The following is a 72,089-nucleotide window of genomic DNA, read 5'->3' as shown; positions in this document are numbered from 1 at the left end:
AAAAGCGCTAATAAAAACATGGGTTGAGCTTAGAAAAACATAGCTATTCGTAAAATAAAAGTTAATTCAACGAGGCACAAATAGAAAGTTGCATTAACACTAAATAACCTAAGCGCCATTAGTTTTTATACATTTGAGCAGGCATTATGAACACTTGCGTGGGATGAAACATAAAATAACTCGTAGATACGTGTGAAAAGAAAATTGCACCAAAAAATTAAGGACCCGCTATTTTTCCTTTACAAATAACACTTAAATAACAAATACAGTGAAACTTAATACCTTAACCTTCCCACTATTTTTGTTATTTGAGCTTTATTCATAAAGAATACACTATATAATTGAATACTTAATTAATATTTTAGACGTATAGTACGATATTTAGACTGTTCTACTTAGATTTAAATTCAAATAAAGATTTCGGACGGATATAAGGCTTGCCCCCAAATACAAAAAAAAAATCGAAAACGAATATCAAATAAATAAAAAATAATACACTTATTCATAAAACACAAGTTGATTACCTAAATGTCCCAAAAATTGTCTTTATAAACGAACTTATTCACAAAAGCGGGCGAAAAGGTACCCATGACGAGGGTTAACACAATGACGACTACAGATAAAGGACGTAAGTAAATAAACTATTCACCGACGTTGCAAGGGTTAATTACGCTGAGCGGGCCAGTAGACAGGGTTGTAAAGTTTATTATAGTAACACAGTGGTACATTTTATCCCGTTTTATACTGGCGAAACAGGTCGTAATGAAATGAAGTTTCTATTGCAAATATTTTTAATACTAAAGTTAGAAATAGAACTATGTAAGTCAGCCGGCATCCATCGTAACGCAGAACTGCTTCATGTTAGAAATAGATCCTGGTACATTCCTGGACAGAGCATACTGACTCTCATACTTTTCATGACTTAAATATTTTATGTTATAAATGTTTTGTAAAACAATCAAATAGAATTAGACTTACCTGCATCGCCCATGAAGTATAATACTTAGTAGTAAAAATTTAAGCGCGTCGCTTAAACCCGCATTACCGCACTTCAAACAAACGCAGCTATGCTTTACACGACATAAGTAACAAATAAGTTGTACCCCTTTAAAGTCACATTTTTTATTAAATTATTTACTCATCTTTCGTATAAAATATAAGAAAGTATTTCAAATCTCCCATTAAACTCACAAACGGGTAAAAAGGTGTTCGTATTTAAAAGCTTTACACAAAGGTGACTACAAATAGAAGGTTTGTACACAAATTAACTATTCAGCGGCGTTGCACGGGTTAATTAAAAGTGGTCCGGGTGAATAAAGGGTTCGCTATATTATTTAGTGGTTACAATATCCGGGTTTTCCTTCCATTTATTCGTTCGTTCATTATTAATCATATGTTTAAAATGTTTACCTACAAAAGGTGATTTTATCGCTAGTCTAGCTTCGTTCACTAATTTAGGAAGGCAAAAGATGTCAGATTTCGAACATTAGTAGACAAAAATTGATTAAGATTGAATATTACTAACTAGAGTATGACACATCAGCCCTTTACGTCAAGCGTGATGTCATAACTTACTCATAAGACCTTTCTTCCGAAAAATAAAATTAGTTTTAGGAGAATTATTTTAACTCTTGTATCTTACATCGAATGTGAATAACCGGCCATATATCGGTCGTATACGTATATGTAGTCGTAGTAAGTAAATCCTTTTATAACAGGATTATCTTATATATATTATCCTTTTATGACATGATTACCCTGTTATAACAAAACGAACATTATACTTTGTAAATATTTTAAAAATAACTTGACAGCCCTGAGTATTATGGGGTCACTTTTGTTAATAGTTGAAAGCTAGTCAGTACAAACAAGTTATAAAACTTTCACAAATTGTTAAGCTCTGAAACATGATAACTAGATAAAAGTCAGTGTACTTGCTAAGCTAAAATATTTTTTGAAAATATTTCTATAATTTTACCTTCACAGTATCTAGTAATCGTGGAATACATTTTGCACAAATGCGACTATAGTTAACGTTTGAATTTGTATCATGAAATAGGTAATTTTACTGCACTGCAAACCCATTTGAGCCTTGTTACGTGGTAAGCTTTGTAAACTACGACTGCATACAAATAGATCATTATTAAATAATCTTGAATTATTGCAGCAGTTAACATATTTTCCATAACCGAATAAAAGCCATTAATTAATAAACTTTATTATACCTTAGGCAAAAGAAGAACACAACCGGAGTCTTGCCGCCGGCAACCCCGGAAGCTCCCTTTTAGTCGGGGATACCATAGCCCTATTCTAGTCCCGGAACTACAGGGACATTAGGGGGGACCTATGTCCAGAAGTGGGCTCAAAAGGCTGATGGATGGACGGATGATTATACCTTAAGCAACACTTGTATAAAAGCAGGAATTAATGCTAGAAGCATTCTCTACCCGTTAGACAGTGCCAGTGTATTAATTGTCATCAATAATAAAAACATTATTACCAGTGCATTTTAATGTTATATTTTTATGAATATTACGAATTTGCCAATTCTTGACTATATATATATATTTTAGTAATAATACGTATTATAAAATATTTTACAAAACCAAATAAATCATTTGTATTATTTTTCGATTATTTATTAATCCAAATAAGTGCAATCTCGCGGGAAGATATCTAAGAGGAGATCCGTAACACAATGGATTGACAACGAATATGATGGCGCCATCTACTGCTTAATACAAAGTACTCTATTATTAAATACTACGAAATAAAGCATTGCACTAAAAAAAGCAACACGTAAGTCAGTAATTGTATAGTCCGTGTCAAACTTCTAGTCCGCTCTGAAGTTGTTACGAGCAGGTGTAGTCATACAATTTGCTATGGCGACGCGATTCAATTCTATATTCAGAGCAAACTAGCTGTTTTACGTGACTATACTAAGGTACTTTATTAACAATCCATTACTGGGCTATGTGAACTTGGCACCCGACTTTGGAAAATTGAACTTTTTTTTTATGATTCTTATAGACTATGGTAAGTAGTTGTTTGTAGTAAAAAATATTTCGTTTGTAGTTGCCCCAAAAAAAAATTGGTGACCTTGAAAAAAATCTCAGCACCCGACTTTGAAAAATCGAACTATTTTTTTATGATTCCTATAGACTATGGTAAGTAGTTGTTTGTAGTAAAAATAATTTCGTTTGTAGTTGGCCCAAAAAAAATTGGTGACCTTGAAAAAAATTCGAACCCGACATTGAAAAATCGAACGTTTTTTTTATGATTCCTATAGACTATAGTGGGTAGTTCTTTAAAGTAACATTCTTTTGATAAAACTAACTCAGAAACACAACTAAAAGACTTTGAAAAGTAACCCATGACCCCTAGATTCGATCAAGATTCCAATAAAAGTATTACAACTACAAACAAAATAATCGCCAATATTAAAAAAAAAACAAGTACTACAAACTAAAATAAAATACTGCAAACAAAATAGAGTTACTACAAACGGAATTATCGCTACTACAAACGAAATAGGGGAACTACAAACAAAAATATCGCTACTATAAACGAAATAGAGCTACTACAAACTAGTTATTGCCAATACGAACAGAATAGAGTTACTACAAACAGAATTATCGCTACTACAAACGAAAAAGATCAACTACAAACGAAAATATCGCTACTACAAACGAAATAGAGCTACTACAAACGAGTTATCGCCAATATGAAAAGAATAGATTTACTACAAACAAAATTATCGCTACTACAAACGAAATAGGGGAACTACAAACGAAAATATCGCTACTACAAACGAAATAGAAATACTACAAACGAGTTATCGCCAATATGAACAGAATAGATTTACTACAAACAAAATTATCGCTACTACAAACGAAATAGGGGAACTACAAACGAAAATATCGCTACTACAAACGAAATAGAACTACTACAAACGAGTTATCGCCAATATGAACAGAATAGAGTTACTACAAACAGAATTATCGCTACTACAAACGAAATAGGAGAACTACAAACGAAAATATCACTACTACAAACGAAATAGAATTACTACAAACGAGTTGTCGCCAATATGAACAGAATAGAGTTACTACAAACAGAATTATCGCTACTACAAACGAAATGGATCAACTACAAACGAAAATATCGCTACTACAAACGAAATAGAGCTACTACAAACGAGTTATCGCCAATATGAACTGAATAGATTTACTACAAACAAAATTATCGCTACTACAAACGAAATAGGGGAACTAGAAACGAAAATATCGCTACCACAAACGAAATAGAACTACTACAAACGAGTTATCGCCAATATGAACAGAATAGAGTTACTACAAACAGAATTATCGCTACTACAAACGAAAAAGATCAACTACAAACGAAAATATCGCTACTACAAACGAAATAGAGCTACTACAAACGAGTTATCGCCAATATGAACTGAATAGATTTACTACAAACAAATTTATCGCTACTACAAACGAAATAGGGGAACTAGAAACGAAAATATCGCTACCACAAACGAAATAGAACTACTACAAACGAGTTATCGCCAATATGAACAGAATAGAGTTACTACAAAAAGAATTATCGCTACTACAAACGAAATAGGAGAACTACAAACGAAAATATCACTACTACAAACGAAATAGAACTACTAGAAAGGAGTTATCGCCAATATGAACAGAATAGAGTTACTACAAACAGAATTATCGCTACTACAAACGAAATAGGAGAACTACAAACGAAAATATCACTACTACAAATGAAATACAACTACTACAAACGAGTTATCGCCAATATGAACAGAATAGAGTTACTACAAACAGAATTATCGCTACTACAAACGAAATGGATCAACTACAAACGAAAATATCGCTACTACAAACGAAAAAGATCAACTACAAACGAAAATATCGCTACTACAAACGAAATAGAGCTACTACAAACGAGTTATAGCCAATATGAACAGAATAGATTTACTACAAACAAAATTATTGCTACTACAAACGAAATAGGGGAACTACAAACGAAAATATCGCTACTACAAACGAAAAAGATCAACTACAAACGAAAATATCGCTACTACAAACGAAATAGAGCTACTACAAACGAGTTATAGCCAATATGAACAGAATAGATTTACTACAAACAAAATTATTGCTACTACAAACGAAATAGGGGAACTACAAACGAAAATATCGCTACTACAAACGAAATAGTAACTCTATTCTGTTCATATTGGCGATAACTCGTTTGTAGTAGCGATATTTTCGTTTGTAGTTGATCTTTTTCGTTTGTAGTAGTGATATTTTCGTTTGTAGTTCTCCTATTTCGTTTGTAGTAGCGATAATTCTGTTTGTAGTAACTCTATTTTGTTCATATTGGCGATAACTCGTTTGTAGTAGTTCTATTTCGTTTGTAGTAGTGATATTTTCGTTTGTAGTTCTCCTATTTCGTTTGTAGTAGCGATAATTCTGTTTGTAGTAACTCTATTCTGTTCATATTGGCGATAACTCGTTTGTAGTAGCTCTATTTCGTTTGTAGTAGCGATATTTTTGTTTGTAGTTGATCTTTTTCGTTTGTAGTAGCGATAATTCTGTTTGTAGTAACTCTATTCTGTTCATATTGGCGATAACTCGTTTGTAGTAGCTCTATTTCGTTTGTAGTAGCGATATTTTTGTTTGTAGTTGATCTTTTTCGTTTGTAGTAGCGATAATTCTGTTTGTAGTAACTCTATTCTGTTCATATTGGCGATAACTCGTTTGTAGTAGTTCTATTTCGTTTGTAGTAGTGATAGTTTCGTTTGTAGTTCTCCTATTTCGTTTGTAGTAGCGATAATTCTGTTTGTAGTAACTCTATTCTGTTCATATTGGCGATAACTCGTTTGTAGTAGTTCTATTTCGTTTGTAGTAGTGATATTTTCGTTTGTAGTTCTCCTATTTCGTTTGTAGTAGCGATAATTCTGTTTGTAGTAACTCTATTCTGTTCATATTGGCGATAAGTCGTTTGTAGTAGTTCTATTTCGTTTGTAGTAGTGATAGTTTCGTTTGTAGTTCTCCTATTTCGTTTGTAGTAGCGATAATTCTGTTTGTAGTAACTCTATTCTGTTCATATTGGCGATAACTCGTTTGTAGTAGTTCTATTTCGTTTGTAGTAGTGATATTTTCGTTTGTAGTTCTCCTATTTCGTTTGTAGTAGCGATAATTCTGTTTGTAGTAACTCTATTCTGTTCATATTGGCGTTAACTCGTTTGTAGTAGTTCTATTTCGTTTGTAGTAGTGATATTTTCGTTTGTAGTTCTCCTATTTCGTTTGTAGTAGCGATAATTCTGTTTGTAGTAACTCTATTCTGTTCATATTGGCGATAACTCGTTTGTAGTAGCTCTATTTCGTTTGTAGTAGCGATATTTTTGTTTGTAGTTCTCCTATTTCGTTTGTAGTAGCGATAATTCTGTTTGTAGTAACTCTATTCTGTTCATATTGGCGATAACTCGTTTGTAGTAGCTCTATTTCGTTTGTAGTAGCGATATTTTTGTTTGTAGTTGATCTTTTTCGTTTGTAGTAGCGATAATTCTCTTTGTAGTAACTCTATTCTGTTCATATTGGCGATAACTCGTTTGTAGTAGCTCTATTTCGTTTGTAGTAGCGATATTTTTGTTTGTAGTTCCCCTATTTCGTTTGTAGTAGCGATAATTCCGTTTGTAGTAACTCTATTTTGTTTGCAGTATATTAGTTTAGTTTGTAGTACTTGTTTTTTGTTAATATTGGCGATAATTTTGTTTGTATTTGTAATAATTTTATTGGAATCTTGATCGAATCTAGGGGTCATGGGTTACTTTTCAAAGTCTTTTAGTTGTGTTTCTGAGTTAGTTTTATCAAAAGAATGTTACTTTAAAGAACTACCCACTACAGTATATAGGAATCATAAAAAAACGTTCGATTTTTCAATGTCAGGTTCAAATTTTTTTTAAGGTCACCAATTTTTTTTGGGCCAACTACAAACGAAATTATTTTTACTACAAACAACTACTTACCATAGTCTATAGGAATCATAAAAAAAAAGTTCGATTTTTCAAAGTCGGGTGCTGAGATTTTTTTCAAGGTCACCAATTTCTTTTTGGGGCAACTACAAACGAAATTTTTTTACTACAAACAACTACTTACCATAGTCTATAAGAATCATAAAAAAAAAGTTCAATTTTCCAAAGTCGGGTGCCAAGTTCACATAGCCTCCATTACTGTTACACCACATTGCGTGTAGTTCTCTTCTCAGTTTGAGAAGGGTTACAAACAAAGTCCATCACGCAACAATGGTTTGCATGACTTTACTGTTTGAACTTCTGTATGAGTACCCTTAGTATGAGTTTTTACGTTTTTACAAAAATGACTGTTTTTTTATTTATTTACGTATTTCCCATACATTTCCAATCAGTTCTGATACCGTCCGCTAGGGCAAATACGTAAACAAATACAAAATCAGTAATTTTTGTAAAAACGTAAAAACTCATAGTAAGTATACTGTACTTCATTCACTATATTCTTCTGAATTATAAGGACCAACAATTAATGCGTCAACATAATATTGTACCCTGCTGAGCACGGATCTCCTCTCAGAGAGAAAGGGATTTAGGTCATAGTCCACCGCACTAGCGAGGTGCAAATTAATGGATTTTAGACACCTTTGAAATTGTTATCACGATATTTTCCTTCATGTTTATAGCAAGTGATAATTAATAATATTATAATGGGTATAGAATTTTGAGGTGACATTAGATGTGTGCCTGGGATTTAAATCTCGGACCTCCCAACTGAGAAACCTAATCCCAACGAATTTATATCTGCTATACATAAAAGCAAAAATGCAACACATTAAATCAAATCCTAATAACTGCGCAATTTTGCATTTATACATTTATTCTTGTCATTAGGGATGTATAATTAAATAACTAATAGGTTTATCTATTAAGCCTTTTAGCAGCTGCAATTCCAAATCATTGAAATAACGAGCCCAACTCCACCGGACCTCCCAAGAGCGCAACTATTCCACTTACCGTCAGTTAAATGTTAATTTACGGAAATTATGAATACGAAATATCGCCCATTGGGAACCTAAACAGTGCAGTTATAAAGTTGAAATAAATAAATTGGAGTGCCTCAGTTTCCCTTTGTACTCGTTCCATTGTTTTAAACTAAAATGGGAGGTGCATTGTGTATTTCTTTCGAAAAACTCATTGTTAAGACGGTCGGTTAGAATTTTAAACGATGTATGAGTTTGAATGCTCTATGCACCATTTCAGGTAGGTTTCTTTAGAAATGGCTTCATTCTTTGTTCTTTAAAAAATCTATGCAAAAATATTTCTTTTTTTCATGTTTCTAATCAGTGATATGAGCATCTTAGACAAGATTTATAATAACTGTAGAGGTAAATACCGTAAATAAACACAATAAAACGCCATATTCATGGCAGTTTCCATTCATTCATGAGCCTGAAATATACTGCTGGATATCCGAATCGCCAAAAGACTCCAATCAGATCAGTCCTGTGCAATCTATATCCAGCGCTTGCTTACTATCTTTATGTTATCTGACCACCTAATCCGGCCTTCAATATTAAGTGCTGCATTAATTGTTCTACTGTATGTTGCTATGGACCTGATGATTGATTCATCTTAAGATTTTTTAAAGATAACAAACGAGCATGCAGTCCATCTAAAAAGTGGCTACTGCCGCCCATGGACAATTGTAATCAATCCGAGATAGGATTAGACATTCTTACCAGTATGAGTAGATTTATCATGATTCTGTAGAAGTGCTACGTCGTCTGCTACGGTCGTAGCCACGTAGCGCTCAGCTTTCAGACTAAAATTATTCTAAGTTAGAAAGTTTGAAAAAGTTTTAAAGGATAAAACTTTATACTTATCTTGAGTGCCATTTTGAATATTCTTTTTTTGTTTGCGTAAATCTAAAAATATCTTAGAAAATGGTAATGAAATGAATAGTAATCAAAAAGTCATAGTACTTATCTAATTCAATTTCATTTTTATGGTATATGCATTACGCATATATCAGCATATGTGATAGCATAAAAGTAGCAAATAAGCATGCAGTCCAAATGATGGTAAATGGCGACGGCCCACTGACATCTATAATCAACCTCAAGTAAGATTGGAAATCTTTTTTAAGTGTAGAAGTCGTTGCAAATGTGTTACTACCCCTGAAGAGTAAGTTATCTGAGAGAAAAAAGTATGTTTTATAGTAATACTAGTAATATTTGAATAGATATGTTTTTTTAACGTCATAACACATTGCAATCGAATAATTAATTTGGAAACAAACAGAAAAAAAACGAACGACAAACAGGTAAACAAACTACTCACACAACCATTGTTGTATGAACAATAAAACTTCACAACTTGCTTTGGAAAACAGCGGAATTTAAAATGAATAAAATTTAAACGGTAAAAAACGGAGTACAAATTCAGCGAAATTCATATCTTCGCCGCAGGAAAAAGTCAAACTATAAATGAAAAATTTTGCAGACCTGTCTGCCAATAATTTCTCTGTACGTATTAATAATTTTACTGTATGATTTAAAAGTTTCATTAAGATTGTGAATAATTGTTAGGTAGGTTAACCCACGGATTTTTTGGTTAATTAGTTCGATAACTAATTCGAATTGATATAACGATAAAAGATAGCAGTAATAGCCTAGTGGTTAAGAAACTCAGCCTCTGGATAGAAGGGTCCGAGATTCAAATCCCGGGCACCTTTTTTTCAAAGTTATGTGTGAATTAAAATTATTTATCACTTGCTTAAACGGCGAAAGAAACCATCGTGAGGAAAACTACATGCCCGAGCGTCCTTTAAAATAAAAATAAAAGACAAATATCTCTAAACATCAAACAATACAATCTATATAAACATCAAACAATACAATCTATCAATATCAAACATATCGAAACAATTTTGTTTCGATGAAGGAATTGTGGATCCCAGATGACTAACATATCAAATGACCATCTTAGTCGTCAAGGGTAGATTCGTGTCTGTGCTAAACTTCAGGTACAACTCCAATGATAAATGGAGTCAGATATAGATGTCCAAGTGCAGAAATGTCCACTTATCATTAGGTAGGCTGTTTGTTACTATCTAATTGTCTAATTGAATTAAATAATATAAATAAATAAAAATAAACGCCTTTTCATTAGTAACAAAAAAAATAAATAAAAATGAAACTTCTTTATATCACAAAACCTTTTTAGAAAAAGACATCAGTTACTTACACGTCAATTTGTCTAACATTGACATGCGTAAGTGTGTAGATTTTTTCTATTTTCATATTATCAACAATGCGTTTTTCAATTACAAAAGCATCTTACTTTATTTAAGTCAATTAGTTAATCATGTTGCGGACTTTTGTATTAAGATGTGAAAACACCACGTTTAGAGTAGTATGGCGGTCATTTTCCGAAAAAACTGATAAGGACAAAGAGAAACCGAAGCCACCACCTGCCCCGAAGAAGCAGGTTGACCCAAGGAGAGTCTTCAAGGTGTATCGTTTCGGGGGTATTCATACAAACGAGAAGCCTAAACTACAGAGCTACGATCTCGATGTCAGCACTTGCGGTAAGATGGTACTTGACGCTCTCATAAAGATAAAAGACATGGACCCGTCTTTGTCCTTTCGAAGGTCGTGCAGAGAGGGAATCTGTGGGTCATGCGCCGTCAACTTGCAAGGGACGAATTGCTTAGCTTGTATCACGGAAATACCGCCAGCTAAAACAATAACGATCTATCCCTTGCCCCACATGTACGTAATTCGAGATTTGGTTGTTGACATGACCCATTTCTTCAACGGCTACAACAGCATACGGCCGTATCTGAATAGGAAGAACGCTGGTCCAATCGGTAGATTCCAGTTCGCGCAAAGCGTGGAAGACAACTTAAAAATGGTGGGTTTGTACGAGTGTGTTTTGTGTTCTTGTTGTGCGACGGCGTGTCCGAGCTACTGGTGGAACGGGAGACGGTTCCTCGGCCCGGCGACACTTTTACACGCCTATAGGTGGATAATCGATAGTCGTGATGAGGACCACGAGGAAAGACTTCACGATTTACGAGACGACTTCAAAGCCTTTCGGTGCCACACGATCATGAACTGTACACTAGCTTGCCCTAAGGGCTTGCATCCAGCATTCGCCATTGCTAAGCTGAAACGACTGATATCAGGTGTATCTAAGAAGCCAAGGCCGGAAATCGATCCTATGAAGTTCGCCGTATCAAGTGACTGGATGAAGCGTTAATGTTGAGTTTTAAATATATTTTTATGAATTTATCGTGGGTTTCAATTCTCTATTTAAATGTTGAAAGTAGTAAATGTAAGCTAAAATAAATCGAAAGTTAGGCTAATGTTAATTACTTTTATATTAGATTACTTATAGTCCATCCAAACCCAGAGTAGGTCAGCCATGATATCTAAACTATCTAAAGTAAAATATCTAAAGTCGAAACGCTTCGAATAGTAGGAACATACCTTATCATAGTTTAAAACTATGCTACTGTCACGCTTACTTAAGTTGCTTAAACTTACAAAATCACATTATCTTATATATAAAATTCTCGTGTCACAATGTTAGTTACCGTACTCCTCCGAAACGGCTTTACCGATTTTCACCAAATTTTATATGCACATTCAGTAGGTCTGAAAATCGGCTATTATCTATTTTTCATACCCCTAAGTGATAAGTTCAACCTTAACATTTTTTTATTTATATGGCAACACAACGTTTGCCGGTTCAGCTAGTACAACATAAATTATGATATGTTCAAGGAACTTGTGAGACTACACGTTTCCAAAAACAATATATTACAGTCGTCAAAACATTAGTTCCACCTCGTTTGTCTAACTATTCCAACATGTTCAAACTAAACGGAAATAGTCTTAACTACATTATTCTCGTCGACTTACCTCCTTATAGTTTCAGTCAAAATGCGATTTCATGCTCCGTGACTTTGGGCCACACTTAAACATATTAACATAAACTTACCTCACTTAGCTTACTGTTACTGACTTGTCTACAGAACGAGAACGAAACAGACGTTTTGAAATAATTTGCAAATAATTTTAAAATCGAGTCACAAATAATTTAAAGTTTATAGATGTATATGATTTGAAGGTGTTATAACCCCTCGTGGCTTGATCCCCGACACATCACTGAAATATTTTGTTTTGCCTAATAGCCACAGTGTTTAGAGCTGCTGTGTTTCGGTGTGAAAGGCGTGGTAAGGGAAACATACTTATACGAATCGTTTCAAGTTATTTCTCAGAGGTAGAAACACATCTGTGGTCAACCTCAGGTAGAAATCAAATCTTATCTGAATTTGATTAGATATCGACAGGCAGCAGTAGCCACAGCGGACTACATCCGCCTGATGATAAGTGGCTACTGCTGCTCGTCGAAAAAACAATAACAAAATACCGTATCTAAGATTATGAAACAATTACCTACATATTACGAACTACAGTAACTTCAATTCTATTCTAAGAACTAAAAACAAAACTTGCTTATAAAAACTAACGTATACAGCACTCTAAACTTATCATACTCTACGACATTATGTACCATACAACCATAATGCATCCCCACCTGCCCTGAATGTAAATTGGAAGTTTTTAGAGCAGGGGCAATGACCGCATACAGTCGGTCGTATGTGCACCGTGAAAAACAAACCTAATTTATTTTTCAATCTAGAAGTTTATTCGGATTTGAATTTCAAAAGGCTCTCAAAATAAATTGCCTGGAATGGCCTGATGGAAATCATTATTGAGTGCGTTAAATATTCAATTGCAGGTTAAAAGCATTGCGAAATAAACAAGATTTTGTGAAAGTTGCAAACCAGTATGCAGTCCACTTGATAATAAGGCGTCAGTACCACGGAAATGTATCAAACTGAAATAAAATTAAAGCCATACCAAATATCAGAGATCGGCCGAATGGTTCTGTAGTTCCTGGACAAGAATAGGGCTACGGTATCCCCTGCCTGTCGTAAGAGGCGACTAAAAGGGGGCATCTGGGGTCGTGGGTGGGTGGGTGGATAAAATATAAAAAACCGAGTTTAAAAATGCGTGTCACGCGCCCAATCGAAATAAGATTAACTCGGGTACGAATACGAAACGAAAACGTGAACTCGATGCTGCAGAGTAAACACATTGACTTAATTACACATCCGCCATTGAAATGGCAACGAATAAAATAAAATCTGGCGATAAACAACATTGCATTGCATTTTTAAAGGTGGTAGAACCCTTTGTGCGACTCCGGCGGCACCACCGCCGCACCTATTTTCGCCTACTAACAACAGTGTTAAGCGCTGCCGTGTTCTGTGTTGAAGGGTGTGTAGTAAGAGAGACGTTGCTGTATTTACCTATGAAATCAATACAATTTTGCATTGACATAAAATATTGTCGTGAACGTATAAAACTAAAATACAGCAACTATTTACAAATAACACACAAGCATTTCAATACAATTTTAAATTAATGGAGTTCTGAATAAAACTGCATCACATTCAATTCAATTATATCGGTCCACGATTATCCGATTAAAAAGCTGAACGGGATCGAGCTTAAAGCGAGACTGGTGGAATGGCTGCAAAAAGCTTTGAGTGAAGCGGATGCGGATTTCCGTATCTCGGCGGATCTCGCGAATAACCAGAAAACACCATTTGTAATAGTGACGTGCGCGTTGTTTTGGTACGAGGAGGATCCTAAAAGCTTTATAATCGGATAAACAAAGGTTGGTGGAATAGTTACACATAATGAAGGAATAATAACGTGCATAAAACAAGTGAATATAGATGTTTCATAGATATAAAAGTAGCATATGCATGCATGTATTTGATGATATGGCCACTGCAACCCATGAACAATGGATATCTCTTATCAACCCAGATAAATTCACACGTCTTAATTGAAGTCGAGAGGTCGAGAGTTTACTGAGGTCTGGAGGCAGCACTACCACATATTTTTTTACGCAATAACAGTAGTTCTGTGTTCCGGTTTGAAGGGTGCTATAAAAGAGATACTCGTACTTATCCCAGAAGTCCCAATTTAATCTTCAGAGGCAGTAACGCATCTATGGTTAAATCTTACTTTGGGATTTTCACGGAATTATCCATTTTTTTTATATAATATAGGAGTAGCAGACGAGCATGCAGTCCACCTAATGGTAAGTGGCTACTGCCGCCCATGGACATCTGTAATCAACTCCAGATAGGATTAGATATTCCTACCTGAGGTCGGCCACAGATACGCCGCTACCCTTCTGGACTAAGCTGGAATGCCTCGGAAAAGTATGTCTCCCTTACCACACCCTTCAAACCCGAACACAGCAGCGCCTTAAACTGCTGTTATTAGGCAGAAATAGGTGTGGCGGTGGTGCCACCGAAATCGAACCACAAAGAGTTCTATCACCTTCAACTTTGGAATTTTCACGGAATTGTCCATTTACCACCAAGGCTAATGAATCCTTGCCAGCTAATTAAATAAAAATCATACGAAATCATAATGTCCTTCATTTGGTATATATTAAAATACGTAATCATATAATGTGTTCTACATCATAACCACGTGTTCGCTACAATCAATCTTGATATTGATGAATTGATTCGACGTGATGTTCCAAACTTTGCTATGTCATAATATTTTCGGAACTCCATTTAAATTCCAACTTCAGTGTCCCAACAGAAGGTTCAATATCATCCACGGAACCGAGAGACAATTTTCCTTGGGACATGTGAGAGACGCAAGGGGTATTAAGTTTAGACATATGTATTAGAAAGTATCTCCCTCTGGGAGTATTGTTGTTTTAAACTACCTACTTTGTTCCCAAAGCTTTATTGATATCGTTTTTGATAGATTTTTCTAATTCAGAACTTTTCTAGTTTAGTACTTACAAACTTGTTTGACTTATCTTTTAAATTTCTAGTTTTGTAGTATAGAAAATAATGAATCAATTTCGATTGTGATCCAAAAATAGCATACTTATTTTAAAACTCTTAAAGTAATTTACAAAAAGTTTGTTTCAATTACATAAAAGTATGTGTAATGGACTTGTTCAAATCCTCTATTTCTCATTGATCATGAACATTTTCCAAAATTATTATTAAGCAATCAAAATATAACCCACATGAGGTAGGATTCTAATTCTATTTGAAGTCCAGTATGTGGATGTCAGTAACAATTTAGCATACCTTCGAATACATCCTTTCATTCGTTCAATTTAGCAAACTAACATTTTCATTAACCAGAAGTTCAATATCCGGAACAATAGAAATTCAATAAGTATAAAAATTGTTTTCAAATATATCCAGCAGTAAAAGTCGAATAGTATATAAAAGCCCCAGTTCCAATTCCACAACTAACAGTTAAGCCGGCGAGGCGGCGCAGCGCAAATATTGTTACAGCCACCATTTCCAGAACCTCTTAGTTTACTTTTTGCATCTACAGCTCAAAATATAGTATTCTACTATAATACCGGGTGTGCGAATGACAACTTGCAATCAATTTACAACTTTAATACGAATGAACTTTCTCTTGAAGTATTCCCGGAGCGCTATGATATGGGCGATGCATTGGTGAGATGGTATAGCGCGTAGAAGAGAAAAGCAAGGTAAGGCGTGCCTGGTTGGTACGTCCATAGGCGATGATGACATCTTTCCATCAGGGACGGCCACACAGACGGGTTACCGTCTGCCTTATCGTTAGATTTATCTATAAAAAAATAATCAATGTCGATGTCATGTCTTGTATTTATAACGCAGCGAAAAATTCCAACGTTTCTTTGCTTCAGAGACTACGTTAAAATATACCAATCATTTATTAATGATTAAATTAGAAGAATAGTTTTACCTTATTAGAGTTTTTAAGGTTCTACAGCTTATTTCTACAAGATAAATTAAAAATAAACTAAAATAAATAAATATTAAAATGTCACTCTAAGTGCCCTCTAACTTCAGAAATAATCTTAATCTGGAAACTCACGACCTACATGGGAAACATACGGGTTGAGATTACATACATTTCTTAACTTACCACCCAACCCCATAATTATTTTAATTTACTCTTAAACAAGTTGTTCTCCCACAAGACATGTTAATTAAAATATTTCCTGTGTAACCCTTGAGCAGAATAAATTGCAATTAGCCGTAGAAAGCGAAGCGAGGCGTTATTTTAATTTCGTAATGGCTCATTAATAACAATTTGTAAGAAAACCTTTCCTTGTAACAAGGTAAGAATATGTCAAGTAAGTTTGGGGTCGTTTTATATAAAGTAAGATATAAGTACTTTTTATAAGTAACAAATGCTACTCACGTAAGTAAATAACCCCAGATAAAATTCGTATTCAATCTGATGTCAATGCATTTATATGCATTATACCCTCATGTACCCATGAGAACTAAATTAGTGTCTCTCCCTTATCAGAACATAGTAATTAGCAATAATTAGCATTAAATAGGTCTTAGGCAAGAATAGGTCTTAATAATTATCATACCACTAACACAAAACGTCGAAATAGCCACTTTTCAATACAATTGAAAAGTGGCTATTTCGACGTTTTTGGAATGCTTCATATGCCAATTTTGGAATGCTTCATATTACGCTTATAGCTCGAAATACATGTTTTTCTTCTTTCTTTACATAATAATACAAAAACACAACCGCTATGCTATTATATTCTAGACTCTGGCTTTTAGTACCGTAAAATACTTGAGTGGAAACTTTACAACACATAAAACGCGAACATTTCGTACCTCGTACGTTAAACACAAAGGGCAGCTAATGGTCGATTCTATCGTAGATGTCTTGTAAAGAATAGGTTAGAAAAGGGTGCCTTTAGTTTACATTTGATAAGGGTTCTAGTTTTATGGAACGATTCTCTGATCCGGATTTATTGATAGTCCCATGTCAAGATGGATAAGGCAGCTCCAAATGTTACCGACTTGTTCTACCGTAAAAGATAAATTATAGTAAACTTAAAATTAATTATTGCTATTATATGATGGATTCTTACACTATAAAATTTATCACCAATTAAATTACACGATACACTTTCGGAAATATAATATGGGAATTGGCCGTTTCTTCGCCGTAGCAAAACTCCTTCTGAAGCTGAGATTAATTTTATTGACGTTTAAAAAGTTTTTTACGAATAACTTTTCGATAAATGACATTTGAATTGAATTGAATAACAAAAACATAATAGTTGATATAATGCAATGACTTAACACAATACAATATTATTTTAAGAGCTAAATTAGAACTTAGAACTAAATTGGAATGCCTATTTGTGTTCCTTGCAAATTTTCCCTTCTCTTTTACCGCACTAAAACCCCCCCGGTGGCCGTCCTCGGCGCTGCGTAGAGGGCTCCGGGATCTCCAAAGGAACGCGACCGGAGTCCTCTCAGCGCACTGCCCCGTCAGGCTCCGCCCAGGTGACTTTGTGTCACCACACCGTCTGGTGTATACGACGGAATGCGACCACACATACCGTCGTCCTTCCCGGGGTCGCTAGCCGAGCGGTTCGAGCTCCCACTCTTGCCGCCCGTAACCCCGAAAGCCCCTTTTAGTCGCCTCTTACGACAGGCAGGGGATACCGTAGCCCTATTCTGGTCCCGGAACTACAGGGACAAAAACGAAAATATCTCGTGGATTTCTACTTATTTCCCAACCGTGCCCTGGTGGGATTCGAACCCACAGTCTCCGGCACCAACAACCGGGCCTTTCCTATTAGGCCACAGTGACACTGCAAATGTTCCCTTCTAACGAGTACTCAGCATTGCAGTACTTGTTTTTAGGCTGAAAAGATGTGGCACAAGGACCTCCTTGTAAGGTACCTACCTTTAGCAGTAGTAGTGTTACTTCGAATAGACCTACACTCGCTACTAGTAAATCTCTTACAATGAGACTGCATACTAATTTGGACACACGCTAGATGAAATACCACTTTATTTTTCACTTTGCTGTCAAATAGTAGACACTACTTATGAGTAAATAAATAAAATGTTAACACTACATACAAACTACGAGAAATACGTAAGATTTCTATTTGTATTGATGGTACAAGAATGGAATTACTTTTCCAGAGAATTTAAAATCAAATTAAACAAAAGGTAAACATGTCACAAAACTTTATCCACCCTTGTGTATAACGGAATGTTTTGTGAAAAATCTTCATGCCTAAGAATTATTTTTATTCATCCCAAAAGTATTTGAAGACTAGAAATTTGCCAAGATATTTGTCTAATGTGGTAGTGTGTTGGAGGCCTTAATCCAAAGTTAAAATTCGTTGAATTTCTCCTTGGAGACACTAATGACGCTGTAAATATGAGGTCGTTACAAAGTTTATTTTAGATTTGTACAACATTTGTAGTTGTTTATTTAACAATAGTATTGAAAATTGAATTGGAACAGTCCGCCTTCCGATAAATTTAAAAGCGATACTTTTGACGCGTCGGCTTCCGGAATTGGTATCAATATTGCCCCAGGCCACAGTGTTAGGCTGACTGCAAAAGAAGCAGATCTTTTATGTAATAAAAAATTATCTACTCTACGTAATGCTTCATAACACAATACAATGGTTGAGCACAGTTTGAGCGCTTTCGGGGTATTTATTGTACACTGAACACAATATTAAATTAATTTATTGAAATATTTATATGACTCACTTCACAAATACTACTAAGGTATATCCTGAACGGTATGGCTCTTCAGCGGTACATAAAATGCTCTAATATTTGGCTGTACATTGGCAACTATTTTGATTTGATAAACGTCCAAACGAAGATGTTTTATTTTTGGATTTTAAGTATTATGCTGTATTTACAACTGCATTTTTGATTTAGGCAAATAGTTATTGACAAAAAAGCTATATTGAAAGAAGATCAAAAGACAAACCAATATATTAAAAATTGTACCTATATTCCAAAGGACTTTGTTTGTATAACTGTAAATAGAATTAAAAAACATTCAACCTTCGATAAGGTAACAAACAAAAATAATTACATAATACTCGTGTTACAAGACATGAAACATTACGTGACCGTTTTATGACTTTACAGTTTCTTTCTTAGAAAATTTAATTATACAATTCATGCAAAGGCTGACATAATCCAAGTCGACTTTATAGGCACCATTAGTAAAAGTAAACCTTACATTAATATAGCAAACATTTACAAGTAAAAAGTAATCTAATTTAAGCGTGCTCAGCGTTTGAAGTATAATGAAATTAGTTCGTAAATAATTTTAAATTCACAATTCTTAAAAGCAAAGAGCTAAAGGAATTCACTCTTCTACGTTACAGTTGTACTTTAAGGTAATTTATGAATATTACTTCATATTCGTTACTAAGCCGCTTAAGATATCTAAATAAATAAATAAACTCTTAATGTATCATAGCTAATTTACTGTTTATAAGATATAAACTGAGTGATTTGCAAAATACGACAACTGTATGAGTACATTTTACTCCGGAAGGGAAAAGGAAATATAAAAAAGATACACGCAGATAAAAACACGATGATGTTTTTAACGTTTTCAAGGCCGGTTGCACGCCACGTGTGTCATCCGCCTTAGTTCCGGTTGCCAATAGTTGTGAATAGACCACTCGAATTACCCGTGGGCGCGACGCTTTATCCAATTTACATCGGCGCTGCAGAATTCAATTTTTCCGAGAATAATGCTTTTTCATTTGTTTGAACAATTTTCCGTGCAGTTGGAGATTTTGAAGTAAATCGAGTGCAACTGAAGAACAAATTAATACGGATTTAATTTATTCATTCGTTTCAATTTTGTATTTTAATAAACTGCGTTCTGGTCGTGTTCAGCTGTTTATAATTGGACTCGAATGTTAATCTACATGATAGCATATTCTGTTGTTATTGTCGTTCGAACACGGTAAAACTTACATATAAATAATATGTTAAAAAACACCCGTATTATTTCACTTTTATTACTCGACTGTGGAGGGTAATGTTTATGAGCGTTGGAATGTAAGTATTCCTCATTCTTTAGCACGCCCGGTAGCTCGAACGAGTCAACTTTCACAGGTGGGTTTTGACCAAAGTCTAACGCGCTGGTTAAATTGGTAGACTTCACTCACTTTTCATATCTTTTATAAAGACGTTTAAGTTATCGTTCTCGTTTATCGTTAAGTGATAATTATTTTTTGTACATATATTTAAAAATTAAAGGTGCCTGGGATTACAACCTTGGATCACCTCGGGGTGATCACTCTCAATCGGTTGAGAGGCCAAGTTACAACAACTAGGCTATAACCGCTTCATCAATAAACGCTTTCTACACTCACAGCCCACACTAGGATTCCCAGTGTCGTGGGTGCCATGGACACACACATAGACAAATACACAAACACCCAGACCCAGAAACAGAAATCTAAATTCATCATTTGGATATCTGTCTGGCCGGGAATCGAACCCGGGACCCTTTGCACGTCAGACCGGTATGGTGACCGCTCCGCCACGCGGGTCGTCGTATAATAATAATGTAAGTATGCATTACAGTATGGATAATCTATTATTTCCACGTACAAGCACCAGATGACAATAGATAGATGTATTTTACAGACGAGAACCCCCACGTTGTTTTGCCTACATATTTTATTACTAGCATTTCGACCGTGGATCCGCCTGCTTTACAACTTAATATTACAGTTAACTAGCCATTTTACCCTCCCCATTATTGCACTCACTACTGCAGAAAGTTTACGCTTTATCTACAGTTATCTAGAGTACCTAAATTAGGTAAACTTATTGCTGAATATAAATGGAAATAATTAGTTATGAAGTCAAGTTAGGTATGAATTTTTTCATTGACTATTACGCCCATCGACTCAACCAATTTAGTTTGACCGAAGTGGTACCAATGCAACACAAGATTTCTAACGTAAAGGAGTTCTTGGGTTTTAGTGAAGGGTGTGGGTAGGATCATCTTAATTGCCGCATCTTTAATCGGCTTTAGGTAGAAGCCCTTCTTAATATTATGGAGTTCGTTTCAATTGTCTATAGGCGCCAGTTACCTCCAGAGGGACTGCATACTCGTCTACTACTTCAATCTCATAAAAATATTATCGAGAATGAATCCAAACTTTACCAAAACTAACCCTTACATACAGACAAGTAATTGAAAAGAGCTATTTTATTATGGTATCCTAAAAAACATACACATAGAAAACGTCAGTATTTTGACATGGTAACAGACAAAGAGACAGTGATTTTATATCTCAATATGGATTACAATTTTGAGATTTCCTCATGCAAAATGAAATTGTAAATCACGTGTTATGCAAACGCCGTATCCCCGAGGTCTCGGGGACAGATGTTCGTAAAAGCATCTTGGAATGTTACGTCTATTTCTCAAAACGGAAACCTCCATATATCATGTACGAGTACCTGCAGTTTATGCCTTTTCCATATGTTTTCGGTTTGAAATGTCATAGCTAATGTCTCTTAGGGTGGTGACACACGAGAGAATTTATAAGGAAGTGTTAAATATGTACATATGTTCTATTATAACATCTGTCAGAAAGCTTTTTGCATTCATTTTACCAGATTACAAGTAGTAGAATTCAAAATACAACTTAAAGTAAAACGTTATCCAATACTTGTATAGTCCGCGCCATACCGCTAGTACGCTCTGAAGTTGCGAGCTGGTGTAGTGATTTAATAATTTTCTATGGCGATTCATTTCTATATTCAGAGCAGACTAGCAGTTTTACGTGGACTATACCATCTTACCAATATTTTTTGTAAGTGTAAATTGTCATTACTGTTCCACTACAGGGCACGGGATTCTTCTCAGGATGACAGTGGTTTAGGTTCGTCCATTGTGCTGGCCAAGTGCGAATCGGTAGTTTTCACACTTTTCACATTTTTTCAACTAGTTTTCACATTTAAAAAATTCAAATGTGGATCACAATCAAATTACTCTAGACAAAAGAAATGTTTTACCGATATTGAAGTCTTCAGAGCTCGCCTTCCGCCCAAGCCATTACTGCAAATCAAATCATAAATGTCCGGACAAATTGATTGGTCAAATATTCGTCCTGTTCATATTGAAATGAAACTCCTTTGTGGCTGGAGGGCGTAAGTTAGGCATTATACGTTACATGTTACGGGATATGTATGATACCGGAGTTACTTCATTGAAGAATTCAAATTCAACAAGAATGAGCTTTTTACAATTTTATGAGAAAACTGTTACACCTACGCGGTGCGGTCAACAAACCCAAGTGATCCGAGTTCGATCCCCAGCCCATGCATTTTAATAACGAATTCAGATTTCTGTTCTAGGTTTCATTGTTTGTAACTTGAATCGACTTTTCAAGTGTCCATGGTACCTACAACATAGACAATTGTAATAAGAGTCTGGGATTACTAAGCGTCTATCTCAATAAATAATCTTGATATTACATACATTCAAATTTTACATTAAACAACACTGGCACTCATTAAACAAGAACATCGAACCTGAAACCTTATATCTCAGGCTGACATAGCATATGGCAACGGCTAAAGTCGTTCCACCACAAACTTTAAATAAGAATAAACGGATTGAATATCGGTTTTCGCAAATCGATTAGAAGCGGCAAGTTTAATAGTCCCCCGTCTCAGGTTGTTGGAGTTGCTTCTAACTCATTAACATAATTTGAAACTTTAATTATACTTGGAGGCTGTTCAAGGGGCTCGTTAGCTTTAAGCATTCTTCCGATTATAGCCTTCGTTCTAGGAACTTAACTTTTGAGAATCTTTGAAGTTTACTATGCTATGTTTTGGCGGCGAAAATGAAATGAAAACGAATCTCCATTTTGAATAAAATATAACATATTTTAAAAAATTGACTTTGATTTTTACAAATTGATTAAGTTTTCAATTACTATTAAACAAAATATAGATATATAGAGAAAAGTTAATATATTGTTCCTAAAATTAAAATATTTTGTATCAGGTATGAGTAGAACCATAACAAGTAGTTAAAAACTCTCTCTTTAAAGTTATGTGCGTGTTATGAATTATTTATGACTATGATATATAAGTTAATAATGAAGCATTATCTTAAGAAAATCTATGTGCCTGAATGTTCGCAATAAAGCTGTTTGACGTCTACCAATCAAAAATGATGATAAATCAGTACTTGATTTATTTGCATTATTATATGTTTCGAATCGAAACGAAAATTCGACTAATATAATAACATTCTTGCCCTACTGATTGCTGTTTCTGAAGTTTACAGTTTGAAATTTAGCGCTTGAGTTAACGCAAATAAAATTAACAACTTAATATTTAGGTTAAATATTATAGTTCGTCATTAATTAAATCATTTAATAAAGTTTATACACGGTAATTGTTTTGAAAGAAATTGGTATTATGTATACTTATAATAAATCTGTAGAGAGGTCAATTCTGTACATGAAATATATTTCCAAAATAACTATCAGGGGGTGATTAAGGATCGATACTGATGCCAAAAATGCAATCGGTCTGTCTGTCGGTCTGTCTGTCTGTCTGTCTGTCTGTCCGTATAACCGTTATAGAAACAAAAACTACTCGACGGATTTTAACGAAACTTGGTACACTTATTTTTCATATTCCTGAGCTGGTTATAGTATATTTTTCATCACGCTACAATCAATAGAAGCAGAGCAGTGATGGGAACGGTTGGGAAAACGGGAGAAGTTACTCCATTTTTTAAGTTTTCGTCGCGTGTGAAACCTTGTGGTCAAAGCTATACAGTAATAATGTATGAGAGCTTTCTGATTATATTTGTCTACTCCTACGTTTATGCAGTTCTCAGTCATCCCTAATTAAAAAAGTGATAAAAGATAAGGGTTGTTTACCCTTAATTTTTTTTATTTATATGGCAACACAACGTTTGCCGGGTCAGCTAGTGTATATTCAAACTAAATGCTTAACACAATAATAGCTACAAGTACCATCTACACATATACAGAATCATGATATTGTTCAGAATATTATGACACGAACATTCAGTACATTTGAGGATTATTGGTGACTGCCGCAAATGGCTATGTGTATTCAACTCCAAATAGAATTGAAATAGTGCATAAGGCCGACCACAGAAGCTTACTATCGTCTGAATTTCAAAGCTTCATGAATGTCTGCTTAATAAACGCAGTATTAAACGCTGGTGTATTCTGATTTGTAGAGTTTGGTAAAGTATATATACTATACTTATCCGTGGCGTTCCAACTGAGCCCTTGGGGGTAGAAACACATCTGTGGACAACTTCAGGTATGACTCTTTATCTTATATGGGATCACAGATGTGCATAAGCAGCAGTAGCCACTTGCCGTCAGGTGAACATGCTCGTTTGCTACTTCTATATTATGAAAAAATGCTTCCGTCTTACCACGCTCTTCAAACCAAATCGCATTTAAGAGTGGAACCACAAAAAGTTCTACTACTTTCGTATAATTATACACAACATTCCGGTTATGTGGGATTACCTGAGACATTACAAATTCCAAACTAAGGCATCCTATAGTACAGAACCTACACACATGAGCTAAATAACTGTTTGAGATCTCATTGACTGCAAGTTTCAATTGCAAAGAGTCAGTCGAGCGTGAATTTACCGATATGTGACTAACGAGTCCGTAACGATACTCTCTACGTACTCGTTACGGAAACGATGCTTCAAAACTTGTAAAGGATTCTGGCGTTTATAACTTGAATCAATAAAAATTGTAAACTGAGATGGCTATTTGTATGTTTTGTTGTTTCTCTCGCTCATACATTATAAATATAGGGTGTGAGACAAACAGCAGTCAGTGGCGGATTTAAAAAAAAATAAGGTCTAGGCTGTACAGTTTTTGCCGCCCCTGTTTCTACAATTGTCATGTCTTACTAGAGGTGAGGCGTATATACTGGAACAGATTCAGGGACTAGGTAGTTTATCGAACGTGGTAGTATATCGGACTAGGTGGTATATTGGACTAGGTAGTTTATTGGACTGCCGGTCATGCCAGTTCATGACACGTTTAAGGCATGAACGAACTAGCTTCCTAATTAACAAAAAAAATTCGGTCCCCAAATTTGCCGCCCCAAAAATCTGCCGCCCTAGGCTGAAGCCTACTCAGCCTGCTGGTAAATCCGCCACTGACAGCAGTGCCAATAATTTGGTTTGCAATATTTATTTTTATTGATTGATACATTCAAAAAATTAATAAAGTCTCAAATAACCGTTTGAGATCTATTTCACTGCAACTGCAATGGTCACTTTGAGTGCGAATTTACCGATATGTGACGAAGAAGTTCGGATGTCACGCGTGCTACTTTTATTCTTTACATTGTACGTATCTTTATACAAAATGATGTACATATTTCTTTTAAATAGGTAATAATAATAAAATTATATATTTAGAGTCACGTTTACAAAGACTGTCTTATGTTGCTTTTAAAGAACCTTTCTATTTATCAAACAATTACAATATTAATAGGGTTTGCTTACATTACATGTAACGTATTATAATCTGAAAACTAGACAAAGGATCTAAATTACTGCTCGAGAACCTTCAGACTGCATCTGCAAAGAGTCATTCGAGCGAAAGTTTACCGATACGTGACAAACGAGTCCGTAACGATACGTGACTGCTTCGTCTATTCTACGTACTCCTTACAGAATGTATGACGCTTCGTATTCTTCAAAGGATTTTGTCATACGAAGTGTCTACTGTAATTAAGCACAGATTTAATCAACAAATATTACGTTACACCAGTACCCCTACCAGTAGGACTACCATGAGTTTACAAAAGTATTACTCGCTAGCGACTGCATAAAATAAATGTATGAAAAATTGTACAGCGCCTCTGGTGGTTACTCGTAGAACTAAAATCCGTAGTGACGTAACTCGATACGTAAAAAACCTATCGAAATCAAATCGCTAGCGAATGTCATTATGATCTATTGCCATACAAATTCGGTCCCATGAGTCATTAATTTGACAGACGTTGTCAAGAAATACCGTAACGATAGTAGTTATGTTATTCACTAGCAAAATGACAATAGTTTTCTATTTACCATTTCTATAGTGGCGTTTCTATGCCAACTCATGGTAATGCTACAGGAGTTTTTACGTTTTGACAAGTATGACTGTTTTGGTATTTGTTTACGTGTTTGCCCATACAAATTCCAATCAACGCCCCTAGCGGACTGTATCAGAACTATGGTGTCAGTAGCGTAACATTAAATGTCTAAATTGACAAAATGGCGCTTTATGTTTTGTGTCTCTTTTTGCAAACATGTAAAGCAGACAAAAAGACTTGAGCACTTACTTATTGTTACGTTTACTCAGTCTACTGAAGCAAACGAAACAGCATAATGGATTGAGTAAACGTAACGTAAAATTGTGGGATGTTTTAAAAACTCATGGTAAGGGTACTGAGGTCTATATCGAAATACCTCATACGAGTGTATCACGATACCTTTCAAACAATAACCCAAAAGCAGAAACACAGATGATACTCGTTCAAGGATTAATACCCGTGTAAGAGCAAATATAGAGAAATATAGCAACAGTTACATTAGAAACTCTAGCTGTATATACGCTTCGGCTTACATCAACAAACAAACACATTTCCGAGCAGTGCGGTCAAAGGTATTCGAAACGCAATCGTATCGGTACACTTCACTTTGGCTTTGTGGAACGGAATACCTTTACATTTGGTTGATGTAACCCAAATGTACTTAAACTTTAAAGTTCAATTTATTTCATATATCCAGTGATTTTTATGAAAAATCGCCTGTATAACTAAAACGTACAATACAAATTATCGCAAAGACTGTAAGTAAAAAGTTAGAATAAACAACTTGCTAATGAAATACAACGACACTTTCCCATTAATTAACTTGTAAAATGTAATACTCTGTATTTAAGTATATCGGTTTTTTATTCTATCTGGAGGACGAAAAATTAGGATTAATTGTCATTTGGTACAACGGTGAAGGAAAACATCAAGCGAAAATTCGCCGAAGAGTTCTTTCAAAAAAAGCTCCTCAAATATGTGTGAAATCTACTGTAAGAAAACTCCCAGCTCTCGGTTCACATATAGTTTATTCTCATAGATACACAAACACTGATCACTTAAACTATTCCAACACTTTATAATTAAACTCACAGTAACTTGGTACAGTATATTTCAAATCCGAACACTATTACCGCTCACAATCGAATGCTCACAAAATTGCGGCTTCCAACCAACTGAACTCGAAATACCCTACAATTAATAATTTTCTCATTTTCTTACATTCTTGTCAATATCGTTTTCTTGTATTTTATTTTCATTTTAACACTGATTAAATTCATAATATCGGTAATATTCTTTACACTATTTTAATAAATATTTAATAACATAATCACTAACTCTTACACTACCAATCAACAATTGTCTTCCGCAGTGGACTATAGGTACCCTAAATCCCTCTCACTCTATGAGTAGACCCATGCCCACCTGTGGGACAAGCATAGGTTGACGACGACGACGCCTTAAAAAGTCCAAGCGAATAACACCGCGGGCATAGCTAGGCCAACATAAAGGTATAACTCCTAAGGGCATATGTCTTTATTTTATTCTTTCTGGCATTTATTGTGTTTGTTTTATCCCGTCGCATATCTCTGGCTTATTAGATATCTGTGTAATACCTTCGCTGTCAGGTTAAGTCAAGATTAATAAGGGTTAGTACATCGTTTGCTCTTTCCCGCGGCGGTGTGAGGTTTTATTACATTTCTACTTATTTATTTAATTTCTACGATCCACAATGCATAATGTCCATCATATCGGTTAGTCTCAAAGAGTATTCTTAATAGTTTGGAAACTAAGATCCTGCTATTTTTTAATATTTATTTTTGTTGAAAAGTACCGTTTACGTGATTATCAATATCTCTTTGATGGAAATCATTTAAGTTCGACTTAAAAGCTCTTACAACCAAACCGACATTGGAGTAGATTATATACCTATTATGTAAACTACACGTTGTGACACTAATCTCTCCACGTAACTAGTATTTTGGAGAACCAACTTACTAACGTAACCAGCAGGGGGAATTTAAGATATAGGTTTCAGCCAATACCTTTGAAGATGAGCTTTAGATCTAAAAATATAGATTTTGTAAGAACACGTATTTTAACCAGCATCTAAATTACTTATTTTCTTATATTCGAAATAGGTACATACCTTTTGTATTGTATTGAAATTACTGTACGATCTGTGAAGTTCTAAAAAGATTACGTGTCACTTTTTATACTGGGCACTAATTACCCCGATATTATAATTATTCAAGCCACCTTCGCGGCAGGGTAAGTCGGGATTAATTAGGGTTGGTTTCCCCTCGAGGCAACGTGAAACAGTATTTCATTCACTTTTATCATTTTCGTCTACTTTTAGGAAAGAATGACGTAGATTCATAGCTTGATTTGTGTAACTTGAGAATAATTTACCATTTTAACAAATCATAAAAGGTTTTATCACATTCTTGCTTTTATGATAAAGTGAAATAGTTTTAACGGTAGATACTTTACTCGAAATTAGAATAAAACTATTATTATTCGTTTGATGAGAAACACACAGCCTTTAAATAAGTATATTTCAATCTGATTTAAATATGGATGTGATGATTGATGCTGGTCACTAACACCACTACCATCCATGGGTACCTGTAAGCAACCCCAAATATAATTTTAGTTGCTATGGCTAAAAACTAAGTTAGTCTACTTACTCCTAGTTACCTATTTCTGTTTTAAAAGATACTTCCAAGCAAATCTTACAAACTTACTGTTACAAACCAATCCAATATTAAGTATTCTTATTGTAAGGTAGGTACATATGTACCTACTTAGTCTTTATAGTATTATTTTTAGATCACAAGATTATAATAAAAGTTTCGCACTTTATTTCGTGTTCGTCTAAATATTTATGTATTGAACATGATTATTTTATCCATTTTATAATCAGGAATCCTACCATTATAATATTTCTTATAACAATATCTAACAGTGAATTATAATACTTAAGTTACCATTATAAATAAAATAAAGAAGCCACCATCAAGCAGTAAAGTAAGCTCTCTACAGAATTCCCCAACTTGATAATTAAAGAGGGGATTTGAGAGGAACAAGGAACAATGGAGACTGATGACGGCGCACATCAATCACTGCAACAGCTTCTATGCGGCGCTCTATTTCTCAATTTAGAGTCACTGTGAGGAGATTAAGGGGCTGTCTATATTTATCGATGTGAATCGACTTAAACCGGTCATAAATATCATAAATATATGCCCATAAGAGTATAAGTATTGTCATTAAAATTAAAATATTCAAATGCATATGTCATTTGTTCAAAAATGCTACCTAGAGAACTTTTTGAACGCCAACAATTTACGACCATTTCAAAAAGTATGTGAAAAGAGATTTTTAACAGATTTCATATTTTTTACAAATCAATTACCCACGCTGCTACCCCTGGGGACTAAGTTGGAACACGTTGAATAGGTATGTCTCCCTGACTATACCCTTCAAAATAGAACACCGCAGCCCTTAACACTGGTGTTATTAGGCAAAAAGAGGCCTGTCGTTGGTGCCTCCGGCGTCAAACTGGACAGGTAACGCATTCAATTATTTTATATGTGTTAAAATAAAAATGTTGTACAAATTTCGGGCCATAAATGTTCACTTGATGTCAAATTAACACTGCTTAATAGACACATGACATAAATGTAGCAGGAATTTTACCTGAGCTCGGTCGTAAATGAGTTTGTACTCCTGAGGACTACATTTTATGTCCATAGTTAAAAAGGTGGGGCACCCGTTGTGATAATAAACATGTAAATAAAGTCGTTTGAGTAATGTTATATGAATTGTATATTGTTGGTCTGTTTTCTACCTTCCATTAAAATGTTCAGAGTGAAACGTAAAACCTACGTGAAAAAAAGTTACCTAAAAGTTCAAAGCACTTAAAATCGTATGTGACTCAATATAATAAAGCGTGTGTGAAGTAACAAACGTGTGTGAAGTTTATCAATCCAAACACAACTAATTCAAACCGAGGAGTGATTAGACTTTTTCCGTTGAAAATTAGGCAATCTTAGCCATAGCCCGGCAAAACCCTTCTTAGTCCAATGAGACCAGTGTCCAATGCTGGAATGATTATCAATTGATGTTAATAATATATCCTTACTAATATTATAAGTCCGAAAGTAACTCTGTCTGTCTGTCTGGTTGTCACTTCTTCACGCCTAAACCACTGAACCGATTTTAATGAAATTTTGTACAAAGATAGTCTAAAACCCGAGAAAGGATATAGCATCGTTTTTATCCCGGAAATCCCACGGGAACTAGGGATGGCGATCTAAGATCGATTAATCGATCGAGAATCGATCATTTGGACCAAAAAGTCGATTATTTTAATTGATATTAGTAAGGATTGAATCGTTAACTATGCATTTGATCAAGTGATCTTTAGCAAAGTTGTTGTCTATGAACCCATGAAGGTTTCCGAGTTGGTACAACCAATTTTCGCCAGATGGCGCCACTGTCATACCAATGAAGGTACGAATTTTCAGTTTTAAATATGTTAGTATGTCATATTATTTTCTTTTAAACGTGGCCGAAGCCGCGGGCAACTACTAGTAATACTATAAATTCTTAGCTAATACAAGAATTCTACTCATCACGTCTTCATAAGTGTCTAAGTTACAAAATGATTTAAATACGTACCTACCTACTTCTCTTCTATAATTATAGAGACAACACAATCAGCGGCGAATAATGAAGACAGATGACTTCACATCAATCTTCAGACTTCTTTCTTTGTAGGAGAGGTTAAGGGTAACAAAGTTCAATTACCTACTTAAAGTTAGTAACTGCTAACACTTATTCACTTGTAAAAATGTTTCAGCGCTTTACTATTTGTTTAAACTACTACCATTATGTTCGAACAGGAACACTTGCTTGAAAAATAATTTAGATTTATTGTAAAGCTTCGACATTTCAGAGGTAACGGTTTGATGTTTTTGTTACGTACAAATGTTTTGTAAAATAAAGTTGTTTCTATTTGCCAAATGTTGGTATATATCGTTTTTTCATATACCTACCTATTGTGAAAAATATGAACGGAATAAATCGACTGGTAAACTAGGAAAGCGTGTTGAAACATCTGACGGGTTTATTTTACCATCTTTATACATTTATTTCTTTTTATCATTATTATTAATGTAATTAATGTAGCGAAATTCAAATGAGCACGTTCTCCACGTAATTTGTCGTGACGTGAGCTACAGACAGCCTGGTTCTAAAAGACTAATGCCTCGAATAAACACACACCATTCATATCAAAAGCAGTACCTAGCATTTAACACTATTAGACATCAATAGGTATGGTAAGCCGCAATTAGTTCTAACATCTCTAATTTTAATGTAGACCTAACATAAAAATTAACTTGCTATCATTTTTCCAATAAAATATTAACGCCCCCAAGAATTTCCATTCTAAATGAATCTTCTACTTAACTCGCTCCAAAGCTATCATATCATTCCTATGAAACGAGGCCAGTGAATTCGTATCACGTCTATTATTCAGTTGTAGTTAACTATTATAAATATATAGCTGTATTTTTCTGACCTAAATTTCTTGGCATTATGAGCTAATCGCCTTTCTTGTGGGTCGTTAGGGCGATTTATTTCAATGTGCCTTTCAAGCGAAGTAATCCAAATTAATCGGCGAAGGCATGCAATATGGTTACTAAACGTAAAACCTTAATAATCACGTCGTCTTTATAAAGTAGGTAACGTTCAAGCTCTGCGATCATTCTTGTTATTTGAATTATGAAAATAACGTGTTATTTATTTTATAAAGAAATAACAAATGAGTATACAGTCCACCTGAAGATAAGGGGTTACTGGCACTAATAGACATCTATAGCCAATTCATATAGAACAGGGATTCCCCCTGATGATATTATTATTACATTTTTTTATATTACTTGAGTACCAGACGAGCATGCAGTCCACCTGATAGTAAGTGGCTAATGCCGCCTATGGACATCTGTTATCAACCCCAGATAGGATTATATATTCCTACCTGAGGTCTGCCACATATGCGCCGCTACCCCTGAGGACTAAGCTAGACGCCTCGGAAACGTATGTCTCTCTTACCACACCCTTCAATGCAGAACTCAGCAGCGTTTAACACTGCTGTTATAAAGCAGAAATACGTGTGGCGGTGGTGCCGGCGGAGTCGAACCACAAAGGGTTCTACCACCTTCGATGTATGTTCATTGATAGATATTTACTAAAATGTAAAGAATAAAAGTATAAAGAACATGATCCTGAAAGGCTATAGTAAATAATTTTCCTAATCCTTTTACAAAATCCATCAACCCGCATGTTTTACGATCCGCCTTTCATCACTGACGACAAAGCCTTGAATTTGAATTTCATAGATATTTCAATCAAGTTAAAGCTTTTGTACATACATATACTCACAATTTGAATATGTTTTATGCAAACAAAGAATGATTGATTGTACTTATAATAGGTATTTGTATTCAAAAGTCAAATGGACGCACGAAACTGGGCAATTAAGCTACATCAATATTTCACATGCCCATAATATAGAACTGTATATTTACGTGTAAATAAACTTTAAGCTGGAGATTCAATATTGTTCGCACGGTAGAACCCTGATCCTACGCCAACAGTGATCACTTGCCTACCATTAGTCCGACTGCATATCAATCTTATAAAAAAATAGTGTTACAGTTCTGAAAAACGCCACTTATCTATTTATACTTATAAATTTATTTTTTAATAAAATAGAAGTAACAATGGAACAAGCAGTCAGTATGATAGTGAGTAACCACTGCCACACATGGATATTGGACATCAGATAACAAAGACAAGCTCAAGCTGAATTCGGCCGCAGATACGTTACTGCCCTTAAGGACTAAATACCTCGAAATAATCTCTCCCCTTTACTTAACCATTCAAACCAGACAACGTTGCTTAACACTGCTTTATCACGCAAAATAAGTGTACCTGTCTGTTATAGACAAATCAATTCACTCCCTATTCAATATAACGAAGTCAGGACCACATAAAAAGTGAATGGAAAACGACGTTCAAAACAAAGTAAAAAAACCGTTAATCCATTGAAATAAAATGGCCGCGCGAGAATTATTTAGCTCGTGTATTTGCAATTTAAACTAGATGCGGTTTCGCACGGAGCGGAGTTGTCAGCGCTTTTCACTGTGCCGCTTATTGTATTTCACACATTTAAATATTTGTGACCACATGACTCAAAATAAAACTTTAGATATACGTTTCTCTTTTGTTTAAGTATATAATATGTATATAAATAATAGTGGGAGATATGGTTATACATCTTAAACTTTGTGGCTCTAGCGGCTTAAGAGATTGCGGAAGAGGCGGTCCGCCCCGGGCCTCAGATCCTGGGAGGGCCTCCAAACACAATTGCTAAATTGTGTTTCAGTCAGCGAAAAAATGGTCACCGAATAATGCTAAGACATATTTGTAAAATCAAATCAACTTTTTACACTGGGGGGCCTCCATTCAACTTTCCGCATAGGGCCTCCGACGACCTTTGTCCGCCACTGGTGTGGTACAATTGTGGTAGGTGCTTACAAACTATTCTTGAAAATAGCTCAACATATTTGAGAGGACTTCCCTAGGACACTCAAAACATTACAAGTATGAATAGGTATTACCCGACAGCGGAGGGTTATGTATGTCTTATTCTTGGCACGCCCTACAGCCCAAACGGATTTAAACTTATGAGGTGCCTTCGGATTAGTCTTAACTTTACGTAGTGAGATAGGTGTAAAACTAATTTGCTAAAACTGAGAATATTGTATTTTTAATTAATTATAGAATACCCACATTACATTTTATTTAATCTTTTAATCTACCTACATAAATTAAACATATTATGTTCTATGTATCGCCGTCAGATTATCTACAAAACAAGCACATACTTTACAAGAAAAGACACAAGTTACTGTTTACCCTGAAAATATTTGAAGCACCAAGGAAAACATGGAAAATGCTTGCAGCGTGTCGCATAAATAACGTACAAAAACAAAAATAAGACATTGTTTCAAAGAACGCAAGCCAAGATAAAACGGATAAGTTGACCTGGATACCGTTACCGCGAACCTCTGAAACAATAGAGCATATTATCTTACTAAACACTACACACAGGGCCGGATTTGGAGGTCTGGAAGCCCTGGGGCAACGAAGAAGCAGAAGTCCCTTTATTATTTTTCAAAAAGACCTTTGTCATTTTTTTCCGACAGTGTTTCAAAAATTTACAACGAAGAAAATTATTATATCAAAAAGTGTAATAACACGTAACTTATTGTAAGTGTTGTCAGTGAAAATAGGAAAAAATACTGTTTGACAAATAAAAACATTCGTTTGACAAACCCACCGTACTATCAAGTGGTACTGTGGAGGCGCCCAGGCAATAGCCCCGCCTGTAACCCCCAAATCCGGCCCTGAGTACACACAATATACACAACACCGCTACCTACACGAAAGCATTTAACGTAAGTTTACAAAGATTCACTTCAAATCCGTATTTAAAGATACCCACATTCATGGGATTATTTTATTTTTTGTATATTTTATTCCACTGTCAATCGGTTTATAGTATTTATGGTCCCTATGTAAATTGTATGTGACAGACCAGACAGAACAATACGAATAAAATTATATTTACATTTTTGTCGGTCAGCTACGAAGCTCTAAAGCATTGAGAAACTCCTAAATAGTTTGAAAGCTTGACCCAAATAATGTTCACCGCACAGCTTTAAGGTAGTTAGACGTTCCTGGTTCGTCCTGAGATAGCATCACCACACCCTGTGGCCACACCTATTTAAACGTAGTTAAGTGCTACTGTATTCCGATTAGGAGTTCCAAACCATTTCTCGAAAATAGCAACACATCTATTCCGAGCACACATATATACGACTCCAATCCTACCTGGGGTGTTACTACCATCTCTTATAAACAATATTATTTTAATCATACATTGAAAATACTGTTTTAAGGAGGTCGTGGTACGAAACAAAATAATGTTTATGCAATATTGAAATAAAACTTTCCTGAACTATGATGGTTTTTAGAAGATGGTGGTAGGCCCCCCGAGTTGAATACAGATATCCATGCGCGGCAGTCACTTACCATAACATCAACTGCATATTTGTTTGCTTCTTCTATTTCATAAAAAAAACTTCAAGCCTTAATTATCGGGAATACATCGTTAATAGTGTAAAGTTTACACAAAAAACGTTTTTTAAGTAAACAAATAAATGTTTGAGTTAACAAAGCCATTTTACAAACTCAGACCAAAAATGGAAAAACAACGCATCGCGAAAAATTGTATTTGCATCAAACGTGCGAAGCGTAACGAGCGCAGTTATAGTACGAATTAAAACTTACCTATTAGTGGAGTGCCTGGAACATTCTAAACCGTAAAACCTCGGATTAGAGTTATAGTGAATTATTATTTAATTACCTATTTTTTTTTAAATGTACACAATAGAGTACGTTTCGTTTATAATTAAACTGGCCGAGAAATTCCATTGTACATAGCAGCTGTCGCTCTCCCCTCCACGTTTTTCTACCTGTTCGAGATCCCTAAGTACTGCTATTTTTATACACAGGTATCTTTGAAAAATGTTCCTATATGTCTACTCGGGTAAGATTTAACATATAAATAAAAAAGATTACTGTTTTAAGTGAAAATATATGGTCAAATATATTTTTTTATAATATTTTTTTAAACAATGAAAAAATGAAGTGCACAAAAAATTTTTGGGTAAACATTGCAATTTACAGTTTAAAAAACAATATCCCACATCGATCATATTAATTCATTCACTATAACTCTAATCCGAGGTGAAAAGCCCCAGGCGCTCCACTATATCATATATAGAGTTATGCTTGTGCCACTGTGGAATACACTGTTTCTTGCCAAACATTTCATACGGTACAAAAATAGGTACACATAAAGATCTGCTTTGTACTGAACGCAATCGTATTTTATCCACATTTCGTACCGTTTAGCAAAATTTGGTACGAACGATTTTTTTTTTCAAAAGGCTAAGTGTATGTTTATGACTAAGATATATAGATAAGCTGTTGCTGCTATATAATTTAATTTTCTCTCCCAGTTCCCAGTTACTAACATAACTGGAAGAGCAATAGTCATCTTATAACATTCTGAGATAAAAACATAGAATTATTATTATTATGATTTGTATTCCAAAATGTGTAAATTGTGCTAGTCAAATAAGCAAACCTATCAGATAGTGGAATAATATAGAGGGTGTATTTTAATTATTTTTTTATGTATTTTAATTGTGCTAGTCAATTCAAAATTGTTGTTTTTTATTTCGTAATGTGGGCTAAATTACATTCACCGCAAATTACCTCCTTTGTTATATAGGATCCATTACAGATATCATTTGTGGCCGACCTCAGGTAGAAATATCTAATCCTATCCGGGGTGATTGCAGATGTCCATGGGCGGTAGTAGCCACTTACCATCAGGTGGACTGCATGCTCGTCTGCTACTCCTATGTTATAAAAATCTATGAAGGGCAGTAACTGTTAATTAATCCAATCAGTGAACAAAAAGAAGAAAAGTAAACCAAATGTAGTTATTTTAACATAATTGAATATTTCAATTTCATCTCTGGTGTAACTACAAATATTGCCGTAAAATAAAAAAACCGAAGTAATTCAAAATTTTTATTTCCTATTTTCTACTTACACTACATTTGTATTTCCTCTGCATATCATTGATGTGTCATACAACATACATAACCTAAATATCCTGCAATACATCGTACAATAAAAATAATACTCATTAATTTACTAATAAAATAACCATATATTTCACTACTGTTACAGTTTATTCAATAGTAAGAAATAGCAAATAGTTTATAGGAAATCTACAGTTTTAACATAAAATAATAACCATACGATCGCTCCTATGGTAGGTCCAAAAATATATGATAGTTCTACTACAAAGTATAAAACATACCTACGTTTCTTATATGGTACATGTGTCATACTTATATCCGATATCGTTCTCAAACTCCAAAATCATGAAAACCAGATACATATTGAGAAGGAGTTATAATATAAGCAAAATGATTATATTATTATAGTGTTAATAATTAATATCTATTGTACATTACTTAATTTCAAATACACATGAGATTAAATAATTATTATTTAATATCACTTTAGTTTGTTTATAAGAATCATAGTCATATTAGGATTATAGTTTACCATTTTGCGTGAGTAGTCAGTGTTCACTAGCGGTCTAAAGACATCCTCATACTGCGTTAAAACTTGCGGCAGGTTACACATCGCGATACAAAGTATGTTTCGTTTTAAGATCAAACATGGTGGTCAATGATCATTGTATGTGTATACATCACATGTACCTCAATTTAAAAGCCCTAGTGTCGTAAAGACTATAGGTTCCGCTAGAGGTCAGCCTCGCTACATACTCGTACAGAATTCCCACACTGCTTAAATCGACCAATAACAAGAAAGAACAAACACTCCTAAAGTCTATTCGATAGAGAGTTACAAGAAGTTGGATCGAGTCCGAAGACTTGTTGTCAAACTAGTTGACCACGAGACATGTGCCTGCCCCGTCAACAATCCATTACCCCCTAGGCTATAGAAATGCTTTAAATAATCACATAGTTTCGAAAACGATTACTGATCAACTTAAGGCTTAAACCTATTATCGTCAGATCAAATTTATTCTCCTGCTGTCACGGAATTACATGACTTCCTTCAAGAATCACTGAAAAAACAGTGTAAATTGCATTATTACAAATGTTACAAGCTGAAACCATTGTTTTTATACATTTATATGTACCAAAAAAAACATTATGTAAATTTAAAAATTGACAATTTCCGTGCGTTTCTATACGCATAACTCAAAAAACAGTAGTGATTAATTTTATATTTTTTTTACAAAAAAATTGGATTTATATTTAACAGAGTTTTATATACTTTTTATTCCGAAGATTCCATAGAAACTTTTCTTTGTTTAATCAATTGGCAGTTTATCGTTGCAAAAAATCTTTTAGCTGCCTTGTTTTAGTACATTATTTCAACGCAAGGTGTATCGAAAATATGTTTATGTATTTTTATATTTTATATAGTAAGACGATAGTCGGGGAAAAAAAGTATCTATTTGAATATTTTGTTTTGAATTTTTGTTCTATCGATAATGTATATGAAATTTTCTGTATAATCAGTATGTCGATAATTAAGGCCTTCAATACTTTCAACTTGCATCCTTAAATGTCTGCCACCTTCTACCACGGCACTCAAGAGTTACTGCATAATTATTTCGACGTTAAAATGCAATGTGGATTATTCCACGAATAATATTATATTACCATATAGATCATAATTATCAAACATTTTCTACACTTAAATTTATTTGTCGCAAATGATTCCCAAACACATTTCAATTCTAATTAAGTTAACACTTCAGTCATTCATTCATTCACTTATCAAGTATCGGACGGTGGCCCGTCCAGTGATTCTCAAATGTTGTTCATGTCGAATAGAACTTGGGCAATGGTGCGTGATGCTTCTACGGTACTTAGTGCGATCGATGCCAGGTGGGCCTCGTAGAGACGGAGTTGTCTGTAGGAAACAATAAATACATTATGAGCTTTTACTCTTCGAATTATTAAAAAAATAATCAGGCCAAGCTGCTACTATTACTAGTCGGTACAAACAGACAGACATTGAGATAAAAATAAAAATTAACTTAGCATTGTGTACCAGATATGTCAAGTAGGACAATGCAGTCAGTCTGTAACATCAATTTGAAAATCAATCAAAGTAAAAAATGCGTTCTGCAGGTAATATAGAAAAATGTTGAACATCATTATAATCTATATTATATTTCATGAAATAATTTTTATTTCTTTTATCATATGAAATACTCTATATCTATAAGTTATACATCATATTATACTATATTATGGAATATTCTATATTGAAATTATGCTAGAAATGTAACAAACGTACCGTCGACCAGTATTCGAGTATATGACGATATTCCGCAGTATCAGAGCGGCTGTCAATCGTATGCTCTTTGTCACGGGCCCTTCATTTTCATCCTATACACAAAAACAAATAAATTACACACAATCATAAAACAAAACACATAAAACATTCACAAAAACAAAAACGTGCAAACACAGGACATACAGTAGGCAGAAATCAGACGTAAAATGTATTTATAACTATCAAGCCAAAAAAACACGGAAAACATCAAATATCAACACGAATACTAAGATGCTTCTTCACAAAAAATATTTTTATTTTTCTAACTTTTAACACCTAATTTTTGGCAACCTCATATAATATGATAAACGAGAAAAAACATGAATGCATGAAAAAATATTATCTATTATAATTCTTAGAAGTAATTAAAAAAAATGTTTTATAACGCCGTCTATCGCTCTTATAAAATCTGTTATATTCGTGCATTGCATAAAGATGGTATCTCTTAATAAACATGTCTATTATGGAATAATAATGGAAATAAGTTAATCTGATATATAAAAAACTGCGGAATACTAATAAATATAAACATACATGTACTAAACTAATTACTGTAAGATCACAAAATAGGAAAATATATGTATACAAAAAATAAGGTTCACAGCTACAGAATTTGTAAAATCACACTAAACGCATAGGCAAATAGTATATCATAAAGAATTTATAAGGTAAAAACAACAAACAAAAATAAACTCAACATCACATAAGCAAAGAGGGGCGTTGTCAATGTACACGAAATATTAAATTATACAAGCAATTAATCCGTTCGATAATGTAGCACATTGGTAACAAGTAAAACTTATGAGTGAATATTGAATAAACATTTATTAACCCATTTTATATGTGTAGAGAATATAAATATTAATCACCTATATAAAATTCGTTTCTAGTAAGTGTAATGTGTTATTACTCAACTATGTTAAGAATATATCAATTGACGGGTTTTATTATCTATCTCTATCAGAAACACATATTTTTTACGTGTTATATATTGGCCTTAACGCACGTAGTTAGGCATTCGCCTTCAACAAAATTACTAGAAAGACATCCGATCCTGCACTGCCACCGTGCCGTGGGAACGCTGACTCCGTACCACCGCTCCGTTTCCATCACATAGTCCCGAACGTGGGAATTCACTCTGGGCGCTAACAATGCCCCAGCAAGTCACTTAGGATAGTTAGTTATAATTAGGTATAGGTTAGATTTAATCCAAAACTTGTAATATTCAGTTTTGATTAAATACATTTATATAAGTAATTCGGTCTTTCTGTATCCTGGCTGCTGCATTCCGACGCAAAACATAACTTACGTACATTTCTTTTGAACGTGCAAACAAAGAATTCATTGCCAACTTCAAAAAGTAGAATTTAAATTTCGTAAAACCTCATTTCGCGTGTAAAAAAAAGCAAAAATTTTTTTTTTTCATAATGACATCTATCCAATTGCAAAAAATAATAATTTAGCCTGAAAATTTTTAGCCATATTTTGGAAATATATAATACCAATCACCAATGTGCTATTACCGAACGGGTATTTAAACTAATTTTCTTAAAAACACATACAATGTTTAAAGTCTAATGTAAATGTTAATTAATTACAAAACATTTGCAATGGACAAATAACACCAAGTGGACTGCTAGCCCGTCGGCAACATAAAACGACAAATCAAACGGTATTTATTCAAAAATGATTAAATTCTCAAATATCAACAACACTCTACCACCAAGAAAAGAAAACAAGAAACATCTGGGATCATCCATAAATTATCTAAATCTTAAACATTCAAGTTTTACAATAAAATCGATCATACTACTTAATTACAAAAGCCAATGTTTTATTTAATGAACCAATGTTTTATTTCATGAGAAATGTGATATAATTTATGGATGTCTCGTTGATTGATAAATAGAAGCATCTAGAGTTGGGCCAGACAACCTGCGTTTTGAAACTAAATTTGAAGGATCCGTAAATATAATAATAATAAGTATAAGGAGGATAATAGTTAGATTCCAGATCCGAGGATACTAAAACTGTTTCTTTTTATTGTTTTATATTCGAATGATTTTTTGATATATAAAATATACGAAGAGACGTGTACGTTTCTATAGTTTGTATTATAAAGTTTTGTACCTGCCATGCCATTAACGCGAACATTTCGGTTTCATAAACCAAAATAAATAGAGATTTACTAACGTAATCCTTTAATACATGTAAAACTTTCGGATCTATCAGATTTTTTGGATCAATTGGATATTTCGAATGCATCGGATCATTCGCATCTATCATTTTAAAAATTTCAAATGTATCAGGTCATTCGTATTTATCGGATCATTTGGATACTTCAAATGTATCGGATCATTCGTATCTATCGAATCACTTGAACATTTCGAATGAATCGGATCATTTAGATATTTCAAATATATTTGATCATTCGTATTCATTGGATCATTTGGATATTTTAAATGTATCTGATCATTCGTAACAGGTGGATGTGGATTATTTTGATATTTCGATTTTTGGGCTCCTTGGAATCTATCGAATCATTCTGTTATTTCGGATCATTGTAATCTACCGAATAGTTAGCATCTTTCGGATCACGATCATTTCGGATTCGTATCAATCGGATCATGGAATCTAATAAATCTATTATTTCGTATAATTCGTATCTATCGGATCACTATCACATCGGATCCGTATCTATCGGACCAGTACCGCAGGCGGTCCCGCCCGCAGCAGAGTGGTGTTTACATAGCAGAGCGCGGGGCGCGGCGCGTCGCTGGGCGCGGCGTCCGCGCGGCCGCCGTCGCCGCGGTGCTGCGCAAACACACGTTAGTGCTCACCTACCGTAACCGACTCACCGCCGTATACGATTTGTATTATATAGGTATTATGTGTAACCGCGGTCGGAAACAGTAGTGGAATGTTTGATTTTGTGCTGATTTTTGAAGTTACACTTCTTTTAACTAGAAAAACAGGTCTTTGCATTTTAGGGTCGGTCGTAGGTACGAACCGATGTAAACATGCTGTGTTTGTACTATTTACTTTCAGTAGCCGAAAGTCGAAATCTCGTATGCCGAGTTTAAATAAGTTTGAACGCCTATAAGATTTTATTAAATGCGCCACAGAAGTATTTCTTCATACCCACGTACATAAGTAGAATCAGGCTTCAAGTTACCTCTACCTACGCTTACCTCTAGGATAGTACTACTATTATACTAAAAAATAACATATTTTATACAATAAATTATGTCGCCTTTAAATAAATTGAACGCCACTACTGCTTCCGAGCGGTGATTTTATATTCGCAATAATAAATATACTTTAATTTATTTTACTTGGTAAGCAATTATACATAATTATCCAATAATATATTTTTATATCTTTTCACAAATATTACCAAGAAAATATTAATAAGATAAATAATATCAAATATTGATTTAGCGTAAATTTAAACACGTAAATTCTAAACCATAGTAACAGTATGATATGAGGATATAATAACGAAGTATAGACATATAGCAACTTCGCTATCCACCTGATGGTAAGTGGCAAACTGCCGTTACCATCCAAAGCTAGTCAGAACACATTTAAACATTTTACACTAAAAATTAAGTTCAAACGCCTAGTGTACCCATACGTACATCATACACGCACAAATGCGCACGTTTAACATAATATCGACGGGTCCTACGTAAACTGATGCAAGTGTGTTTTCACAACTTTACAGTAAAGCGATTTGAATGTTCTAATGCGTGTAACTTTAACATTATTCAACGTACATAGTTAAAATTTTAAAATGGTATAATTGAACCCTTTTGAAAAAAAAACTGCATTATACGGGTATATGCATCTGGGTCCGGGTTTGATATCCGAACGAGTTCCAGCCAGTATTCTCTGATCTTGGTCTAAATATTTATGACTTTTCATTTGTACGTATACATTCATCATAGACAATCATAGAGTTCGTTTAAGAACGTGAAGATATTAAAGAAGTCTTACCATCAACTCCCTAGGGTTGAACATATCCGTGGCGTGTTTGTTCAGGGCTGCCAACGCCGCGTTGGGCGGGTAGCCCAAGGAAACCGGCTTACCGGCCTCCGGATCCGCTGTTACGTGTCTTCGTGAGTTGAACACCGCTTTTAGCGCCTGAAACACATTGATCAAGATGAAACAAGAATCACATGATTTACACGTTAATAATCAAGTAAGGAAATAAAATAATTTATCTTTTTTAAAGAAAATACTGAGCAGCAGTTATAAAAATGCTAAATTAATTTTGACGAAAGCCACATTAATTTTTAGCTTTATCAATTTATTTCCTGTATAAAACCTGTCCAATGCAGTAGTTCACATCATTTATGCATTGTATAACTTGTATTAACACGCGTGAACAATGCTTGTCAGTGATGTAGTGGAGTAACACGAAAGTCTTCCTCGGCAGTCGGTCGCAGTCCAACTACATCCATGGGATCTCCATTGCCTAGTGGTAGAGGACCACTAGCCAATGTACTTAAAATGCCGCGAGATCATTATTTACATGATGTATAACTTGCATAAAACCCACCTGTACAGTACAATGCTTGTCAGTGAGATGATTAAGTAACGCGAACGTCTTCCTCGGCACTCGATCACAGTCTAACCACATACACGGGGCCTCTCCTCCCGCTGTTACAGGGCAATGTGTCCTCGCTGCGTGTGTGAACACCTCTGATGCGTTGGTGAACGACCTAGAATATTATGACAAGAATAAAAATAAATTAAAAAATATACGACCACTGATACTAATTATACTGACTGGTCTGTGGAAAATTAATTTGTTGATCGGTAAGGAAAAAGATCGATTTATATTGACAAAGAAGTTGCAAAGCGATTTCAGACTAAGTATCATTTAAATTATTCGTATTTCTCTAACACTCTCAGTAATTTGAAGCAAACTAATCTTATTATTATATTCAATTTTATGCAACAAGGAAAGAACATGATTACATTCTTATTTCGTTTACAGAAACGTCATAAACTAAAATTAAGTAGGAAATACATAACGAAATATAACACAAAAAGATATGTATTCCACTCACTTGCCACACCCTCGCCAATGGCAAATCCACGGAGTGTCATCCAAGGATGTCGAGGTTTGTGGCTGTATCGGCGGCGGAGTCGGTGTCGACTTCGGTGGCGCTGACTTTACCGGCTAAAATAATTAAAATGGACATATAGAATGACACGGTATTGAGTATTCAACACTCATCTTAAATACTTTAAAAAATTGACAAGATCATGACAACCATTAATAAGAGAACTCATACATAATAATCGTTCGTTCATTTGTTCGTTCATTCGTTTGTTAACTGAGTGGTGAGCTTAGAACGGATGAACGAACGAAAGTAGTGTATATAAATAAGAAATCTAAGAGTTAACCCGTAAGTATTTAACTCACTTCAGTGACTGGTTGCGTGACAACCATCTCCTTATCACCAATTTTGGTATTCCCCACCATCACCGGTTGCCTGGTGATCACTTGTCGTACTGCTGGCTGTGAGATCTTCTATAATGAGAATGTTCTCTGTTATATTTCCACTTAATTTTCAACACATGTAATGTTTCATCTTTTAAAAAATCTGGCGTGGCAACGTATTTGAGATTGTCTTCAGGTAGTCTTTCTAATTTTACAAAGGTTGATTAAAGATGTCCATACATTAATGCGCCCTACTAAAATAATAGCCACATACCAATTTTATATAAAGGCAACTAGATCATAAGTATTATCTTCTATGGATGTTTACACTAGATCAGGCGCTAGACTTACTACTAGGCTATAGGATAGTTTAGTTCATACTTACGGAACTGCTCTGTATGACGCTAGTTTTGCTGTCAATCACGACTGGCGTTTGCGCCACACTCATCGCTGTACTGACAACCACTTGAGTCCTCTGGGGCTGTTGGACCACCCTATGCACCCCCGCCTTCATCGGCGCATTCATGATAATCTGTTGATTGTTCGACACCGCAATGATTTGCTGGTTGCCTTGCAACAATTGCTGGTTGCCACTGACAATCTGGTTGCTAGTTACAATCTGGTTGCCACTCACTATCTGGTTGCCACCCATTATCTGGCTACTGCTCACTATCTGGTTACCGGTCATAAGCTGATTGCCGGCCATCAGCTGGCTGCCTATAACCTGAGTGTTTATCTGGTTGCTACTCGAGGTCGATATGAGCGCGGGCGGTTGTTTTTGAGTGACAACAATTTGTTGTGGTTGCGATTGGTTAACGATCTGGGCTTTGTGCGGTTGCGGTTGCGCGGTTATTATCGGTTGTTGGCTTGGAGTTATTTGGGGTGTGTTCTGCAATTGTAAAGTTTACGTCAGATATCATTTTAAATAATACAATTATATTGTTTAAAAAATCTACTAAATACATTGGATAGCAAAATAATGCTCAATATATAGAGTATTTAAACATTTAAAGCCTATAAAATGTACATACAATAAGCATGCTTACCGCATAACCCTATCCCACATAGATTTTACCCAAAACATATGGAAAATATTTAATTAGTGACAATTTGACTCACTTTCTACCGTTATTTTGTACAATATCCGTTACACCACGTTAAAACACTAATAAACGTATTATGAGTCGAAGTGTCACATGTATTAAACATAGCCCTAGAAACATATAACGACAAGTAAAGTAAGAGCATTCACATTTAATGCAACAGTTCGGAAACGAGCATTACACCCATTTAAAAATATAGTATAGCTACAATACGCACACGTATAATGTTACAACTTCAAACATTACAAATAAGTAAGTTAAACTGACCATTACGATGCAAGTAACATTACTCCATTCCTTAAAAATGCTCACAGAATGACACGTTTCATGTACGCAAGTAAACCGATCTGTTACATAGCAAATGTTCCGTAAACCATAAAACCCTTCTACTACACCAATGCAATGTTCAAAATAAGTAAATATTCAGTACATAGTACGCACTGTCAGTCTTCATACAAATAAAAATACAGAAAGGAATGATAAAGAAAAAAATCCAACCCGACACCATTTACGTTATTGATGAAGACACAAAATATAGAATACAGTAAGGAAAGAAGTATTTTAATCAATCAGAGTTGCCGACACATTTGCCAAATGGTCCCTATATAATATATCATAGTTTCAGTAAGATAACGTATTCATAAATCATTTTAAAATTTTGATTTAAGTAGGCAACCCTAAATACTCAGACTACCAATACGAAACTAACATACACATTCAATTTTTTTTTATTAAATAATAATTTATGTAGATTATGATAAACGCATTTTCTACCACACAGAGTGCAATAAACTATTTACTATATAATATGTAATGTAATACTAACATCAGCCTGTTTACATACATTCAAAGTTTCAATTCATTCGAGGGCGCTTACAGACGATCTGATAAATATTTAGGTTCACATAAACTGCATGAAAAGGTACAAAATATATGTGTATATGCTAAGTATATGCCATCATTTAAAGTAAATGTATCAATGTTAAATTTGCAAAATTCAAATAGATATTTGCAATAATGTAATAATTGCCATATTATTATTTTAATATGATTAAAAACTTCATTATCATTAGTTCACGGATTTCTCCTCCCACTAACCCTCCCCAAAATCTACTAACTGAATGTAAAGATTCGTTGAAATCATTAATTTTAATGCACATTTTATTAGACAATATTATTATTTTCAATTGAGTTACGTGTAAGGGACAGCCCTACACGTTAAGGATGCATCGCGCCAGCCCTACACCGTTCTCACGCTGCATCGTGTCTTCGCAGAACGTTCAACGCTGACGAGGCGCGTCCCACGTGCAGGTGGCCGTCCACCATGGGAACAGTTCACCTCCATCGCGGAAAGTGACTCTACCTATCACATCATTTATTTTTTTTATTTTGACAAGTTGTGTTTAAATTTAAATAAAAAATTAATTTGTTCGCGAAATAGACTGCAATTATTTCCTCGACGCCGAGCTCTCATAACTATTGTATACCTCTAAAACTCTAAATCAAAATTTGTGAGAACTGTATATTTTTTACATGCAGTTTCTATCAATCAACCGTAACTCGTTCGTCTGTAAGCGTTCAAGACATACGCATGCCACTACGAAGCTCAAACTATAATGCTAAAGTTCAACCTGGGCTATGGCGGTCTTAACGACGGTTATTGGCTGAGAGGTGCTCACTAGCGGCTGACTCACTATCACCCTCTGTGTCGACTGTATCACGCCCGAGTTCTGTGCGTGATAAAACATGTTATACTCAATTTAACTTGTCATATGATGATTTATCTTTATTGTCGAATTGTTACGTAGTTGATAAAAAAATAAAGAAACTAAAAAAATATATAAATAATAAGACTTTTGTTTAAATGATTTTCTTCAATATACACTTCCATTTGTATCCTTGGATTTGGAGCTCAATACCAATAAGAATTTTCATAATCTACTACATATAAATTTCAACTTCCCTTATAAATGTCAATTTCATCATAGTCATAATAATATTCATTCCGTCAATAAATAATTTATTCAGAAGTCAATTTGGGAAATATGGGAAAGGGTAAACAGTAGATAAGACTTGTAAAAGCCTATAAGAAATAAATATGTCTGTAAATTGTACAACTTCACAATGAAACTAAATATCATATCAATCATATTTAAATTAATTTTAATTATAAAATTAAACCTAACCTAAAATATAAAATCCGTTTCTTTTATCTCTAACTTCTATTAAAATATAACCTTTAAAAAAAATAATAGTCTGTATAATTTAATCTATAACTAAAATTATTAACTGTATTAGGACACTTTCCCTGTCATGCATGTTTATGCCTGCACGCATGTCCCATCCACATGCGTGTCACTAAGATGCAATCGAAACTACGGCAACGAGATAAAAACCATGTATGCATGTGGAACAAACATGTGGACATAAACACGCGCGATAGGAAAAGAGCCACATTTTACAAATTAGCTCAGCCTTATTATACGTAAAATGTAAATACATATAATAAATATTATATATATCGTTATTTTACACTGTACTTGTTTATCGATGTTTAAGTGTAACTTACCAATGTATAATTAATATTAACTATTTCGTGCTAATAAAATAAAAGGAATGCATTCAAAAGCACCCAATGCCTATAAGATGAAATTCTACATGAGGTGAACGTAATAACTCTAGCTCGCTGTACATGTTAAGAGCTAAAATATGTTAAATTTTATACGAGTAAAGTATGTCTTCTTTGAACTTTTTACCAAATGTTCACTTGTTAGTAAGTAAATGGAATGTAATGATGAATTATAACGCTAATTTTCTAAATGAATTGATTCTGAATGAAAAGCATCGTGACCTAATGGTTTATTACTAAACTATGTTCTAATCTTATGGTTTAAAAGAAAAAAATCTAAATTAACTTATACTAAATGCTAAAAAATGCTTATGTTCTAAATGTTAATATTTCAGTAACTTTAACAAACGTCTGTGTTTCTCTATTGTATATTTTTATATTCTACTATAAAATCAGTAATAGACTATTACAAAATATTTCTTCTTATAACCTCTTCATATTGCTCAAAGGCTTTTATTCCAAGATCTAGTGATGATAACACTACACAATAGGTGCATAAACGATCGCTCTTATTCACATTTCAGTATTGAACAGAAAGAGACAAGCACGTTTTAGAACATATTAACAGGCGGACTTACACCAAAACATATTAACGCGAACGAAGCGATTGTTAATAACCAGTGAATGCAATGTTAGAGCTATTAACATAAGAAAGACTAGAGGGGATTACAGGAAAATGGGTAGGTAGTGAAAAATACAGTTAAAAGGGGGGGTAATGTCAAAAGTTGGCCCAAAATTAGTGTGAAGCGTGATAAAAGCTTCTAGGTGGCTGTGTATAACCTGAATGATTTGCTGTTGAGTTATCGCCTCTGTTGCCTGAGCAATTAGGCTGTTTAGCGTCGCCTCGTCCAGCCCGGCCGGGTTGTTCACCTTTTTTTACAAACATCAGTTTTTTATTCTGTTTATTTGTGGTATCGATTAACTGAGATGCATTTTTATAATACTAGTAGTCGTAAATCTACCGTCTTATATCCTCATTTATATTAAATAAATCAAGTCTGTCTGGCACATTAAGATTACGCCATCTAATGTGTCTATATCATAAACAGCTGGGGCGCCCTAGCGGCAAAAAACAGCATAATTGATTGGTTATAAATATCTGTATACATACATCAATGTATGTACCACAAGAATATTTGATGCAGGATTTGAACCTACAATTAACATTATAACTCAGGTGTACCTAATAATATATTTTATGCATTTTTATCATCATAATGTTTATTACATGATAATGTATATAAATCATATAATTATAATGTTATTTAATACAGCATACCGTAAGTGTGAGAGGTCCACTGCCGGTCGGTCCTTGTACAATTATAATCGTTTTCTGCATCATGTTTCCGGGTAAGTTCTGAGTTAGATAGCCAATACCACCTGAAAGAATATATAAATTAATACATAGTGTGTAATTAATTATACTTTATTATATTCTAACACGTTTTGTACTATGCAATACTTTTAGTTCGGTTTTCAGTCCAGTTTTTACCAGTTATAACCAGCTTTAAAAATACCTTGAGAAGTGCTTGGTGTGGCTATTAGCTGCATCGGCTGTTGGACGTACTGAGTCGTTTGGGGTTTATCTGCAACGTCATATTAAAACATTTAGTAGTAATGTACCTATTTTTTCTACCTTATATTTATGTGAAGCTGCTATGTTGTGTTTTAAGGGGTGTGTTTAGAATAAGAAATATAAGGAAGCAAAAACGCATGTCTTATAAGCTACTTGGTCAGTTTGCCTGAACGATTTCTCTATATAGAGCCGGTAACAGACGTTTATCTGAGGAACCCTACACGCCGGAGTTCTTTAAAAATACACAAAGGTATGTGATGTCTATCAACTCACACTTGGCCAGCGGGATAGACTATGATCTAATCCCTTCTCATTTTGAGAAGGGAACCCCGTGCGCAGCCGATGAATGATAGCCAATTAGTTCAAAAAATGTACATTTAAATTAACGTACTCAAAACAATAATCTAAATACTTAGAACGAGAAATTATGTAAGAAGAAAGTATGAATGGTAAACAGAACGAGAGTTATACTTACCATTCATACCTTGTAGTATGAGCTGGCCGGACTGCGAAGCGATGATATTCTGCACATCCATGGGCTGCACTTGAAGCATCGGCTGTTGTACTTGTAGAGTTGGTTGTTGCACCTATGAACAATTTTGCACGAATTGTTACACACATTTATTTCCAAGATTGTAATGGCAAACGTGCTTACAGTCCACCTGATGGTGGTCACAGTGATCATTGCCATGTATGTATGGTAACTGTAGCCTACTCCATATAAAACAGGGTTCTATGTTTTTTTTTAATAATATAGGAGTAGTAGACGAGCATGCAGTCCACCTAATGGTAAGTGGCTACTGCCGCCCAAGGATATATATAATCAACCCCAGATAAGATTACATATTTCTACCCGTGATCGGCCACAGATGCGCCGCTACCTCTAAGCTGGAACGCCTCGGAAAAGTATGTCTCCCTTATCATACCCTTCAAACCAGAACACAGCAGCACTTAATACTACTGTTAATAGGCAGAAATCGGTGTGACGGTGGTGCCGCCGGAGTCGAACCACAAAGGGTACTACTACCTTCAAAATGTAGTTACATGGGGCCACTTGGGTCACTTTTTAGTATCATTTTATTCTAATAACCACGTAAAGCGTACCACGTAAAACCACGTAAAAATTACATGCAAGTCTTTACCTACATTATTTTCTTACCTGTATTGTCGATATAGTTGGTTGTTGAACCTGCATGGTAGGTTGTTGCACTTGTAAGGTCGGTTGTTGAACCTTTGGGTATAAATCATAAAAACACACAACATTTAAAACATAAATTACAGAAAATAAAAAGCAAAATTATATAAAAAATTACTTGAAGATCATAGACTGATTTCTGATTTTCTGAAGTGTTCAGATTATAAAATGTAGATTACTTGCAGTATAAATATAAAAGGAATACACAATCCTGCAAAATCCATAATACTGTCATATATTATACATAGTTACTTTGAAGTATTTTGTTACTTATTATGTTTATTAACTACCTACACATTTAGATATAGAAGATTTAGATTACAAAGGTGAAAAATTATGAAAACTAGAACTAAATGATGATATGGATAATTGTAAGCGAAGCCATAATATGAAAAATATAGGAGCTATCTACAAACTCATTTATACGTAATCACATACTAAAATGCTTACCTCCCTTTACATATGTACTTACTTATTTTAGTACATTCGATTGAAGGTAAGCAGCGTAATCAAGTTTGGAAAATAATCTACAAGTTTACTGCATTTATATCTACAGGCATGTAACGTATCAGACACGGGCCATTTCTGGCATATCATTCTATATAATGTGTAAGAACGTATTAACGTATCTTCCGTAATACGACCGCGCATTCACTGGCTTTGCCATAATATTCTATAGAAAGAAAATAATACTCCTTCTACACTCACAGCCCCACACCAGGATTTTGAGTATCATGATCATAAACAAAGAGGAAAACCCAAAACCGATATCTAAATCCATCATTTAGGTATTTGTCTAACCAGGAATCGAACCCGAATCTCTGCACATAAGACCAGTACAGCAACAACTTCACACCGCGGGTTGTGTAATAAATCCAAGAATAATAATAATTTTGTCTGACACGACACGCTCATTGTCTGTAGACATAAAGTGACGTCATTCCGAACTTACAGGGACAGCACCGACACAGCGTTGTAAAACACAACACATAAGTCGTAGGACGCAGATTTGTACACTTCTATATACTAAAAAAAAATACCTGTAAAATCGGTTCTTGTATTATAACGGGAGCGTCTGGAGTGCCGGCGACTAACAAGGGCTGTTGGATAACCTCTATCTCCTGCTTCGGGGGTAGCTGTCAAGCAAACGCAAATAAACATACCGGCTTACGAGAAACTAATGACTACTAGACGACAATTATTATGTTTTTGGGCAAAATAATACCTATAATGCCAAAGTAATGAAACGATTACGATTACAATTGTTACGAAATATTATTATTTAAAAATTAATATTGAACAAAATATGTGTATTTAAAAAAAATATATCATGTCATTCACTGAAAAGTTACATACTTTTTCTTGACTAATAAGCTCAATGAAGTATTTAACTTCAACTTTAATTGAAACTACATATTTTCTTCTAGAATTAGGTAATTAAGGAAAATGACACAAATTTGTAATTGTAATCGTAACCTAAAAGTGATAATCGTCAGTAGTCACCATTAACATGAGATAAAATAAGTATACATGATGATCATTATGATTTACATATATAATTTAAGGAATAAAAACATTTTACCAATCAATACCAATCCACACAAAGATGCGAGCATTACACAGTTGAGCGAGTAATAAGCAACACAAATATTTTAACAGTGAGCATGAAAATTCATTAGTATTTTTATAAATAGACGAAGTAATCAAACAGATGCTTTAGCGGTATTCTTTTTTTACCCAAAAGTGAAGAACAATGTTTTATTCGAAAGACTAAACGAATTTTAACAAATGTGTTGAATTTGTCTACATTTGTAGGATTTTATTTTCAAGCAGTCTAGTTTTGTTTTAATAATAATAACTAGTTCTCTTGTTCTTGTATCGACTTCAAATTAACATCGCAAAAATATCGTAAGCCGCGTCTTAAGTTTATTTTTACATATTTTATTTTGCACGCAAAATGGCATTATTGACGTTTGGTCTACTGCTCTGACAAAAGACGACTGACGCTATTATGGGCTCGAACACAAAACTGCGATGCGACGCGATGCGAATTCGCAACGCAGAAAATTGCGATGCGAATTGCTGCGATGCGATATCGTGCGGCGTAGCGTCTCTCAGGGTGACCAACAACAACAACCACTGTGCGTTTTTGCGATGCGACGTCGCATCGCAGTTTTGTGTACGAACCCTATAGTATGTTTCTGGGTTTTGTTGTACTTTTAATTTGGACACTTAACACTGACCCGACGTCTATTAATTGCTAGAACAATGATTTAAGGGCTGTATTTGCTTACTTCGTCTATTTTACAAGTTGTCAATAAATCTCAAGAAAAAATATTTAGTTAATTTTAGCTTTACATATATATACATTTTATTCAAAATACAATTATAATGCAAGCCAAACACAGCGGGTTGAGCATTCGTAATGCTTACAATTTCTACATATTATTTACACATGCTGACACATACATATATATATGTTAGTAAGTGATTTTAAAAACCTTAGGACGTAGAGATCCTGTTATTACTATGTTGCGGGGTCTCTATAATCCGGCAGGGGTAGACATGAAAGGTAATATTTATAAGATTATTATACATATTACATTGTTATTATACGTTTTGTTATTCCCAAATTCCTATATTCCTAGTATAGTTCGCGCGACTTCTTCGACTAAATTAAATTCATAAAAAATAACTCAAAAAATAATACTAGTAATGGTAACTTGAAATGAAATTTAGAAATCTTATGCGTAATTCCTGTTTTGAACTACAACTGGTGTAAGTTCATGCTGTTTTAGACAGAGTAATAGAATATTGTGAAAATGGAATGATTGAACCTAAAACAAGTTTTTACACATCGTATACAAAGCAGCAAAATTTAGTAAGGAATTCAAGAAAAGCATGAGGAAAATCCTCCACCAATTCGTATCGAATTTTCATATCATATATTTTTTTATATTTCACATTTCGACGCATATGCAGAGAGACTACGTTATATAGAATTAGGCCCTAAATTTTGCATCTCAGCGGTATTTTGTATAAAAATAAACTCTAGTTTCACAAAATTCCTATATTTTTTATTTGTTAGGATTCGTTTTATACCTAATAAATCCATAACATATTTTTAAACGCTTTACATTTTAAGACATAATATAAACGTTGCACATTTATAATAATAGTCAATTACTTATGATACGACTTTCAGCGACCCAAAAATATGTAATTTTTAAGATTTAAACTTTAGAAAATTACCTACCTAAACTTTTGTGCAAACAAACCTCGTCTATTTCGACTGTTTTAGAAAAAAACTTCTGTAATATAATCATATTTACCTAATAACATAGTAATATTAGTATTATTAATAATAATTACTGTATTACAAAGTGAAGCAGCAGTTTTATAAAAGCAAAACAGTACTTATTTTATATATTATTGGTTAATTGTTTAAAAATAAAATTCAAAATTATTAACTGTAAAAAACGGCTCAAAATATTCGAATCGACATTATTCTACCAGAAGCGTTAGTATACATGGCGCTTTTTGTACTAATTTTAATTTGAATCAACTGTACTCCTAAAAGGGATGAGAATGCTCGATTTGACCCAAAGGCCGTAAAGTTAATTGTAGTTTAAACGAAATATGTATATAAATGAACTTCAACTACATATTTATTTACTAACGTCGTAGCCCTATGGAAGTTTACAAATAGTTTAAACCATCGATTTGAATAAATCGGCTTAGGTTATAGTAAACCTCATAACAATGTTTAACTGTCGTAATATTGACACATTATGTCAAAAAATACTGTCAAAATTTATGACAGATTTGTGTTGTTTTAATAACTTTTATTATAACTTAAAATTGTATTGTTCTCATTCATCATTCAACTTCAATTAAGTCATTATTTTGAAGACATAAATGATAAACTTTATAAATGTACACTGTATACATCATATTAATAGCATTTGGTTAAACAAAAAATGTGAATCTTTCGCAGTCACATTTTAACAGTTTACTTGACTAAATCTGTAACTTAGAAAAGTGTTCAAATGCATATTTATATTTTTGTGGAAACTAACCTATGAATTAACGGAATTACTTTATACCTACTAACAGAAATTTATAGTTTAAACTGCTATTAATCTTACGGCCCTAAATACCATGACCTATAGACAATGACAGAAGCGTTATTTTACATTATATCCCTATTCCCCGGATGATTTTAAAACCCGATTGGGTCGATGTTAAGAGAAGATATAGTGACTATGACCTACCAAATCATCTTCATCCTCTAAAGCGGACGCTGCTAGGGCCGCGTATAAATTAGCTGCAGTCTTTGATACACTCTCTTGCGGTGTATTTGTCTGTGGAAAAGTAAAGCAATATTCTTTTTCAAAATGAGATTTTTTCCCTTTAACTTTTGTATGAGAAGCGAAATATTACTTATGTTCAATCTAAAACAACCGTGACTTCTCATAGGAAACAACTAACGTTAAGCTATCCTATCTTATACAGTCGCGGTTCGACTCCCGGCCGGACAAACGTCTAAATGATTTTATCTATTTTGAGTTAGTTCGCGTATTTATTCATGGCGCCTTTGTCCCCGTTCCCATATCTTCAGATTATGTGAGCCGATTTCGAATTAATAAAAAATAAATTGTAATCTTAATTCAACCCTACGTATTTCTATCAACTAAAATAGTATTGCGACAGAAGTGTGATGCGAGTTGAAAGAGAAATAGACAAAACAAAAACAAAATTCCGAATATAATCTTATAATCTAATATCTATCCCTAATCGTTTTGATTATTTTTATTTTTATTTTTTTATAACGTAAAAGTAGTAAACGGGGGTGCAATCCACCTGAATATAAGAAGCTACTGCCACCCCTTGATTTGATTAGACCGTAATCAACGCCTGATAAGATTATACTCGAGACCTGAGGTCGACAAATGCGTTGTATGCAGAGTATGTCTTACTACGCCCTTCAAACCAGAACAGAACACTTAACACTACTGTTATTAGGCAGAAACAGGCGGTAATGCCGCCGGAGTCGAACCACAAAGGTTTCCTCCACAAAAGTACTTTTACATAATACATTATAATACATAATACATACATTATGTGTAACATATTATTCTAATATGTGGCACTGGTGTATCCCAATCAACATTGGGTTAAATCACTAAGTAATCTCTATGGATATCGCTACAGGCATGTATTTTAATTTGCCGATTTCAAAAAATCTGTAATAAGTACTAACAAAGCCTAACAGTAGTAGCTTTGTAATTTACCTGATTTCATGCAATCACTGCTGCCAATACACTTCTATTGTCAACCTAAAATATTATATGTATTCCATAGGTATAAACTGAAGATACCTGATAATTCCTGGCCCCTAAAGAAATCCTATAATCTGTACCTGGTCAAGCACTTCCTTTAGTCAAATCGCTATAATGGTCGTTGAACAACATTGAGCTTCCAATGCGCATTGCTGCTACGCGATGGTACCTATATGAAGAACTGGGTCGCACCATACATAGTTAAAGAAAATCGACATACGGTCCAACTGGTGGTAAGTTATCGCTGCAAGAGATTGAATGACATCTAATATTTCAATTAGAAACCCTACCTGAAGTTGATCACAGATGCGTCGTAATCTAGTCAAATCCTCATATTTGTAACTCTGCCTCACCACAACCTCTAAACCAGAAATTTTCACCGTTGTTTTAAGGTCGAAGCAAACGTGATAGTGCTACCACGGCTTACGTAGAGTTGTACCTTTGAATAAAATGAACGAATGAACTAAAAATAAATCTTACGTCTCTCTTGTCCTCAAACTTGATTTTCTTACTCGGCGGTTCAGTGTAAGAGTGGTCAGTGAACATTGTATCCATCTGTTCCTTATCCACCTTCGTTGTCTGTATAACACTTGTTTGAATGATCTGACCGGTGGGTTCATTCTTCAGCTGAACGAGTTGTCCCTGATCGTTCTTGAACTGCAACAGCCCTTGCAACTGGTCGCTCTTCAGTTGAATGATTTGCCCCTGTTCATTCTTTATCTGTATTAGTTGGCCTTGTTCGTTCTTAATTTGAAAGTAGGGTGTTGATTGCACCAGTCCTTGTTCGGGGTTCAATTGAATGATTGAGTTGGTCTCCGGCTTCACTTGAACGATCTGACCGGTTTCCGTTATCTGTATGGTCGGCGCGTTCATTTGAGGCGTCATTTGCACCACTTGAACTGGTGGATTGGATTTCTTTTCTAGTAAGTCGGCCAGCATTTTGTTTTGCGCTGTCTTCTGAAAGAAACGGAAATATAATACTGTTGTTATATATTTTTTGTTAGTTACGAGCAAAGACAATAGAATTTGATGCCAATATACGAGACAATGCACAAAATAATAATGCAGCCAAAAAAGGTTATGACATAAAAGGAAAAGTTATAATTTAGAATGTGAACTCACGGAGCGTTTCTCTTCCGCCTCCGCAGGAAACAAAAAAATCGATATCATTTTTTTATGTATAAGAGGGGTAAATGAATTAAGTGAGTTATGGAATAGACATTATATTATGAGAGTTAAATTTACTTACAAGAATCGCTTGCTCGTCTATCTGCATTTGCATCGAATCATCTTTGGAAGCTGAAAGAATAATAGTACAATAACATTTTAATAGGAAACTTTAATATAAAATAACAACCAAACTTAATACATAAGCAAAAATATTGTACAAATACCAAACTGACCTCCGACATCCTCTGATGCATTTAAGCAGACCTAAAGAGAAAACAAATCAAGAATTAATATTTGTTTCAATTAGCTAATATTTTTAATTTCATAGTTATAATAATATGTTATAGTTTAATATGTCTAAAGTAGTTTTATTTTAAAAAGTAGTATTCTACAACCTGAAAATATAACGACAAAGACTGGTCGTTATTATGGGTGTTAAATAGACTAGAATGTAAATGAGAATAGACGAGAATGGAAAATTAAATATTAAGTATGAGATGCAATTATATTGTTTAATCATAAACAAAATTAAATAATTGTGTATGTATATATTGTATATGTCATACCTTATCTCCTTGCACCGTCGGTGTATTACTGGCGATGCCGCCAGGAGTGATCGTAGTGCACTTGATTAACGCCTCTGGGTCCAACTCCATGCCCTACAAATATAATTATGATTAAATATCTGTCACATAACTCATTTATAATGGTCAACTGGTTACAATCTCTTAATGTATTCGAGCTGAGTGCAGTTTTCTTCTCGCTATTTTTTATAATATAGGAGTAGCAGAGGAGCATGCAGCCCACCTAATGGTAATTTCCTACTGCCCTCCAGATAGGATTAAATATTCCTACCTGAGGTTGACCACAGATACGCCACTATCCTTTAAGGACCAAGGAGGAATACCTCGAAAAATATGTCTCTCTAAAACAACCCTTCAACACTATAGCACAAACAACACAGCAGTACTTAACACTGCTGTTATTAGACAGAAATAGGTGTGGCGGAGGTGCCGGAGGACTCGATCCAAAGAGGATTCTACCACTTTCGAATGCGGAATATTGGCTTAAAATTTAAAAAAACAAAACCTAAAATGAAATAAGGAATATATTTGTATTACCTGAGCTGATTGTATTATAACAGTGCCAGATGTTGAAGGAACAACACGCTGTTGACTCTGTTGTCTCTGTGCTACCTATGTCGCAAAAACAATACATAAACGCTGATTAATCAGTTAAGAGACCATGATTTTATAACCCCTTACTTTTTAAAAACGGTAACGAATTTTACACCATTTTGAAACTTTACTTTTGAGCGTATGTTGTGATTGATGAAAAACTAATTATATTAATTAACAGTTACGAATCTAGGTAATTAATACTTGTTACTCGTATTTTGACATATTAACGTAATTTGTTAATGTAAAATTCTTGATACTTTTTCCATACATGTTCCCATAAAGTACCTATCGACAGTAAATTACCGCCCAAGAATACTGTATACAACAATAATCATAATATATTTATCATTTCTCAAACTTCCATTTAAAAAGCTCTTAATTATAAAACCCAGTTTTTTCTGCCAATTACAAAGAAAACTGATGTGCATGCTCACAAAAAGCTCCACTGCATGCCAATTTCAAAATTACAACGAAATTAATCTCTGTTAGTTCATATTATATGTTTCTTATTTTGCCATGCTTGACTACAAAATACTGCCACTACTACACAACAGTACTAAGTCTTGATACTTGTTCAAATTTGAACACGCATGCAAAAGTATGTTATTTCTTTTTTTATATATTCCATGGTTATTCCATAATGTTTATAAAATTGGTGTTACCATAATTTTTCGGGCTCCGGTCTTTACCAGTATTCTTATTCTATTATACAAACAAAAACGTGAACAAAAAAGTAAAATCTTATTAAAATATTCTCGCACACTTCATAACGAAATACGTATCTAGAGACGGTATTTCTTAAAGAACGAGTATTAAAATTCAGTAATACAGAGCATACAGTCCACCTGATGTCCTTACGAACATATGGTACCAACTACACAAAAGTTAGTTCCACTTTCAGTCGATCACAGATACGTCGCTTCGTACGTCCATTAAAACTGGCGCGTAATAGAAAGACACTTAACATTTTTGACCTGTATTGCTATGGCAAAAAGGTAAATACTAAAAATTACTAAATTAAATATTGAACCGCAATAGAAAGACATTTAAAATTTTCACAATGTACACAATGAAGTACATATTCTACAGCTGCCATAATAACAATATTAGGAAATACTATAAAATTTAAAAAACATGGTATGGAACATTGTGTGCCAGTTCAACGACTGATCCAATACAAACACACGAACGTGCACCCACGCCAATTTAACAGACACCCTTAAGAAATACATTAAAACGCCTCTTACAAATCTTCCTTTCCATCAATAAAACACTCATTACTACTTTCCAGATCGTCTATATATTAAGCGGCTACATAAACTCTGCATCAATCCGAAATATGCATTCTAAGAAAAATAAAATCGACTTTTGATACGCAACAATGTAAACAAATAAATCAAATTAATAATACGCACAAGGCGGCGTGAAATACACATGGGTACAAATCCCGCCAAAAACATTATAGACAAATTAATTAATTACAGCATCCCCTTAATTTCTTTAAGGATGAGCTAATGTTTTTTTTTATTTCTGACATATTTTATATGTATTGCCTCCAAAAGTATTAAAACCAATTATATTATATAACGAAACTTAAATACATTTCACACAGTTTTACTTTTTAATCAATTATCATTTTTATTTGCCATGTATATTCCACACCGTAACCTCTGCACCGCACATAATAAACGAAAACGCCAAAAATCATACAGTTAGTATTGTTAGTATGCACTTACTTGCGTGGTTTGGTGGGCGGGGCTTACTTTATGCGCGAGCAGGTGTTTAATGAGCGTCGTGTTGGACGGGCTCGCCTCCAGCGCCTGCGACAGGTGCGGGTGCGACGTGGGGGGTTGCGGCTGGGGTGGGGGCTGGAAATACACTGCATTTTAGTTCCATTTACAAATAATCCCTTGTTTTAATGGAGAACAAAAATATCGTGAGAAAACCTACACGTTTGGGGGTTCTTAAAGGCATATTTAGTCTACCAATTCGCACTTTGCTTACGTTGTAGACTATGGGTCTTTACCCCTCTGAGAAAAAAATGCCAATACCCATTAACAAAATAACTAAATACTAAAATTCACCTAGCATGTCACGAATTATGAAGACCAATCTTATACGTCATTAGGTTAGCTCTAAGTTTGAAACTATGTTGCATGAAAATATATTAATCATAAAAAATGTTTTTATTTCCGCAGCACTGAAGTACATTATTAGTTATTATTAGTAGTTTCTACATACCTGCGGTTGTGTTACTACTGGCTTAACTTCTGTCACGGTGGGCTTGTTCGTCAACTGCGCTTTCAATATTGGCGAAGACGGCCCTGTGAAAACGACAGTACTTATATAATTCGTGAATACTTTCGAGAGCACAAATAAAGTTGAACTATAATAAAGAATAACTCACCAACTGGGGGATTTGTCCTGTTCTGTACATTCCTCGAACGTATACCGATGTAAACTTGTTGCGTTTCTCCCGTCGATGTCGTTGCGTTGTTGGGTCCGACTGTACCTCCGAATACCGTTCTGTAACGATACACGGTTATTACTTAGAATAAACACTTACATTTAGTATAATTTATATATTTTTATAGACTGTTTCTTAATAGTAAAATTAAGTAACTTTTCAATTAGTTCTCTTACAATAATAACATTCTTGGTCAAATTTAAATATTATATCATGAGTTGTATTTTAAAGCGGTGATGCCTCTGGAGTCGAAGAACCAAAGGTTCTACCACTCTCAAGCCCACTAATAATCATTTGATTTATGATCATGATTTGATTTGATTTGATTTGATTTCACTTTAGTGATGTCCTACTAAATTCATGACTCTCGAAAAGTCTGCTGGCCAGATGACGCTATACGACCCGGTTTGACTACAACAGACCAGGCATGTAAGTCTCAGCCGCGTCGCGTGAACAGTTTTCGCCGGCTGGCAGCAATTCCCTCGTATATCTATTATAGTCCACGCCAAACTGCTAGTCCGCTCTGAATATAGAAACGAGTTGCGTCGAATAGTAAATTGTAGATATTAGCGGGACGAAGACAGCGTGGGAACCCATCTCCGCTGCCCGCTCTCTCCCGCGGGGACATAGCTGCGTTAGTACGCCCTTACGTTGTTTCGGAATAAATGCTTGTAGTTGTATTCAACTGCATTGACTGTCTGAGTACACCTGCGCACAACTTCAGAGCGGACTAGCAGTTTGGCGCAGACTCTACCACTTTACTTTAGTGATGTCCCACTAACTTACCGACTCTTACGAAGTGTGCTGAGTGACACTCTTGCGAACCAGCTTGACTACAAAAGATCAGGTATAGATAGTACACCTTGGCCACGCCGCGCTTACTAATGTGGCTCTCCGGTAGGATATTTCTTGTATATTTATCACACGTTCTATAGTATTGTCCCACCAACCTGACGAGCCTCGGGAAGTGCGCGGGCGCGATGACCCCCTTGCGGCCCAGCTTGCTGCAGCAGGCCAGGTACTGGCGGTACACCTCGGCCGCGTCGCAAGCGCTGTTGTCACCGGCCGGCAGCGGCTCATACGTCGATCGCAGCCACGCTTGGGCGAAATGCTCGTTCTCCTGGGGGGAGGAACATTTTATACGGTATAAAAAAGACGCTTTTTACATTCACAGAGAGCGCAGAGGGCTGCGCGTCAGACCGGTACGGTGACCGCTCCACATCACAGGTGGCCGGCGTCGTCGCGGGTCGTAAGATTTTATACGGCACAATATACTATGATATGATACAATATGATTCAAGCGAACATAAGAATGTTGGTATTGTTTCCAGGATTTATTTTCAGCAATGCTCTGCCACACCAAAACAAATGCTGCAGGAGGAACTTGTACACTAGTAAACCATTGTGGTTCACACTTTGTTAGTTTCGTAGTTATTAGGATTCTAACTAATTAGTGACCCAAGAAGATACGACCGTAAGTAACACGGGAAAATTTGACGTTTTCATGCAAAGTAGAATGCAAATACCCATAAAATATGATACAGAAGTATTTAAGTCATCTAATCCTAAACTAAAAAAAATCTATGATAGTCAGATCAATAAAGTAATGTTTTACGTAATACAGAAGTTACGTTAATTTCAAATTAAAATTTGTTTAATGTAAATGATTAAATAATTAAATATGTAAGATAGTAAACCTGTACAGTTCGTTGCTGTATGTGCGACTGTTGTATCGACGACAATGGTGCTTGAGTGGTGAGCGGCGGTGGAGCTGTTGAAGTGATGGCTTGTACTGTCACTTCAATCTTCGTTGGTGTCACTTGTTGCTGTTGAATAAATAAGAATATATAAATTTCAACGTCGTAGAACTAGCATAGTGAAAATACCTCTGCCACACCCATTTCCAAAGTGAAGCACTACTTTCATGCAGTGTGGATGTCAACTGTCTTACATGTTAGGCGATCATTTAAGGAGGATTACTAAAACTTTCATAGAGCGTCCGGCGTTTCATGGAGATGTCCGCTGCAGACATACGACGGGCAACTGCAGCGTACAACACGCTATTCATAGTGTCGCCACTTAACTGATCTATAGGCCGTGACCGACGTGTGCGTTCGCATCGTTCGTCCGCTGTCCGACGCGCGCGTACTCATACGCACGTGCATCTTGTATCACTGCTCATACTAATATTATTACAAATATGCCTATGCCCTTGGGACTTTTATAATATGAGAGTATGCAGTCCACCTTATGTTAAGTGGTACTGCCGACCATGGACATCTGTAATCAACCCCAGATTGGATTAGATATTCCTACCTGGAGTCGGCCACAGATGCGCCGCTACCCCTGAGAACTAAGCTGGAACGTTTCGGAAAAGTATGTCTCCATTAATAGTTGTAATAAAGTATGTTGTATTACAACCCGCATCAGGCTTCCCACGCGGGGCCGCTCTGTGGGGCCCCTGCCATGAACTCACAGTACTCACGGGCGCGTGCGGCGCGGCGGGCGGCGGCTGCGGCGCGCGCTCCGGCTCGGCGGGCAGGCCGGGCCCGCTCACCGTCTCCACCACGCGCATCAGGATACACGCGCGCGGACCGTAGCTCTGCGCCTGACAAGAGGGTTTAGACGCAGTTAATCACTTATTTTCATGCATACATCAATACATTATCAACAAGTCAATTCATATAATATACAGCGTAAATCTTACTGTAATGTAATGTTATATGGAAATGGTGTATGTTTTCAGGGCCCCTCTTACGTCTGGGGCCCTAGATACTGTGTAGAATCAGAGTGTAGCGACTTCCCGCTAGTCGTCAAGAGATGGCGCCACGAGTATTCTGAATCACGCTATCGAAGTTTTCTTAATATCCTGCATATATGCAAGTTTCGAACTAACGCTGTCGGAGCACGGCCGCTCCCCGGGCATGATCACCAAGCCCTGCGAGAGATCTCCCTTTGCGAAAAGAGTAATTATTAATGCCCTTAGAGTAATAAAAAGACCTAATACTTTATAACTATTATTGTTGCAAGCTCACCTCAACAGTAACTAAAGACACCAAGGTGTGTATGAGGCCGGGGACCCGAGCGACGGCCTCGCTGGCCCGGTCGCCGAGTGACGTCAGCGCGTACACACACTCCAAAGTACACACAAGCACCATTATATCGCGTAGAGTCAGAAGCGCGCATACATCGCTGTACACCTGTAAGATAATATATACATTAGTTATTAAAATATATATTTTGAGAACATGACATACTTTAATGTTAAATAAATAAATTGTTATAATAAATAAAGTGTTAAATAAATTTTAATATTTTATAATTAAGAAAATTGACAATTCAACCTATAGGCAGATCGGAGAGTCGTTATAAGTGTCTAAGATTAAGATTTATAAAGGTTTGAGTCTAGTTGACCTTAAATTGTTAATGAAAATCTTACACTAAAGTTCTGTTTCTCAAAATTCAGTGCAAATTTCGTTATTAAATAAGCCATCACAACAAATACTCAACTTTCTCACTATTCGATATCAAACCCATTCACATTATTCATACCACTGGCAAGTTTTTTAACACTTCAAGCATTTATCACAGAACAGACTAAATCTATATACATAAAAATCAATTGCTGTTCGTAGGTTCGCTAAAACTCGAGAACGGATGGACGGATTTGGCTAATTTTAGTTTAGAATAATTTGATTTGTAGAAGATTTGTAGCAGTCCTGGGTAGTTTTAAAAAGTAAGTAAATATGAAATATATTCCATAAATAGATTCTGAATCTGATTCTGAAATAATATGATTAGCTGACCCGGTAAACTTTGTACCGCAGTTTACCGGGTCAGCTAATCATATTATATTTTAAATAAGAACTCATAAGTCCTCCTCAGTACTCGAAACCTACCAACTGAATTCCCACATACCTTCGCCTCCAAAGCCTTAAGCAAAGCGTCCTCGTTGGCCTCGTTCTGAGCGAGCTTGTTCAGCAGCTCGAGCGCCGCCAACACCCGCGCGCGGTCCGGCGACACCAGCGCCGACTGGATCGTCGACAACACGTGCCGGGACAACAGACACGTCGCCGGGTCCTGTGTGGGTAACGCAGCTTAATAATAAGCGTCACGTGACTTAAATATCAATGGCAAGTGGCTTAAAACTAAAGAAACATTGCTTAAGATTGTTGTAACGTAAGGTAAATGAAGGGTAACATGGCTTTAACGCTAAGGTGCATTACATTAGCGTTATTTAGCCAGCCAGAGACAAAGTATAAGAGAAGTGGAGTATAAAATAAACAAACGATTGCGTGCTTATAAACAAAACTAAATATGTTTTATCAAGCCTGAATAATAATATAATACAAATAATTTTAACTTTGTTCAGTCAACAATAATAGATTACCTATAATATAATTAATTGGTTTTACCTTTATAATGAGCTCAGTTGAAACATTTCCTAAAGTGTCTAAACCACATTGTCGAAGAGATCCAACCCAACAGTTTGCGCAGAGTAGAAGAAATCTGTAAAAAATTAACAGTTTCACTTGTATATGCTTATGTTAAACCTATATATTATTAACGTCTACCAGCGGCTTCGCTTACGGTCTGAGGATTTTACCTATCCCTCGGAAACGGTACTCTTTTCGGCATTAAAGGTATCCTAAATCTATTTTTAACAGTTATATAATTAAGGGGTGAAATTGTAGCAAACAAACAGACATTTAAACAAAATCACATTTTCATTTATAATATTAATTGATATTAGGACAAAACTTAAATAAATGGTACAATGATTTACACTGTATGCTCACTCACCTAATAAGAGTTGTGTTCCGTGCTAGATACTGCACATTCTCTTCATGAAAGGACAATGAGCGTACGATGGAAGCGATCTGCAGCACTCGCTGCGTGTAAACACAGCTCGCACCGCCGCTCAGCTCGGGGGCGAAAAGCTGGCTCTCCTCTGACGGTTCTGTTACCCAATCTTCAAGCATCTCCTGTTTATGGAGAAATATGTATGTCATTTAACCAAATGCAGATAATCCAAGCAGTATAACCATACTGCTTGGATTATCTGTTCAGGTTATGTAAGAACTTTTAAATTAGCCCCACACTTTCCTGTGTCGTGAAATGTGAATTTGAAACTGACTTGCGAAATTTAAATTAAATGTATATACATGTCATGAAAACATAATATAACAATGTAACTAATGTAATAAATGTGGTACTAATGTTTGACTAGTAAAATATAGAGATAAATTATTCTGGCAATAAAATGTTATTGCATTATTTTTATAACTTTTTACTATTTACTTGAAGTCTGTTAATTTTAAAAGTCTTATAATTTAATTTACAACAATTAAATTTATTTAATGAAATTAAAAGAACTTACTTCATAAGCAACCTTCTCCGTTGTATCCTCACTATTATCCCCACCCATGAGGCAGTCAGTCAGTGTGTTATGAGCAGCCAGAGCTTGCACCATGAGCTCCGGTTGCTCTATACCGGGCTGCATGAACTTGGTCTCGTCCGCTAACTCCTTCGCACCGCCGCCCCCAGCGCGCTGCTCCCAGAAGTCGTGTGGGTATCGACCGCGGGCCTCGTAGTATGATCTGCCGATTGTGTCTCGTAGACTGGCTATGTAATTAAAAAAAAAAGACAGATATTATGACTAGATTATGGTAATAAATATTATGATTATACCACGCTACACATTTATCTATGTGACGCAAACGTTACTAATATCCAGAGCTCAAAACAAAAATCTATTACATATTACTCATTCTTTTCCTCTTGGCCCTCCATCCTGCTAGGCCTTGAGTCGAACCCAGAACATTGCTTATCAAATTAGCATGTAGAGCACTCCAGCAAACAATTCTTATAATCAAGCAAAACAATCTTACAGTATAAAAACTACTTATCAATAATATAAATTTGTTTATAATATTTTATATTTCATATGAGTTCAACTTTGACTTTATTTGAAGTTGATTACTATATCCATGGATAATAGTAGCTACATAACATCGTAAGAACTAATAAAGTAACGCCAACAAATGCTAGTTACTAATTTAGACACACAATAATTAAGTTACTTACAATGATTATAAACACCAGCATGTGCCAATAAAAAGTCCAATATATGTGGTGTAGTGCTCAGCGGTAGTCTGTTAGAGTGGTCCGCTGCTAACACAGTGCATACATTGACTGCAAAGTCCTGTTCATTGGGCATCGGAGACAGCAAGGACAGAGTGAGGCGCTCAGAGGGACCTGCCACGCGATTACCGGTCCGTAGAGCTTCACCTGATGCTGAGGAAAAAGCTTGTGTAAGTAATTGTATCTAGTATAATTGTATCTAGGGTTGTCAAAAACTGCACATTAATTTTATATCTGTAACAAATCATATATTGATAGACCATTATAAAGAACATTGCTATTTTTGCTACAAACCCCTCAACATCAGTCCAGGAAACTTCTTTTGCTTTCAATACAAATATGTATGTATGAAGGTATTTATATCCCATTGCCTTATAAACAATATTTACATATGTTTAAAATTAATTACAGTATATTAATGTGCAGTTTTCTATATTAACCCTGTAGCAAGAAATAAATATTAATGGTGCAGAATTACTATGTTAAATTTGGAAAAAGTTTAAACTCTACATATTGCACCCTTTTTGGATCATTACTAAGTACCCATTATATTGACCGGATATTTTAATGTTTCATAAAAACATAAATTTCTGCCCGGTAATTGGATTCTACAAAGGAACATTTCTAGAGATATTTTAAGTTGAATTTACTTTGCCAATTGTTCAGTTCTAGGTGTTAATTATTGGCAATCTCAAATGATAACCTGAAATATATGTCCCACCACCAAAAGTTATTCGGGGCATGGCCCCTCCTCTGCCTCGCCTGGGATCCTCGTCCATATCGTTGTCGTCGTCCCTTCCTGGTGGTCCCTTAGCTCGTTCATATCTACAGAAATAAATTCGTAAACGGAAAAATCAATAGCCGTAAAAGAACTTTAGATAAATTGAACATAACAATAGTTACAATAAAAATTATGGTGCTCGGCATTCAACGACTCTTTGATTTTGAAGTAAAAATTCAATCCACTTAAAAAAAATCTAAATAAGTTATCTTAGTACTATAAAAATTTGATTGTAAGTCAACTGAAACTATACAAAAAATACATAATATTATAAATTGCAAGTGTAAGAAAAATATACAAAACCATTTCTTACTCGACCTCAATGCGATAAACAAAATTTTCCAACTCGCAAATTATTGACATAAAATTTGACTAATTTTATTAAACTTTATCATCATCATATATAAAAACACAAAAGCAAGCAGTAATAACATCATTGACAAACATGTATATCCCACATTCCCACACTTCACACACTTCATTTGTAAACTAACTATCAATATACAATTACTTCTCTAGATAAATTCCATATATTCTCCGCAACAAAGTAGATCCATTGATGCAAGGATGTGGCAATCTCAGTTGACGCATAAAATTGTCCCATGTGTCATTCTGGTTTACCTGTAACATTTTTGAAAAGAAAGTAAGATATATTAAGTTTACAATTTCAAAAACACTGTAAAATATAACAGTTTTATTTGAAACAAGAAACTGAATGGAGCTGTTGTCTTATAATATAAACAAACAACTCTGTTACTTTATGAATAATGATGTAGATTTGTAGGGTAAATTTTTAAAAATATGCAATGTAATCTTGGATTATCAGATATACATAATTCTAATTATATTGCAGGAAATCAGGTCAGAGTAAAATATTATCTAAAATTAAAACACTAGATGTAGTACAGTTAAACAAAGTTAGAAAATATAATATATTGTTTTGGCTTGTAGAAATGGGAAATAAAACAAAACAGTACCATGCGCAGCCCTCCACGTTGTATAACCAATGAGTAGAATAGATACAAGTCTATTTCTACACCATTCACCACCGGTATTTTATATGGTATGCTGAAATAAGAAAATGTTTTTTGTAGTTTAATAGTATGATAAATTTAGAAACTTATAGCAAAACGGTGAAACGAAGATATTAGAGATAATGTCTTAATATAAATGTGCACTTAACAATGCTATTCTTAATTAAGTATGATAATTCAGGTTGTGTCATAAAAAACAAAGACAAAGTAATATAGAGAGTATTGGACTACAAACTACTATAAACCTCCCTAAGATCGTTAAGTATATTTCTGATCATATGTAACGAATGTTATTATTCAAAATGTTTCAAAAACAAATATTCTAAAGACAAGAGTCGGCGTCGGTCGAACTCATCACTCATAGTATAACAACATAACATCTCGTCAAAAACTTACTTTCTGCTCTCATTAAACTGCTTTAAGTCCTTCAAAAACGTTTCCTTATCCCTCAAATAGTTGCTCGACTTGGTATTTATCTGCGTTTTTGCCATTTTAGCGCTTTTTTCCACAACCAGTAAAGTAAAGCAATATCTATAAAAAATAACTGCTATCTTATTAACTGCTACGTGCTAACTTTTAAATGCATTTAATGACTGCATATTTTACTAATATAAATAATATATCAATATAGTAATTGAAAAATTCCACTTTTTTAAATAAGACTATAACAGTATGATTTTTGATGCTTTTTGACAGTGACAGTGTGACAGTCAAGCCGAGTGTCTACTAGCGATGGGCGATTGTTCTAAAAAAAACAATCGAATAAATCGACAATCGACGGAATCAACAATCGATTGTCGATTTATTCGTAGTAACAAAAAAACAATCGAATAACAATCGACGTTCGAATAACAATCGACGTTCGAATAACAATCGACGTACGAATAACAATCGACGTACGAATAACAATCGACGTACGAATAACAATCGACGTTCGAATAAAAATCGACGTACGAATAACAATCGACGTACGAATAACAATCGACGTTCGAATAAAAATCGACCTTGAAATAACAATCGACGTACGAATAAAAATCGACCTTGGAATAACAATCGACGACCGAATACAAATTATACCGCGCGGCCACATGCGTGTGCTCAGGACAATGTGCAGGTGCGTCGTGTTGCAAAGTTATCGTCACTTGCCACTGGTTGGAAAATGTAAAGTATTGTATTACATTTTAGTCAATTGTACTATATATTGTTAAGAAATAATTATACCATAAATCATTTTGTATCAAAAACTATGGAGTATCATCGATAATCCAGATGTCGTAGTCATCCCCTATGTTCGTTTCATGACAACGTTTTCAAAAAGGTCATCTGAAAAATATAATATACGTCTCCATGGCGCATATTATAGAAAAAGATTATCAGTATATTATAGATAAAAGTAATCACAAAAAATTATGTACTCATAGTTACATTAAAATTACTCGGTGAAATACTATATATTTGAAGAAAAATAATGTTAACAACGCGAGTAGGGTGTGAGAGTGTGTGGCCACGAGGCGCAGTGAGCAGTGCGAGAAGCAAGGTGTGGACGCACCATTAAATAACGGAATGCAACGAAGCAGCGGAAGGGTGCACGACGCACGTGCGCTTCCCCCACCAAATATATAAGACTGACTCAGATTTCTTAAACACAGAAATTAGGGGCTCCTCGCTGCTAGTAGCTTTGTGTATACTAAATAGTTGACCAACAACCAAATAGCTTCGATAGTTCCATTTTTACGTAACAATCGCGTATCGCTTGACTGCGCTGTTACTAGTTTTGCGTGTACTAAACAATCGATCAACAATCGAACAATCGACGAACAATCGAACAATCGACCAACAATCGAACTATCGAACAATCGAACAATCGACGAACAATCGAACTATCGAACAATCGACCAACAATCGAACTATCGAACAATCGACGAACAATCGAACAATCGACGAACAATCGAACAATCGACCAACAATCGAACAATTTCGATTGTTCGATAGTTATTCGAATACAATCGAAGAATTTCGATAGTTATTCGAATACAATCGAACACAATAACAATCGAATAATTCGATTGTTTTTAGTAACAATCGCGCATCGCTATTAGCGAAGGGCGATTGTTCTAAAAAAAACAATCGAATAAATTGACAATCGACGGAATCAACAATCGATTGTCGATTTATTCGTAGTAATAAAAAACAATCGAATAACAATCGACGTTCGAATAACAATCGACGTTCGAATAACAATCGACGTACGAATAACAATCGACGTACGAATAACAATCGACGTACGAATAACAATCGACGTTCGAATAACAATCGACGTACGAATAACAATCGACGAACGAATAACAATCGACGTACGAATAACAATCGACGTTCGAATAAAAATCGACCTTGAAATAACAATCGACGTACGAATAAAAATCGACCTTGGAATAACAATCGACGACCGAATACAAATTATACCGCGCGGTCACATACGTGTGCTCAGGACAATGTGCAGGTGCGTCGTGTTGCAAAGCTATCGTCACTTGCCACTGGTTGGAAAATGTAAAGTATTGTATTACATTTTAGTCAATTGTACTATATATTGTTGAGAAATAATTATACCATACATCATTTTGTATCAAATACTATGGAGTATCATCGATAATCCAGATGTCGTAGTCATCCCCTAAGTTTGTTTCATGACAACGTTTTCAAAAAGAGGTCATCTAAAAAATATAATATACGTCTTCATAGCGCATATTATAGAAAAAGATCATCAGAA

The 72,089-nt window shown here is 34.8% G+C and overlaps 2 protein-coding genes across 2 annotated transcripts; one reads left to right on the top strand and one right to left on the bottom strand.

Annotated features, from left to right (window-relative positions):
- Positions 1 to 10,306: 10,306 nt before the first annotated feature.
- On the top strand, positions 10,307 to 11,355 carry LOC140754390 (succinate dehydrogenase [ubiquinone] iron-sulfur subunit, mitochondrial). The gene has a single exon (XM_073089395.1). The coding sequence runs from the start codon at positions 10,427 to 10,429 to the stop codon at positions 11,321 to 11,323; it is 897 nt and encodes a 298-aa protein (XP_072945496.1). The 5' UTR covers positions 10,307 to 10,426; the 3' UTR covers positions 11,324 to 11,355.
- Positions 11,356 to 36,871: 25,516 nt separating this feature from the next.
- Bap170 (Brahma associated protein 170kD) lies at positions 36,872 to 70,041 on the bottom strand. Its single transcript, XM_073089530.1, has 37 exons — positions 69,719 to 70,041; positions 69,266 to 69,356; positions 68,800 to 68,909; positions 68,211 to 68,332; positions 67,451 to 67,660; positions 66,744 to 66,988; positions 66,167 to 66,345; positions 65,779 to 65,872; positions 65,282 to 65,443; positions 64,399 to 64,563; positions 63,840 to 63,971; positions 63,061 to 63,189; positions 62,314 to 62,483; positions 61,304 to 61,422; positions 61,138 to 61,220; positions 60,633 to 60,764; positions 58,837 to 58,911; positions 58,282 to 58,374; positions 57,949 to 57,979; positions 57,795 to 57,844; positions 57,026 to 57,502; positions 55,478 to 55,567; positions 53,705 to 53,746; positions 52,244 to 52,339; positions 51,168 to 51,239; positions 50,484 to 50,595; positions 49,950 to 50,018; positions 49,712 to 49,812; positions 49,213 to 49,302; positions 47,435 to 47,533; positions 45,086 to 45,589; positions 44,683 to 44,790; positions 44,324 to 44,436; positions 43,810 to 43,972; positions 43,245 to 43,391; positions 39,207 to 39,298; positions 36,872 to 38,816 (listed from the first exon to the last, which is right to left on the bottom strand). Exons 1-37 carry the CDS (start codon positions 69,811 to 69,813, stop codon positions 38,714 to 38,716), a joined length of 4,965 nt encoding a protein of 1,654 aa, XP_072945631.1. The 5' UTR covers positions 69,814 to 70,041; the 3' UTR covers positions 36,872 to 38,713.
- Between the last annotated feature and the right edge of the window lie 2,048 nt (positions 70,042 to 72,089).

This window comes from Epargyreus clarus, unplaced genomic scaffold (genome assembly GCF_041222505.1).
Source record: "Epargyreus clarus isolate Ecla_fem2 unplaced genomic scaffold, WU_Ecla_fem_2.2 ptg000029l, whole genome shotgun sequence".
Lineage (NCBI taxonomy): Eukaryota > Metazoa > Arthropoda > Insecta > Lepidoptera > Hesperiidae > Epargyreus > Epargyreus clarus.
Note: the sequence above shows the minus strand (reverse complement) of the source record. Positions and strands in the feature narration are given on the sequence as shown.

What these genes read in the sequence shown, in the direction of transcription:
- LOC140754390 (XM_073089395.1), top strand. Translation starts at nt 10,427, where the DNA reads ATGTTGCGGACTTTTGTATTAAGATGTGAAAACACCACGTTTAGAGTA.
- Bap170 (XM_073089530.1), bottom strand. Translation starts at nt 69,813, where the DNA reads ATGGCAAAAACGCAGATAAATACCAAGTCGAGCAACTATTTGAGGGAT. An exon ending in CGACGGTGCAAGGAGATAAG is followed by an intron (nt 57,980 to 58,281) that starts GTATGACATATA and finishes TTTTCTCTTTAG; the next exon opens with GTCTGCTTAAATGCATCAGA. An exon ending in CAACTATATCGACAATACAG is followed by an intron (nt 50,596 to 51,167) that starts GTAAGAAAATAA and finishes AATTGTTCATAG; the next exon opens with GTGCAACAACCAACTCTACA.